General features: G+C 41.7%; 1 protein-coding gene and 1 pseudogene across 2 annotated transcripts; one reads left to right on the top strand and one right to left on the bottom strand.

The window, feature by feature from the left end:
* Positions 1–3191: 3191 nt before the first annotated feature.
* Positions 3192–4688, bottom strand: LOC100731930 (elongation factor 1-alpha 1-like; annotated as a pseudogene).
* A 16848-nt stretch (positions 4689–21536) lies between these two features.
* Positions 21537–49479, top strand: Suclg1 (succinate-CoA ligase GDP/ADP-forming subunit alpha). 2 transcript variants are annotated; one of them, XM_003468959.5, is made up of 9 exons: positions 21537–21694; positions 29318–29421; positions 32955–33071; positions 36284–36496; positions 36640–36697; positions 37896–37979; positions 40336–40487; positions 47538–47726; positions 49244–49479. In XM_003468959.5, the coding sequence occupies exons 1-9, from the start codon at positions 21598–21600 to the stop codon at positions 49268–49270; spliced, it is 1041 nt and encodes a 346-aa protein (XP_003469007.1). In that variant the 5' UTR covers positions 21537–21597; the 3' UTR covers positions 49271–49479. The 2 variants fall into 2 exon arrangements, with proteins under 2 accessions (XP_003469007.1, XP_005003377.1); XM_005003320.4 differs by lacking the exon at positions 32955–33071.
* Positions 49480–52449: the final 2970 nt, after the last annotated feature.

Below are 52449 nucleotides of genomic sequence, written 5' to 3'. Positions count from 1 at the left end.
TGTCTGCATTCCCACAGCAAATGCACATGTAGCAACAATTGAACCAACTTTGGATTTGTGGGTAGTAATTACCCTACTTTTAATGTTTGCTGTGGTAAACTGAATAATATCTCCCAAAGATGTTCATGTCCTAATTGTAGAAGCTTTAAGTATGTTTCCTACATTGTCAGAAAGACTTGGTTAAGATGATGGTTTTGAGATGAGGTTATCTGGGACTACTCAGGTGGGTCTTTGTACCATGGAGGTAGAAAAATCAGAGTTACAAAAGGAAATGGTGGTGGGAGGAGAGGTTGGAATAATACCCCTGAAGACACAGGCAGGGACCCTGAGACAAGACACGCATACCCTACAAGTTGGACAAGATATATATTTGCTCCTCATGCCTCCAGAAGCTATGTAACACTGTCAACATCTTGATTTTAGGTGTCTGATGTCCAGAAAAGTAGCACAATAAATTTTTGTGGTTTAAAGGTTTTTTAATAAAACAATTTCATTTTTAATTTGGTATAACAATTTTGTGCATAAGCATTTTTGTCTTCATCACATTGCTATTTCTAGAGACATTTTATACTGTGATTAAAATTTTAGCCAAACTTTAAATGATGAGATTAAAAATACTCTGTATTGTTTTAGGTCACCAAATTTGTGCTGATTTGTTACAGCCATCATAGGAAACCTTCCTAGTGTATTAGTACTGGCAGGTCCAGCATCTAGACCTACTATTCCTTATTTTCTTCTTTCTTTGTGAGCTTATCTGAATTATTTTCTCAGAACAATTATCTCTTTATGTCTAAGAATAAAGTGCCTAATTTATAGTCCCTAAAGTAGGCTGTAGTCATTACATTGTGCCAGTTGACAGGGGAAGAAACTCTTAGAGAAGATAGCTTTGGGCTACACAAATGTCCTACTCTCCCGCTATTCGAGAGTAGAGTGTTTTTTCCCAGGGGCATGCTTTCATCCCTTTTGAAGTTTTACTCATATAGGAAGTTGGTATTAGGCCCAAAGAGTGTAGTCAGCTACTCAGTAACAGGCTTTAAGTGCTGACCTCAGCTTCCCAGCTGACCTGAGAGAGAGGCCTGCCCTTGCTGGCCTAAAGATTTGGGAAATTCCATCAGTGTTTTAGCAAGGGCAAATTTGGGGCACTTAATTCATAGCCAGTGGCATTTGTTGAGCACTATGAGTGTTCCAGATTTAACAACTAATCTTTTCCACATTGTCTACGGCTTTAATGCAGGAAATTAATTTGAGTTCTGCTTCTTTCATCTATGGATCAGAAGTGACAGCTCATTGGTTGTACAGAAATTAGTTTTTATCATCCAGGAATACAATATGAGCAGGCTGCCAAGGGGCTGTGCTGCATGAAAAACATTATAGTTGCTAAGGCTGTCAAGTGGATTTTCTGTATTCCTCATAGGACCATATTTTAGCCCAGACCATGCCACTTACAACTACTGTGCCTGGGTTGAGGAATTTTGATATTATGATAATCTACATTCACTTAGCACCTTCTATTGTTCAGTGAAATTTTAATGCACATTTGATTCTCAGAATAGTCCTACACTATTAAAAGAATTAGATGTAGGGGAAAAGAAGAACATGCTGCCATTTGACAGATGGGAGATTTACTGTGTAGAGCAATTGTCCCTTTAAGAATATTAATTGATAAACTCAAGTACCAAACTCCCAGGTCTCCTGACCCCTAGACCATATTTACTGCTTCTGTCTATAGTGAATGAGTAAGAAGACAAATAAAAACCTATGTGAATCAAAGAGACTTCTGTTAGAACTGTTGACTGGGTGTTTTTTTGGTCTTGGTATCTTTGCAAAAGTAGCAATCTTTGCTTCTTTAGGTATCAGAGAGTCTCATTTGCTCACCATTATAACCACCACTAAGCACTGTTTCAGACACATCGGGAATGCTGAAAACATGTGTATAGTGAACAAGTTATCAGTATGTTCTAATCATTTAAAGCCATTGGCTGCAGCTTTGTAGAAGAGGTTGCTTTGTTTCTTGTTCACTCCATGCTTTTCTTTTCTTTTACATTTTCAGTGAAACAAAACCACTTCTTTTTTTTTTTTTTTTTTTTGCTGTGGGAAAGGTAAACAGCCACAGAGGCTGGGAAGATGGTCAGATCTGTATGGGTAATAAAGGAAGCAAGTCAGTTAGCTATTAACCAGCAGACAAGTATTTAGTTAGTTATCAATCTCTGGGCACCTCCCTTGGCAGGCCATTTCCTCCCAGAGTGGTAAAGCAGATTAAGGGCTTGGGAAATCACAGAGCATATTTGTCCTCCCTCCCCTGCTCTAGCTGGATTCGGGCAGTAGCAGGTTAGAATAAACACCAAGCAGCTTGATGTGGAAGAGGTCACAGAAAGGAAGGCAGCCTGTGGGCCATGGTGGAAGAGGGGGAGCCTCTGGTGGGAGGGGGAGCCTCAGAAAACCCCTGAGCTGAAAGTTATTTTATAACCATTTAAGGCTAAGCCCAAACCTTATTCCCCACTGGCAGCCTCTGGAGACCCTGGGGTTCTTATAATTTATACAAAAGGTATAGAATTGTGAAAATGTTAAAATACCTTTGAGAAAGGTTGATTAGCATGAGGAAGTCTGTGGAATAAATTAATGAGAAGGAGCCAAAAAAGGCAGTTTCAACTGGACTCAGGGAAGAGATAAAGGCTGGCAGTTAAACTAAAATATTTTCTGTGTTATCATGTAAGACTAATGTTATTGTGTGAAGTCATGGTTTTAATTTCTTTTTCAGAACTTTGTATCTCAAGCATTTACTCTCAGTGATTGCATATTTTTAAACGTGAGACCACAGTAAGTTTTTTTTTTTCATTAAACTGTTTTAGGGGCCAGGGACCTAGCTCAGAGGCATAAGTGCCTGCCTGGCAAGCACAAGGTCATGAATTTAATCCCCAGAACCAAAAACAAAAACAAACAAACAAATAAAAAGGCATGTACCTGTTCTTAAACTTTGTTTTGATGGGTCTCAAAATTCTGTGACAGATTTTTGGTCAAGTGGTTTACATTAAAAAGTGTTGATTTTAAAAACTAGGAACTTAAAAACTGACACACACACACACACAAATGGTCTATAAAACATTCTTCTTTCCTTCTGAAAGTTTTACAAAGCATTGTTATCATTAAGTAGTCTCTCACTGTTAAACTTAAATGGCCCGTTGGGAGAAAGTTCTGAGACCAGTCTTCTGCCTCTAAGACTGGGGTGGCAGGTGTTAGGGGTAATATTCATTTAGCCTTCTGAGCTTTCTGGGCAAACTTGGTGACCTTACCAGCTCCAGCAACCTTCTTGTCCACTGCTTTGATGACACCCTCGTATCTGTCTGTCTCGTATCTTGAACAGTGGTATGACCCACAAGTGGATAGTCAGAGAAGCTCTCAACCCACATGTGCTTGCCTGGCTCCAGGTCAATAACGCTAGCATCATCAGGGTTCTACAGTTTCAGACCATCTTTCAGCTTCTTACCAGACCAGCAATCAATCTTTTCTTTCAGCTCAACGAACTTGCAAGCAATGTAAGCTGTGTGACAGTCCAGTACAGGGGCATAGCCAACGCTGATCTGGCCAGGATGGTTCAAGATAATCACCTGAGTGGTGAAACCAGCTGCTTCTGTTGGTGAATCACTTTTCTGTCACCAGCAACTGCTGCAATGAGCATGTTTGACAAACACATTCTTGATGCTGGAGCCCCATTGTCCCCAGGAAGAGATTTACTCAAAGCTTTATGGGACATTTCAACAGACTTTACTTCAGTTGTGACACTAACTGGAGCAAAGGTGGCTACCATGCCAGGTTTGAGAACATCAGTCTCCACTCGGCCTGTGGGGATGGTACCAATACAGCTAATTCTGTAGACACTTTGGAAGGGCAGCCACGGTGGCTTGTCTGTTGGGTGAGTGGGCGGAAGGATACAATCCAAAGCATCAAGCAGTGTAGTTCCACTGGTGTTGCCATCTTTACAAGTGACCTTGCATCCCTGGAACCAAGGCATATTAGCACTTGGCTCCAGCATGTTGTCATCAGTCCAACTAGAAATTGACACAAAATCTACTGTGTCAGGGTTGTAGCTGATTTTCTTAATGTAAATACCGACTTCCTCAAATCTTTTCTGGCTGCAGGGTGGCTCAGTGGAATCCATTTTGTTAACACCAACAATTAGTTTTTTCACATTCAACGTGCAAGCCAGTAGGGCACAGTCATGGGCATGCTGTTCTTGAGATACCAGATTTGAATTCACCAACACCAGCAGCAACAATCAAGATAGCACAGTCAGTCTGAGGTGGGCCTGTAATCATGTTTTTGATAAAGTCTCTGTGTCCAGGGGTATCAATGATAGTCACACAATACTTGCTGGTCTCAAGTTTCCAAAGGGGAGATGTCAATGGTGATACCACACTCATGCTCGGCTTTCAGTTTATCCAAGACCCAGGTATAATTTAAAGAACTCTTTTCCATCTCAGCAGCCTCCTTCTCAAATTTTTCAATGATTCTTTTGTCAATGCCACTACATTTGTAGCTTAGGTGGCCAGTAGTTGTGGACTCCATGTGCCGGAATCTACGTGTTCAGTGATGACAATATTAATGTCTTTTCCTTTCCTTTGTTGGCTTCGATTTAGTGGCGGTTTTCCCTGCACCTGTGCTCTCACAGCAAACCTTCTGTGAAAAAGCATAGTAAGTAATTTAAAGCTTTTGTTTCAATTTTGTTCCTGGTGGCAGGAAATAAGATCAAGTAAACCAAGATCTAGGGAGAAAAATCATCAGTGTATCTTTTTTTTTTTTTTTTTTTTTGTCTTTTTCCTTTTTATCGGTACTGGGGATCGAACTCACGACTGCCTGCTTGCAAGGCAGGCGCCATCAGTGTATCTTGTGTGACATGAAATATTCCCAAGCTTCACAGATGAACAGGGATGGTGAGGGCTGTATTCAAAGTGGAGGAATTGGAAGAACCTTAGAAGATATCAAATTAGAGGGGCAGACATTAAGATCTGCCCTAGCTGTTCTAGATAGAGCTGGATTGATCACTAAGCTGGGCACATAACTGGCCTTGGAATAGGATTGTCAGGATAAAAATCTCGAGTATTGGAGAAAAAAGAAAGTTTCTCCTTGGCAAGGAGGAAATGAGTTTTCCTTCTCTGTGTTTATACAACACACAAACACACAGACACACACAGACACACACAGACACACACACACACACACACACACACACACACACACACAATCTTGTTCTCCCTCACTGTAGGTGGTGCCCACTACCAGACTTATCTTAGTTATTATTTCAGGGAGAACATAAAAACACTTAGAGCCCAGAGGATGACACAAATAATTTTCTTCTTCTTCAGGAGGCATGCATTCATTCTAACACAGTCAGTGACCTTGCTTACCTTCCCATCCTTGTTTTCTTCTTTGTTTTCTGTCCTTGCACTCTCCCCAGAGTTCTACATGCAGCCAGCCTCATCTCCACTCTGTGTTTGGTACCAGTGAACCTCATCCAAGGTTCCATCCTGGAAAGACAATGGACAAGTTAAGTCTTAAGAGTATAATACCTACCTGCCTTCATTACTTTTTACTCATGGCTGAGACAAAATATCTGATGCCCAAAGTTAGAGAAGGAAAGGTTTATTTCCTACAGTTCTTGGAGGTTTCAGTCCAGAATTAGTTGGCTCCAAGGCAGCATAGCATGGTGGGACAGCCCTTTATGGCAACTGCAAACAGCAAGGTGCTAACTGGCGAGACACACACACCACCTTCTTGCCATTACATCCTATGTTGGCTCCACCCCTGGGTGGGTGTAGCATTCATACCACGAATCTGAGCACCAGACAATGAACCAATCACAAATGCTAGATTTGGTCAAGTCCATAATTCATGAGGCCTGGAGGCAATTGGCATAAACCATGACACTACCTAACCCATATCGGGCAATATTGATCACTGTGATACATAAATTCAATGTAGTACTATATTATTTAATATTCTCTTTCTATTCCAGATTAGATTAGAAAAAATAATGAAGATTAGAAAGGCAGTGAACCCTATTCTGTTATATCTATATAGTTATATAACTGCTTCTTGTGTATTAGCCTTGTTTTCCTACTTAGATTTTATCTTTTCTAGATTTCCTAAAAGCACCCAAACCAGAGCTAGGATCAGATCATAGAGTTAGAGAATCTCTGTAATACAACACACCTTGGTGATATTATTTAACCCACTATTTTCAACTCTAATGACACATTTGAGTAACTAGAGTGCTGTGATAGGCAGAATAATGGCCATTTCCCCATTCTCAGGTCCTGGGTCTGTGCTGCTGGTCTTTGCTGATGTGATTAACGTTAAGGACCTGGATATGAGGAGATTCAGATTACCCAGATGGGTCCAATCTGATCATGTGAGTGCTTAAAGAGTGGAGAACTTTTCCTGGCTGTGGTCAGAGGGAGATATGACGGGAGAATGTTCAGACTGATGCAACTGTACTGACTTTAAACGTGGAGAATGACCACAGGACAAGGAATATCAGCAGCTTAAGAAGCTGGGCGATGCAAGAAAACAATGTTTCCCTTATAGTCTCCAGCAGCAGAGTTACTCCTGCCAACATTTTGATTTTAATCTAGTGAGATACCTGCCTGACTTCTGATGACCAAAGTTTTAAAACGGTTAAGTCTTCATTTTTGTAGCTCACTAAATTTGTGGTAATTTGGTTTCCTACACAAATTCAAATTTGTGTTAATCTGCTTTCCATCACTGCAACAAAATACCTGAAATATCAATTTATAAAGGCACTAATTTGGCTCACAGTTTCAGAGGCTTCAATCCATGGTTAGTTGGTCTTGCTGTGTTGGGGCCTGTGGCGAGGCAGAACATGATGATGGGAGCATGTGCAGATGAAGCTGCTCACTTCATGATAGCTGGAAAGCAAGGGAAAAAAGAAGAACAGGGGTCAGTGTCCCAATTCCCTTCAAATGCACATCCCCTGTGACCATTCATTCAACCAGGCTCCCTGCTTTCCAACAATAACAAAGACTGGGAATTCAGGCTTCAATACATGGGATTTTCAGGGAACGTTTAAGACGCATTTAAGATATAAATTATAAAGTATTGCTCATGGCACTAAATGGTTGCTTTATCCAACTGTACATTGTCTTTAATCTTGATTTTCTGAAATTTAGCAACAATAGATCTCTGTTGCCTTATGAAGTTTTTCTCTCAAGATGCACCCATAATTGGATTTCTAAACTGCTTGAGTCAGTAAGAGGCTGCAGGATAAGTTTAGATAGTTTGAAGAATTCCCTCAAACAAGGGAATTGTATGCTCCCAAAGGTTTTTGATCTAATACAGCTCAGTGGTTAATCTCTACTTCAGTTTTGCCCTGGGGGTGGGGTGGGACTATTCATGGCCATGAGGCAGGGTAAGTGGGCTCACAGTACTTTTTCCAACACCATCTGGATTGCATGAAGTTGAATCATACACTGTTGCATTCCTTCATCTTTAGAAGACCAGAAATTTTGCACATTCTTGGAATCTGTATAATTCTTCTGAGTTGAATTTTCATTTTTTTCTACAGTCAGGAAGAAGGAGCAAGCCAGCATTTTAAACTACTTGCTAGAGATACACTACAAGGGGATACAAGCATCAATTTCACATTTGAGCCCAAGTCACTGAATATCAAATGCTAATAGTTTAAATGGAGGCGATCAAAGGCTGCCTGGGACAGCTCTATCTGGACTGAATGCAGAGATTAAATAGGGAGATAGTTCTGAAAGGGACTGGAGAGGGATTTTCTTCTTGCTTATTGATTGCTAAAGCATAAGGGTGTCTAGTGTATCATGAGTGTGCCATGCTATCCTTCTATATTAGGTAGAAGACTGAATGCTTTCAAGGCCCTTTAATTCTTATTTAGTGATCAGTCTGTTTAAAAAGAAGAGTAACTAACAGTGAATGGTAATAGTAAAGGCAAATAGAACACTATAAATCAAAACTGTTAGATCCGCTTGGTTTTCAGGGCTCGTGCATGTTGGCTCCAGCTTTTCTATCTTTACCTGTCCTGCACAAACCCTTTACTTCATGTAGGAATTACTCTTTAAGCCCCACTTGCCATTTTCCTTGCCTTCTGCCTATCCAGCTCCACCCACATTCCTTCGAGAACTTTCCTTTTGCCTTTCAATACCACTATGAGACTTTCAGGGAAATGGCAGAGTGGTGATCAAAAACAACTCAGCTTCTCTGAGGTCTGGAATCCAGACACTGGAAACTAACAATTTGGGGAAGAATAAAAAAGACAGGGAAGTAGATCTGGAACCAAGAAGGATCTGAGAGGCAGATTAAAACCTACAGAGAAATCAAAGAGACAGAACAAAAGGCAGAGAAAGGAAGAGAGAGTCTACATTTTCTCCTGGGCTCCCAGCTCATAGCTCTCAGGAAAGGGAGACCAAACATACAGAGACAAAGTGAAAGTTGGGGACTATATAGGGCCTTAGGGAGAAATGTGGTGGCACAGTGGACAGCAGTGCTGTGACCTGCAGGGAGAGTGTGGGATTCTGCTCCCACATGAGTCCTTTGACAAGTAATAGCTGAAGGTCTGCAGTCTAAGTGTCTGCCATATCTCTGGAGAGAGGGCCTTGTTAGACGCCATTCTGGGGCACAGTTCAGTGTTGGAACTCAGGACTCAGAACAGTCATGGGACAGCTTCATTTCAAGGCTCCCTGAAGTGTGTGCCTTGTGTTTTCATAGTCACTGGGTGAGAGACATCCATGGGAGACAGTTGAAGTCAGGGAACAGGCTGGAAAAATCTCCTGATAGATTGGAGATGAGGGGCTCGGGTCCCACCCCTAAGGCTAGAGGCCAGTGGCCAGTCTGAGTTGATCTGGATTTGAAAGCCAAGGCATTGGCACCGTTGCCCTACTCCTGGCCTGCTGGGGCTTGCATCCAGCACATACTTGGGGTCCGATTGCTTTATCTACCAGTGCAATCAGAGACACATCTTGATTTAGACACTGTTCAAAAATTGTAAATTCTGAAAGAAAATCACAGAAACCTTTCTTTCTTTCATTTGCTTTTTAATGAGTATGCATATTGTTGTTTCTGGTTTTCTTGTTTTTTTTCTTCATCATTTTATTGCAGTTTGGGGAATTTTCTTTTGCCCCTTTTCCTTGCTCTGTACCTCCTTTTCTCCTTTTTTTCTTCATTTTTTCCTTTTACTTTTCAACTTTTCTTCCTTTAATTTTTCTCTCTTATTTTTACTCCTCATATAATCTCTCTCTCCTGTTTCTTTTATCTTTGATTTCTCTTCAATTTTTTGATTACTTTTACCTAATCCTATAAACATCTTTCTTTTCCCAAACAGGATACCCCAAAATTTTGCTCTCTATTTTCTCACCCCTTCATACTTATGCGTGAGAGAGCACGGAGCAAAGGAAAAAGAAAGAGGATCAGAGACCACTCTGACACTGACAGCATGCACACTGCTAAGATTTATCTTTAAGTCTTCACTCTATGTCTCTACATCAGTTGTTTCCCAGTTGGTAAGAAGTTTCGAGCCACTGTCTGTATGAGCCAGGGCATGGCATTTCTTTTTGCTGTGGCTGGCATCTTGTTTGTTTATTACAGCAGAGAGGTTTTGATTTCTCAGTCTGGGCTGATCTGCAGAATGAAATGGAATGAAGATAAATGCAACATGCTGCCCAGACTGCTTTGTGTTTAACCTCCCACTTGTCAGCCACCTGTGTTTTTAACAGCCTCCTCCTGGGTGTCTGAATCCTGCTGGCAAGAAAGCAAGCCAGGGATGGCATGGAAGCCCCTTAGCTGAATCTGTGCTCTCTGACACTGTGATTACTTCCAATGAAAACAAATCGGCTGCAAAACTTACAGAACCATTCAGAGCCACATCTGCCAGGTCCTGATAAATCACCTCCATGTCTGTTCCCAGGATCTGCCCTTGGAGTAGATGCTAGCAAAAACAAAGCTGAGAATCTGGGCTTGCCTCCTGTCATGAAACAATGATTAGACTGGACAGATTCCCCTGGGTGGCTGAAAGGCCCAGTTGGACAAAGGACACTGTAGGCAGATGCAGATTGCACTGTCCTTTTAAAATGAGGTGATGCTACATTCAGTAGCCTGATATATTAACTGTCTGTTTGGTTTTACTTCATTTTGAGGAAGATCTAAAACTTTTGACCACCTATTTTACTGAAGGCATCACTTAGGAGTCAGCTACAATATTATTATAAAAATAAGCTAAAAACTGGATTAGAAGGAAGGTAAACTGTCACTTATTAGAATCTTCCACGGGCTGAGAATTGTACAATGTATTTTTCATGTGCTGTTCTTTCTACTCCTTATAATGACCCTTTGAGTAGATATTGTGATCCATAATTTATACATAGTGGGAGCCATGTAAGAGAGATTTCCTTCTAAACTAAATCTCTGAATGTATGTTTATGTGTATGTGCACATGTTGAGGCAGAGACAGGAAATAACCTCAGAGCCTTTGAAAACAGCTTCCCAGGCATATACAGTGGACCAACTTAGGATCATAAGATGCAACCTCTCTTACAGGGTTCTCTCGAAGAAGGGATCTAAAGTGCCTGGTGAGAAAAATAGGTCAACAGAAGTGACAAAGGATGGTAGATTTGACAGGTGATGCATGTCTGGCTCACTCTTGAGGCAGGAGGTACTCAGGAATGCTAAGAACATGGGCTTCTGCAACCTAAACCCTGCCAACTCTGCCACTTTTGCTAGCAGAGTGACAGGTAGGTCACTTCCTGTCTCTTACAACTGTCATAAGCACCAGGAAATATAATTAGCTTGGCACAGTAGCACACGTCTGTAATCCTAGGACTGAGAGAGGCTAACAAAGGAGGATCACAAGTTTGAATGCTGCACAAGTAACTTATTGAGACATAAACAAAACAAAACAAAACAGGTCTGGGGATATAGCTCAGTGATAGAGCATCCCTGAGTTCCATACCTGAGTACAAAAAATGAGGCAGACTAAAAGGGAAAGAGGAAGCAGACCTGAGTTTCTGCCCTTTTTTGCTGTTTACAACATAAGGAGAACAAAGTAGAGTCTATAAATTTCTCTTTGAGTCTTGTTAAATGCAAGGGAGGAATCTGAGACTCGGAAATATGACCCTCCCAAGATGACACTGTTGCAGTGCTGGGGCAGAGATCTGAACTCCAGACAGATGTCTGATGCTGAAGTCTGTATGTATTATTTTCCATGTGTTAGTGAGCTGTGTCACTTTCAAAAGCTCTGGTGAACACATGCAAGCTAGCATAACTTGTTTTTCAAGCTGTAAGTCATTTACTATGTCCTATCTCTTACAGACTTGATTCTTCCCTATATACCTGGACATGTTGTCTCTCTTTAAGTTCACAAGAATAATTTTTAAAGGAGACATACCAATTCGTCATTATTAAACATTTGAGAGACTTAGTTTAAAGTCATGGAATAGGTGGGAATAGTTGGGGAAATGATTAATCAGAGAAAGTCAAAGGTGTAGTGTATGGTTTTGGGGACTTAGGTGATAGGAGCAGGACATGGATTATAAGGTCTGATAGCATTTCTGTACCATGCCTCTGCCTGAAATGCCTGCTGCCCAGTGCTACCCACATTATTGGCTCATTCACCATGACATGCAAGTCTTTCCAATTGCCTCTATGTCTTTGATAAAGGATCCTTGTCATACTGAAGGATCTGAATAAGAAAGTGAGAATGTAAGCTTGGAATAAGATAAACCCTCTTGACTTATTTAAGCAACTAGATTCAGGTACACTGAGATTTTTCAATTAAATGGACCCATGAAAATAATGGTCAGTATTTATTGTTTACTACTCACTAACCTTTCTTCAAAGTGTTTTACATGGATTACCCCATTCAATCTACACAAAACTGTATGAGGTAGGTATTAACACTGTCTCTTTTTTACAAGTGAGGAAACAGGTACCCAGATTCTCAGCTGAGACATAAAACTGAGAAATGTTCTACAGGACATCAAAACCATAATTTTTGTGGCTAATTTTTTTAATAGGTAGAAACAGTTTGTATCTCTATCAGGCAAAAATCTACGGGTTATCACAGAGTTTCTAAAAGTCTAACCATGTGACTTCTCTCAGGAAAAACTTATCAATTGTTCGGGTTATAAAAGTAATGTGTTAAATATTGGAAAAGCTTGGAAAATACTGAGAAATGTGAGTCATAATTATCTGCAAAACTTATAATGAACAAATATATTACTTTAGTATTGTATTAGTCATTTTTTTGTTACTGTAACAAATACCTGAGATAATCAATTACATATAGAAAGATTTAGGCTCACAGTTTTCGGGGTTCAGTCTATGATCTGTTGACCCGTTGCTTTGGGCCTATTTGAAGTTTGTAGAGGAAAAACCCTCATAAGTGGGAAGTAGAAAGAGAGGAAGAAGCTGGGGTTCTAATATCTCTTTTAAGGATGCACTTAAAAAGCATTCCTTGTCTTCACTCTTAAAGAAAGACAATCAAATTAGCAGTGCCAGTCCCTGACAGAAGAAGGGCAAAGACATGCCTCTGCTCAAATCAGCAGAGGCATGATGTCAGAACTGCACTGTGCGATTCATTCTGTGGCTGAGGTTAAACTTCAGATGAAAATAATCCTCAGCTTTTCTGACTTAACTCTCCTCCAAGTTCTTCCAAAGCTGAAGCTTTGTCAGGGGTTAGGTGTTTCTGATTTGTGTTACTCTATCCTCCATAACTAAGGCCAAGATATACAGCTCTCCTAGACTCTCCATTTGCTTGATAAAGGCCAAACAGGTTTTTCTTCATGTGTGCTTATATCTCTGGGAAGGAAACAGTTGTTTTTCCCTTTAGGAGGCAGATTTGTTTTTCCAGAATGGGGCTAGAGAAAATTCTTTCTGTTCCACTTCCATATGGCAGAGTCAGACTGCCTAGATGAACATTCAAATCCAAGCTCATCCTGGTGACAGTAACAACATATTTCATAATATGAAGTGTTTTTCTTTCCCCTGTTTTCTTGTAATGTTTTACCTCCTCCTTATCATCAGTATTTATACCTCTGCTCTTGACTCCCAATTTCTATGTAACATTTTTGGTCTACTGCTCTAGGAAAGGGATGTGACCTTAGAGACCTGAAGACAGAAATAATATAGATTTAGGACAGAAATGTGTGCTAAATGTGTGTCTTAAGACCAGAGTAGGTCGTCAGGCTAGTGAAGAAGACAGGAAAGCTTAGGTGCTCATCTCCCCACTGTGGCTTCCCCAGCTTGGAGAGGAAGGGAAGCAAGGGATAGAGGGGGACGAAACTCCCAACCTACTATATGTCTGGTATGAGTTTGTGTTCTCTAAAGTTGAAGAATGAATTTTAGGAACAATGGAGGTTTAAGAGCAGAATATATTTATTGAGAGAAAGAAAGCTTCTGTCTGAGAGATGGGAGAGCTCCTGAATGGGTTGCTAAGATCCTTGTTTTTTCTAGCGATTTTATAGAACTGAATCTCTAGGTGAAGTGGGTCTAAAATGGGGAAAAAATGGGAACTCCCAAGGTGGGCATGGAGTGGGCAGAACTATGGTCGACCAATAAGATTAACTGCTCAGGTAAAATTGATTAAATCTGGGACAAATGGGGACGTGAGTCACTGGCAAGCAGGCATATTTCAAAGCAGTGACTCTTTCTGTAGGGAGTTGGGATGGTGAATCCTGACTCCCTCAGGGGATAGAGACCTAGGTAGAATATCAACCTTGATTCTTATCCTTAGGAAGTATGTGGGTGCATTTGATTTATCTATTTTCTTAAACTCTGGCCCATAGCAGAGGTGTCCGTCTCCCCCACAGTTGCAAGGTTATTTCATCTTTTGCACTGGCCCCTTTGAGGGCCTAGCCCTGTCTGACTGCCTCTAATATTTCTATCTAACTCAACTGCCTGTAACAATCCCCGCTATGAAGAAGTAACCTAAATTGCCATGGGGAAGTAATAGGTGAAGACTGATCTGGCTTCTTCAGGTTGAAGGGGGTCTTAGTTGTTGACTGGCAGTCGGGGACACTTTGCAGAAGGTCTGTCTAAAGGCCTTCAAGAGACACCAAGTGTTTTTACTTGGGTAGGCATACAGCTTTAAGTCTGGAGGAGACAAAGGCAAACAAGCATGCACAGGCCAAATAATAGTATCAACAAGATAATTATAAGCACAATTAACAACGATTTTCACCAAGTTGAGCTAGTAATGACTTCCTATAAGGAGGATAAGGATAAGGTCCAGGGAATTTTCAAGTTTGACATGCCATTGATTTGCCATATAATATCTTGAAGAACATTGAGATATTGGCAAAGAGATTAGGAATATACACACCACATTTAGTTTTTACAATTTAAAAGTACTTCTTGTGCTCCTGTTAGAATATCTAATGCCAAACACTTTTGGAGGATGGCCTGTCTCATTAATTTTACTTCTTTATTTAAGAGAGAGAGGCCAGCTGTGGTGTCATTTAAGGCCCACTGAATATAGTCAGATAAGGCCTCAATATAACTTTTTCTCTGGACAAGATCTGGTGGATACCAGAAAAAGGAATCTAAAAGGAATTTAGCATATTTGTTATTGGTTTTATCTGTATGATTACTTGGGGTTTGGTATCCTTCAGGCAAGAACAAATTTTAATCAAAGCATGTTTGATCAAAGTATGTATACAAAGGCATTTATAATCCAAGTATGCACATTAGAGCTGACAGATAAGTTTAGAAACTATTTCTAAGGGCTAGCAACAGTAACCCATTGGCTCTCAGGTTCCTTTACTGATAGAATTGATATTTTGTCATAAATTCTTCTAGCTTTAGTTATAATTATCTCTAAGTTTCTGGTAACATATATGGGAACTAGATTAATACATTATTTTGACCAAGGAAAAACTCTCTTAAGTTTTTATACCTGAACAATATGTACTGTATTTGTAAAAACCAGTCTCAGCATCATTTTGATTGGTTGGCAATCTGGATATAAATGTTACAGTATTTAGACAGGCTAAAACATCTCCAGGATGAGAGTTGGGATTTTAAGCATAACTAAGAGGAATGGTGAAGAGAAACTTATTTCAGTTACAGCTTAACTAAGATCAACTAAGATGACCGTTTATTGAGGTATGATGCCTGAAAGGAAGACCAGAGTTGAGGACAAAAAGGTATGTGCCAATGTCCAGCAATAAGCTTGTTTTTAGTCCTTAGACCTTTAAGAATACACACTTGAAAATGTCTCCTATTCTAATCTCCTGTCTTGCTGTCAGGCCCCAAGGGGTCTTGGGTGGGAACTGATTCTGCTCCAGTGGGAATAGGTGGTTCCCCCGGTTCTCGATTTTCTGGCTGTCTAAAGTTAACAATATGACATTCATCTCCAAATGCAATAGCAGCTTGTAATGCTGCTTGTTATTCACTAGAATTCCATGTTTGATATACTAGTAACATCACATCTTTCCAGCCTAGCTTATAGGTCTGAGTAAATCCTCTAAAGACATTGATGTAATTGTCAGGATCATTTGAAAAATTTCCTAGTTCTAGCTTAATTTGTTTTAAGTCACTGAGAGAAAAGAGGCCTATGAATGGGGATATTTCATAAAGATTATATCTGGAGCATAAATAAGAATTATCTCAATGCAAAAAAGCATTAACATAAAACAATTTGGATCATTTTCCCTCTTTATTACAGTATGATTTTAGTTGTAAAAGAACATCATAATTAATACTTCCCTCTGCATTCCATTTTGGCTCTAGGGGGTAGTTAGGCCACACTCACATGCAAAGAAACATCAAATGGCTCTTTTTCAACGTGTAAGGGTCAAAGGTCTTCCAGTGCTTAAGAATGCATTCCAAAGGAGTCAGGAGCTTTGGCACAGAGTTGCCCATGTCTGTAACATAAAAAACAATATGCGTAAGGGTATGAGACTTTGACATTGAGCCATCTATCTATGCAAAAAGAAATTTTTATTTCTGTTGGATAATGCCCTCAAAGTGTCACTCAGGCTGATTCTATTCGAGGGCAAGTGCAAGCTATCTGAGTCAGTAGAAGACAAAATTTGGCCAGCCTATCTTCCCAGGTAGGTAGCTTGTGAACTTTGTTTTTATAAGCCTAATTGTGACAGGAATGTTTAAAGAAGGAAGCATAACTTTATAATAAACTATTGTTTTTGTTTATTGTAAGAAGGTGAGTTAGAGCACTTCTCTGGCTGTGCCATGAAGGAGAGTCCTCTGGAGATAGAGACAACAAATAAACTTGAGGAACTCCACCTTGGCCCCAGAGCAAAGTCTCCAAGGCACTTGTGTCTTTTATCTAATTACCTCGGCAATCTTTCCTAGCAGCAGGACATGGCTATGCTTTATGAAGCTCACAGGTTAAACATATTTATTATCTACCAATCACATTTTACATGTTTGTAAAGGCATATCAGTATTTTATGCACACAGAAAAGGTGGACTGGAATCTCTTTGTCTCTTTTAGTTATCATATGTAAGGCACAAATGCAAATCATTTTCTACTAGTTTCTTTGAAAGGTGAAAAGTTGTTGTAAGTTGCCTCTGCCTAATTTTCTGAAAGGAGAGGTAGTCTAATTGCCTGAAAAGTTTAGGGGACATTTTTAATTTACTAGCAGAGAGATATACGATACATAGATAAGTAAGTGGAGATTTTCTGTGATCATGTAGCAGTTTCCACTGAGGAGCCTTTGGGTATACACCAGAGGGTTGCCCTGGAGGGCATCAATGCTCAGTTCCTGTTGGCTCAGACAACCAGAGGTCAGTCTCCAGAAAGAAATCCAGCTGTCCATGGTCAACATTCCATTGGCCACTGGCTTCCATGGGGATTCACCAAAGCGGTGCTGTGGAAACCTGTCCTCTGCTTTAAGAGTGGCAGCTGCTGTAGGAGTGATTAATTAGCTGGCAGAGTAACCACTGATTGTCAGAATTCTAAAAGGGATAGTTATAAACCTGAGCAAGAGCATTACCTATAGCTCTACGAATATACAATAAAGGTTTTAAAGTCCACAACTTATCATCAGAGTATTTTCTTACACATAAATAAAGGGTTGGAAAGCCTCCCTTAGTCTAAAGGTGTTTTGGTCCTGTAAGTGTGCTGCTTTTGGAAATAGCTCCTTCTGGTTTCACCCAGAAGTCAGTTTTTTCCAGTGTCTCAGGTTCAGTCTCCTGAGGGAGACTTGTACAGAACACTAAGCTGGGAAATGTTTTTATGTGTGTTCTCCTGGACGGGCAAAATTCCAATATGTCATCTGACCCAGAGACAGGGTATGTGTCTCTCATCTAAGATGACTTCCTTGTCTTTGGTGTTAACAAATAGTCACTTTCTTTGGACTAAGTAGAAAGAAAAGGTTGGAACAGTCTAGAGTTTTTCCAATTTTATGTGTCTCTAAAAATGAAAGTACAAAGTAGGGGAAAAGATTAGAAATAAGGCCAACGAAAGGAAACCAAAGTAGAACAGGCTTGACATTTCCTCCAGAGTATACAGGAGGATCAGAGCCAGTCTGTCTCAGTGAAATCTGTGCTCCAAGTCTTAAAACTGGCCACCGTCTAGTGCTGTTTAAATGGTGGTCAGAGTTCTGTGTTTCATGGCATGTGTATTTTCTAAGTCTGAGCTAGACTTTTATTTAAGAAGTCCCCTTTTACAGAAGTTTATGTAAACGTCTACTCCGGGCTTTCTAATGTTACTTTCTCTAGTGCTATTATCTAGAGTCAATCAAGGAGTGCCAGTGAATTTAGTAACTAGTTTAAATGCAGCAAACACAAGAATAAAACCTTATAAACTTCCCATGTTTAACTTAGATATATCATTTTAACAAAACTGTGACAAAGCATAAGCAATTATAAGCAATGGGAAAAGACATAAAAAATCAAAGCATAAAAATTTGTTACATAAATGAGCCCTAGTCCAGAGTCTATGAAAGAAAAGCAAACCCTTAACTCTATCCAATGATCTTGGAGGGATTTCCAAGTGATATAGGTGGATGAAACTCCCAACTTACTAGATGTCTGGTAAGAGTTCATGTTCGCTAAAATCAAAGAATGAATTTTAGTAACAATGGAGGTTAAGTGTAGAACATATTTACTGAGAGAAAGAAAGCTTCTGTCTGAGAGACAGGAAGGGTCCCGAGTGGGTTGCCAAGGACCCTGTCTTTTTTAGGGTTTTATAGAGTAAAATCCCAAGGTGAGGGCAGGTCCAAGGTGGAGAAAAAATGGGAACTCCTAAGGTGGTTCATGAAGTGGGACAGAACTATGGTCAACCAATAAGGTTAATTACTCAGGTAACATTGATTAAATCAGGGACAAATGGGGAAGCCAGTTATGTAGTAATTAGGCATGCTTAAAGAGCAGTGTCTCTTCCGGGAGGGGATTGTGATGGTGATTCCTGGCTTCCTCAGGTGATACAGATATAGTTAGAATATCAGTTCCTAATGTTTATCCTTAGGGAGTATGTGGGTACATTTTTGATTTATCTTTTTTCTTGAGGTTTGGTTCACAGCAGAAGTGTCTGTCTCCCCCACAGTTGCAAGGTATCTCATCTTCTGTAATGGCTCCTTTGAGGGGCCAGCCCTGTGTGACTGCCTCTAATATTTCTATCTCTCTCAGCTGCCTATAACACAAGTAGTCAGAAGAACTATTAGAATTGTAAGGGTCCATGAAGCAGTAGGAAAGATTCGGGGAAGTGGCAAGTCTGGATTAGCAGGGATGTTTCTTGTGGTTTTGAGGGTGAAAGGGTCTCATATGCTGAAGAACCCAGGTAACTGAGAGAGCCAGACCAAAAGGAGCCTTGCAAGGGGAAGGGATGACACAGCGGTCAGAGCCAGATGGAAAGATGTACGTATCAGGAGACACTAACAAGGCTGAGGACCAAATGCTGCTACACTGCATTCATCTTACTTTAGCAATACTCCAGGGATTTAGACAAAACTCTGGTGAAAGGCAAAGGATCTGAAATTCTGGGAGAATTTGGGCTCATATAAAAGAGCCCCCAAAAAGATGAAGAGCAGTGACTTCTTTTATATATAAGGAGCCCAAATTCCTTATCAAGCAGAAAGTCCACCAGACTCTCAAACTTTCTGGCTTTCTCTTTTTCTGTTCCATTTGACCCAATTAAAAACTTGACCCTTGTATCTAGTTTAAGCCCTTCCTTCTTTCTCAGATCTGGTGTGATCTTTGTCTCTACAACCTGCATCTGTGAAAGGGTCAAGGTCTGTTTTCTTTTCCCTCCTTGTTAACTCTCCCTCCTCTTATCCACTTGTGCTTCACTCCTAAAATTCGTTCTTCGATTTTAGAGAACATGAACTCATTGATATGGTAGGTCAGGAGTTTCATTCTTCTGTATCAAAAGCAACCCTTAACTAACCTTTTCAGAATAAAAAAGGGCTGTATAAAGTGTGTAATTTACCAGAAACACCAATAATTTTCCTAATATATTCACCAAAAAGTTACAAAATATGCCCATTTCACCAAAACAACCATTTCATAATGTACTCCCCATTCAAGTTGCTATCTTTGGTTTGCAGGAAGGGAGGGTGAAATGGAAAATGGAAGGTGGTTATTATTTGGAAGGAGAATCCCTTACATAAGAACATCAGGAATCTAGGCTCAAGCTGATGCTTACACACACTCATGCACAACTTTTCTGGCATCACAGGACGGTTTACAACTGCACAAGTGGCTGGCATGTGAGTCGTTACTCAAGACTTTGGTTGTAAATTAAACCTAAAATTCTGCTCATAACCCAGGTTGCTCATATGTGAGGCTGGTTGTAAGTGGAGGATCCATTAGTCACTTTTTATCAAACTCTGGAGTGAGGGAGCTGCTGGAATGGATGTGGAGGTATTTAAGGCCTGTTACCTTTAGAGGGTTAGCCAAAGGTTTTGAAACAAATGGAAATGCCCTATTCTGCATCTGCTTATTCACATTACTTAAAATCTTCAAGACATCATCCAGCATGTAAAGAAAAGTCCTCATCTCCAATATAACCAATATGACTTACAAGTTATCAAGAGCATTACATACTAAATGTGTTAACTGTTTATACAATCCTCTGAAATAAAGTCTTCCATTCCCACTTCAGTGACAAAACCTAAAACCTAGAGTTTATATCGCTTGTGGCCAAATTGGAAACTAAATCCATAACTGATTCCAAAACTCAGTCTGCAAATAATGAGTGATGTGTTTGCTACTACAATTACCTCTTACCTATGAGTGATAGAATTAGGGTGAGCTGTAGCTGTTACAAGGGATTGAAGTATTTTCAGCCCATCACACACTGTGTATTTAATAAATAGTGTATACACTTCTGTTTTTCCTATGTATTAGTTCAGTACATAATGAGCTCTCCTTTGGGGGTAGGTATAATTCTAGGTGCTAGGGATGTATCAGAAACTAAAATCCCTGTCTTGTGAAAAAAAAGGTCATTGAGGTCCTACTGAAATTGTATTTTGCACCATGTATTTCACCAATTAAATGAAACTAATTGTAATTATTATAAAGTGAAAGCCCAAAAAGAATTTTATTATTTAAAATAAGCCTTCATCCTGGACCTATGTGGACCCCACTGTTACTGTTTAAGTAATTATCAGGACAGGATCTACTAGACAGATAAGGGAGGGGTTTGTTTACAGTCAAATTCAGTTGGGGGGGACAATATCTTGGAAATATTGGGAAAACTCCTTTGACAATTCCATTTATCAATCACATATCTATCATATAATTTGTGCAAATTATAATGACTTTTGGTAGATTAGGATTAGAATTTCATTGATACAGTATCTCAGGAGCACCGTTTCATTGAGGGAAGTACATTAATTTATTGTTTACCAGGGATTCTGAGGTTTCTTCTAAAGCTCAAAGAGGAGCGACAGTTTGGCTAACAGGACAAAATTATATCTGGTCTTGAATTTTAGTCCTTAGAAGCCTTAAAGGACAAGCACTCATATACTTAAGTTTGCTAGTTGGTTTAACCAACAGATTCACACTTTAGGAAACAAGTGTCCGTAATGTAAGTTTTGGTCTTTCTGATCTCGTCCTCCACTAACGTGAGTTCAGATTCCTTGTTATCATGGGCAATTCTTCCCGGTCCTCGCACAGGTAAGCCTTGAGGCATTATCCTCTTCATGTGCAGCCGAAGAAAAAGAAGATGCACAAGGTCGGTCTAGATATGGAGTTTCTCTTTGCATCTCTTCTCGCGGTTCCTTCACTCGAAGCTTCACACCTCCACCTCCTGCATTGGGTTCCTACCTACCCTTAGCTGCTTAACCATAAGCTTCTACTTAAAACGCTAAATCGGAAGCCACAAAACTACATTTCCCATAATGCAGTGCGCCGACCAGGCTCGCTGGGGAGTCTCTAAACTGCCATTACAAATACGGTTATCCAAAGTCACATTTATAGGAAGAATCGAGTTATTATCTATTACTCCGACAGGGTAGCTCTTGTTTTCTTGCCTGTGACTCCGAAAGTCCGGTGAAGTGGCCTCCCGCGGAGAGGAATTTGTTCAGGCGCCGGCTCTGGCCACCCTGCTCTTCATGCGTCGGCTCCTGCCAGGACCCCGGGGCTTCGGAGTGTCATTGGGGGATGACCGCAGCCCTTGCCGCCGCAGCTGCCACCGCGACCATGGTGTCCGGCAGCAACGGCCTGGCCGCCGCCCGCCTTTTGTCGCGCACCTTTTTCCGTGAGTCGGGCTGGGACTCTTGTCTTCTCGGCCTCCGCGAGTACCTGGACCCACTGGGCCCAACACCTTGGCCCAGGGCGCGGTTAGGCTCTTCAAGGAAGCAGCTGGCGGGGCTACTGAACAGCGGGGCCCGGACCTCAAGTGCAGCTTTCAGGGGGAGAGGGAGCTTTGCTGGATGCGTGGGTCGTTGGCGGATGGGGACGTGAGGTGGCCAAGCCAAGATTCCGGTCTGGGAACTTTGCAGAGCTGAGAACATTCCGTTGTACTCGCGGTGTCAAGTGGCGGGGTAGGAGGGAGTGACGTCGAGAATCTATATGGAGCAAGGGGCGGAAAGGTGCAGGATGAACTCACCTGGGGGATGAGTGTGTTGAGAGGTTGGGGAAGAGGGTGTATCTTATACAGCAGGGCCCTCCTTTTCGATTCGTCTCATCTGTGAATGTAAGTTCAGACGCAAATGAAAGGCAGTTTCTGCATTCAAAGTCAATGTGGCCTTGTAAACTCCTAGAAGCAAAGCTTAACCTTGGCTGGGACCTAACCCACTTATTTACAATGTCAAATCCAGGCGGTGTGAACACTCCAGTTGCTGAAATCTTACCATTCAAGTTGCTAGTCTTTGAATAACGCTGACTCTTGAAAATTCTTATTATGGTCAAAGTCTCATGAGTTTACTAGGTAAGTTATAGTAGGAAGAAAGTTTGGAATCAGTCCCATCAGGATTTGAAATCTGGCTGGTTCCTTTACTTTGTAATAATCCCAGTCTTTTATCTGGCTCCATTTCTTAATGTTTCAAATTTCACGAAAATAATACCATGTTTTAATGAATCTGAGGTACCATCACCTATAAAGTGCACCCTTATCTTGTCTAGCATTAACAAAGGAATCCACTGTTAATTAAAATTGCGATGTGTGATTGGTTGTCAAATCATGATTTAAGACATGTTAAAAAGTGAAAAACACATGTTAGAAATGATGGTATACAGAAGGGCTTGAGTTCATTGTGCAGATTAAGTGAATCAATAAGTAATTACATAATATATATTCAACTATACATTTTTCTCTCTTCCTTGTTTCCACTTTGCTTCTAACTCTGCTTGATTCAAATATTTGTTGGATTTAATTCCTTTCTTGAGAAGATTAAGTTCTAAAAGTAAGTGTGTACTCAATATCGTCACATAGTTACCATAGTTGTCATTGTGGGACAAAGGTCTTGCTAGATAATTTTGGCAAGTAGGAAAAAGTTGGATTTGTTTGTGATATTTTTCTGAAGACTCTTCCTGTGTAATTTAAAGGGCAGTTCAAGATGTTGTAGACAGAAGGAGGAAAAAAGTGTTAGTTGTACCCACGGTCACTCTAGTCAGTAGAGTTTGAGCGCAAGGATGGAGGAAATTTTGAGTATGAGCTTAATTCAGCTTAATTTAAAAAGAGTGATGGTTAAGATGTGGAAGATCAGATTGGCAGCAGGGCCACTGTGCTGAGAAAGTGCAGGAAGGAGTTTCACACTTGGTGTCTTTCTCTTCTGAAGTTTTACTTGTCTGAGTTTCTGAAAGATCCTAGCTTCTGGTCTGAGAGAAGAAAGGGAGAGCATCTAAGAGATCTGGTTGTTTTATCCACTCTTAAAAGTACTTAACAGTCCTCTTCTCACAAGAGTGACATGCTTTCTTCTTAGGCTCCAAGATAGAGGAGAGCATTAGTTTAGCTTTCTATTGCTGGAGTGGTCTTGAATTATCCCAAGTCAGGTGATTAATCTGTTACAAAGACTAAGAAGTCTAAGATTCGAACCAAGATATTTATTATATTAGAACTGGGCGTACAGATGGCAGTGTTTAATGTATTAAAAAAAATCTCTCAAGTTGGCAAACCTCTAAATCATTTTTTATGCTGCATTTCTAAGCCCATTTTCACTCACTGAGAAAACACACACAACATCATCTTGCAAAAAATTTTTTAAAGTGCTCACAAATTATTTAAGCTTTGAGGCTAAAATCACTAGAGATGCTAGAGAATTTTGTCCCCTCTGTTCTGCTAAGTTTCAGTTGATGGTACATTATGTGCTGAGGTCACAAATGTTGCAATATTGATTTTTTTAAATAAAAGCAAGCACATGAGAAGGTTTAAGTATTTATATACAGGTTTGAGGTTGAAACAGTGAAGTTATTTTAAGAAATATAAGCAATTCAAGTTTTTTTTAAAAAGTGTGTCTGGTTTATTTCAATCTGTGGAGATGATACCCCACCCCACATGCTTCTTTGCACTTACACGCGGATAACTTCGGTTGCCTGAATTTGCCAGACAAACTTTCCTTGTGAATCACAGGAACAAAACTACACTAGCAGTCCCCATGTTGTTCTGTATCTTAGTTAGATTTAGTCTTTTCCTGAAAGAAAATAGTTAAGCTCCAAGAAGCTGAGCCCTTAGCTGGAGCGTGAGACCTGGCACCAGCAGCGCAACCTGAAATGTGCAGGGATCCCCATCCATGTCCGGTGTCCACACTTGAGACCCCTGTCTCCCTAGGGCTGAGTTCCAAGAACTGGGGAAGGGTCTGATAGGGTTTCCTCTCACCCACTTGGTTAGAGAACACTTTTTCTGTTCGCTCTCCTTCCTGTAGTCTCAAACTGTGGAACCCACTGAAGTAAGCCTGGTTGGTTCTGCCTTCCTTTCTGAGTCTGGCTGAGTTGGGATGGGGAATGAAAAACAAAAAAGTTTGTCTTTCTCCAGAAAGAGAGAGGAGGCGGGGCACGGGGTAGAGGCAGGCAATTGCTAATCTGTCTCAGAAAAAACAAAAATGAAAACCACAAAAGTGGAAATGGATGAGAGTAGATAGGATTTTGGGTTTATAGAGAGGAATGCGTGTAGCTTCGCAGACTGAGATCAGTGAGTTATACCCAAATGATCTTGCTACAGAACTGGTTGAGACCGGAGGGTTAATGTGATGTGGCCATGTCCTTATGCCCTAACTGCTTTACTCCTGTAAGCAGCTACTGGGTCAATACCGTGGGCCCTTGACTATAGGGCCACAGGAAGCCTGTTATGGCTCCAGTGGCCCCCAGTTCGTAAGGCATTTTTTTTAGAATTGAAAAATGTATTGGGGAATAGGAATGGGGAGTAGGAATAGCTCCTGGAGAAGGGGTCCTAAATGGATTGCCTTGTCTACAAGTTTTTGCAAAGGTAGGCCCTAAGACAATTGCCCTAAGGTCCCCCCTTGCTAACATTCATCTTTCTGTCATTGAGTCTTTGTTCCCCACTGGATGGTAAGTTCCATGAGCTGTCTATTTCACTGCTAAGTTCTGAGCTCTTGGCCTATAACAGGAGCTTAAAAATATATTTAAGGAATGAGTGTTTCTGTGTCTGTGTCCTCAGGGCACAATTAAGGACCTGGACTGTGTGACACTTCCCTGCCTGGGGTCTGACAGGCAGGACCCTGAGGCAGAGCCTAGAAGCAGTAGGAAGTTCAGAACACAGAGCCAGTCTGGTCCTCATGCAGCCCTGATGCTGACATGGAAGCCCATGGTCTTCAGGGTGAGGGAAGCCTTCCAGAGTACTGGCCCAGGAAGTAGCCCTCTGCCTCCTTTCCTGCTTGCAACATTGACTAAGACACCCAGAGCAGAGAGGAGGCATGGACAGGGTCTTTCATCTTCAGATTAACCCCTGACCTTGGGCAAAACACTTAACCCCTGTGGGCCATCATAGTGAAACGATTGGGGGCCCAGTGCACCTGAGGGCAGATAGAGGCTCCGCAATCTCCTGAGTCCCTAAAATAGACACAGGTGGCCCACTTCAATCCTGAGGCTCAAGGTTTTAAGCAGCTTGTAAAGGGAAAGGTGAGCCAGAGAGCCAGAGGATGGACACAGTCCAGGTCAGGGGAAAGTGGAGGGGGGCAGTTAAAGCTTGTAATAGGTGCTCAGTAAATATGTTTAATTACATGGATGGATGAATGAATGAACGAACAGTGTGAGTAGGGTAGGAAGGGAAATGGAAGAAGCAGTTGGGCCTCAGGCGATTACAATCAAAGTCAACCTGTGCCTCACTCCTGGCTAACTGGGGATGCTGGCTTCTGTATGAACATTTTTCTGACTCCCACCCTGGCGCCCTCCGCATCTTCCCTGCGGGGTGGGCCTTCCTGGCTGACCCTTCCTTGGGGACCTTAACCTTACCCCCACCTCTGAAGCCCTTTGCTTCTCTAGCGGGGGACCTGGGCTCCACTGGCCTTCTGTGCTGCCTGTAAAGGTATGGCCAGGGAACAAGGCCAGAGGGCTCCTTCTGCTGCTTCTTGAAGGTCTTAGGTCACCCAGCTCTGTTCATTTCCACCTGTGTTACATGCTTGGGGATGAGCAGAGGCTTCGGTCAAGGGAGGGATCAGTGTGTGTGTGTGGGAGACTGAGTGACCACATCCAGGATATCCAAGAGCATCAGGAGCGTGGAGCTGTACAAGGGAACCCGAAAGAGGCCCTGCAGCCTTGTGCCCTGTGCAGGCTCTTGGGACAGTGGGCTGGGGTCACACATTTTTTTGGGAGGATGGAGGTAGCCCCTCCAAGTGCAGCCATGTGCTTCTGGCCTCCTTGCCCTCTGGTTTTTGGTGTGATATCAGCCTTGCTGCTCAAGGCTGGGAAAAAGTAGGAGGAAGACAGGGAATGGGGGGAACCCTAGGCTCCTGAGTCCCCAACACAGAGCCCTTTAAGGATCCAGAATGTTTTGATAATTAATACCTTAGAAGAATTGGCAGCAATTTTTTCTTATTAGCACTTAGTTGTACTTCTTAGAAACTAGTGGTATTTTAGATTTGATGAAGTAAAGTACATAACCAGTGAAGTCAATAATAATGAACACATTTATCAATATTAAATGAATATGTAGTTTTACATTTGAATAGCAGGTTATTTGAGATTTGGGGATTAAATGGTTGCTAAGCTACTCTGCTGTGTTCTAAAATCCTATAGGTGAGGACTACATTAGGGTTAATGCTCTGGTTTGGATATGTTTAAGTGGATTCATGTGCAGGTAGGTTGGTCCTAAGGGTAACAGTTTTGAGAGGTAGTAGAACCCAAAGGAGGGGATTCTGGGTTTCACTTTCAGAAGAGATTAGTATTAGACTTCTGGGGTGAGTTCTTGGAGTGAATTCTCATGAGAGATGGTTGTTATGAAACAAGACTGACCCGTGCACTTGATTCTTTTCTACATGGGACTGTATTCCTTCTGTCTGTCTGCCATATTATGACAGGAGCCCTTAAAAGAGGATGAATACTTCTAGTCTGTGCGCTAAAAAAAGGTCTTTTCTTTATGAGTAGTTAGCCTCAGGTACTAGTCCAGAAAATGGACTAATAATAGTTTGTAAGTATTCATCTCTTAAATTCATGAATATATGCATGAATAAATGAGTAGCAGCAATGTAGGTTAAGAGGTAATTCAGAGAGAGTATTGTCACGAACAGCATCTCAGGTTACAGGTTGGAAATGTGCTAAGTAATCATGCCGGGCGGTGACTGGGTTCCACTTGGCAGGTCTCTGGATGTAGATCGCACCTTGAATCCCTCTGGCCATCTTACAGATGGTATAGTTGCTTTCTATGGAAAAGAGGACTCAGTGTGTAGCTGACTGATACAAACCTGTCACCGATGTTAAAAGCCCTTCTCTTTCAGGTTGCTCAGGCCCTGTCTTTTAGCCTTTTTATTTCAGTTTGTACTTTTGGGCTTCGGTAGGGCCTGAGCCTATCTTTTTTTCTCGTAAGCCTACCACAGTGACCATCTCTCAGCAGTGTAGTCTGTTTATTCTGCGCAGTAACGATACTGATAATAAAATAGCTATTAGTGCTAAAACAGTTATTGTACTCGTCAATATGTTATATGTTTTAAAAGTCATTTAATTCTTGTATCAGCCAGTGAGGTACATATTATCTTTCCATTTTTACAGTGAAGCTGTACCTTTATAAATTTTTCATGTTAACAGCTTACAAATATTGGTGCATGCTACATATTATGTGTAGGCTTTATAAACATCTCTATTTAGAGTGTGCCTGAGGACACATATGAAACAGTTCTGGCTGGACTTACTTGAGTTTTGAAATATCAAATGTATTTTTTTTCTAGGAAAAAAGTTACCTTTGTAGTTGTGTAGGATTTGGGGAATGTAGGGTTATTTTGATACCTGATCTACAGCTGTCATCTCTATTAACATCACATCTTATGGGCACTGCTATTCCATTTACAGATGGAAAGGCTGAGGCTAAGGAGGATTGAGAGATGCCTGTGTCTCATCGCTGGGGAGCAGCAGGGTGTAACAGCAAGCTCAGGCCTGTCTGACTCCTGAGACACTGTTCTCAGCTGCTCCTTGGGACCTAAAAGTCAAGTATATGGGGGCCACAGCCCTCACCACCAGGATATTCCTGTTGGCCAACTTTAGGCCTGCCTTCTGCCCTAGTATTTAAGTGCTTATTTTCCCATAATTAAAGTTGCACATCTCATCGCATGTTGATTTACCATTTGTTACTAGTTGTGTTACTGGTTTATGGCCTTCATCGGTTTGTCTGTTAGCTAAGGGCCAGAATGGTGTTTGAGTGCCAGCACAACTCCCTGGGGGGAATCTCTGAGGCTGGAAATCCCTGCTGGGGCCTAAGGTCAGGTGTTTACTTGTACCCATAGTGCCAGGATGTGACCTCAGTACCTGTCACGGTGCTTACTGAGCAGAGTCACAGAATGTAGCTGTCCACTGCACAGCAGTTCTGTGTGCACACAGATTGCCTCACCTCATGGGAAGGGTGAAATCTGGGCCTTTCTCTTCCCTAGAGGTGTGGGAACTTGAAATACCTCTGCCAGTGAGGCTACTGACGCTCCTTCAGTTGTGGCACCTGAGGTCTAAAAAGTTGGGAAGCAGTGACTCAGAGGAGACAGTGATTCCAAGTGGTTCGAGTCAGAAGGCATGGGGTGGGGCGGAGAGAATGTGTGCTGAGATGTTTATTTCAGGAGCTGCTAGGTATGGTACTTGGTAGAAGGCTTGGCAACTTTGAGGAGGTCAGGGATGGTGTGTAGATGAGACAGACTGGTGGTATTACCGTGCTGTTAGAAAGTAGCCCAGTGGCCATACGTTTGTCTTCTGGTTTTTGAAATACAAGTTGGTTGAATTAGTCATATTCTTTATTTTCTAAAGTTTGCCTCTTAGCTCACTATTGACTATAGGAATTGGACTTTAAAAAAATTGAGTCAGGTGGGGAATTCATGTGGCTGTTTGATAATTATTGGTGGGGATGGCAGCTAGTTTCCAGTCCCTGGGTTTAATTTGAACTGTTTGGTCTTTGAACTGTTTTTCTTTCTAAGGAAAAGAAATGATAAACCTCAGCTTTTTTTCTCAGTTCAGAAAAAACTATAAGATTGTGGTTCTCAGAAAAGATAAGATCCTGGAGAGTAGAGCAGGGTCTTTCTTATTTTTCTGATTATTGCTGTGGTCTATATCTCATTTTAAAAGTGATGCTTAGGGGCTGAAAACAAAAACAAAAACTGATATTTAAATTTTCCATGGTCCCCATATAGGTTTTGTGTTACAGGATTTTTTTTTTTTTTTTTTTGGTTGCCAAGTCGAATTCATTATTCAGAAGTTTGGGAAAGTTATAATATGTCACATTTTCTTTACTTTTCAGTGCAACAGAATGGAATTCGACACTGTTCCTATGCAGCTTCCCGGAAGCACCTCTATGTTGATAAAAGTACGAAGGTTATTTGCCAGGGTTTCACTGGTAAGCAGGTATGTGTATCTAGATTTTTAAGGTATAACCAAAGAGCTTTAAAATATTCTTTTCTGCTTTTTGTATCATCAAAGTAGTGATAAACGATGGTTGAAAAAACTTTGTACAGCAATGAGGTTGTGTCTAAGAAGAGGTTAGATGCTATATTCAACCTGTCAAGGGAAACGTGTGTTTAATCTTACCTGGAAATGCACAGGAGAATACTCTGTTGGACACCCACTTATTTTCTTCAGCAAATATACCAGTTTTCCTCCAAATTGGTATGGGTCACTGGTACTCTGATTAAGCACTAGATAAAGTGGATGCTTGTGTCTCAGTCTTGTACAAATATTTGTTGCTGAACATGGGATTCACATTAAGCGGGAGAAGCCCAGAAATGCACAGAGGCAGATGGAGGAACCTGCCCTTGACTTTTCCCATCGCATATGCTGTGTGGCCAAAGGCCTTTTAAGAGACCCACAGGCAATCTGCCTCACGAATGTTAATTCCCATTCACGTTCTCCCTCTCTCCTGTTTACTTCATAGACTTTGTATAAGCTTAAATGTATCTCTGGTGCATGCACTTGTACACATAATGCAGCATAAGAACCTGTTTTCTTCTTTCCTTCCATTCTCTTCACCAAACATTCTTCCTGTTGATAAGTTGGCATATGTCCTCTCAGGCACATTTTTCTTGCACTACAGACATATTTATATTTCTGTAATGTGTTCTTTACAAGTTTTGTATCTATATACATCCATGATTTGAAGTATATTCTATCACTCCCTCCCCAGTTACATTGTCTGCTTTGTCTATATTAATATGAGCACATAATCAAATGCTTGGTTACCCAAATTTCTCATATAAGTGTGTTATGATTTTTTCTCTTTGCTAAATTTTGTGTGATTCTATGATATTTTAACTTCTGAGCTTTTTGTTACAACCATCCGTGTGTGGCATAAGCACTGTTTGGAACTGTTTAAATTCAAGCCTGCCTTCAGTGTGTTTCACTTTCCTGTGAACTAATTGTTTCTTATTCGCCTTCCTTGTTTTGGGGTTTGAAAGTACTTGAGAGCCTTAATTGCCTCAGTTACATTTGTTGATTCAGATAAGACCTGAGATCAAAGCCTTCCTTCCGCAGGAAGTCTGCAGTTTGTCACATGAGTTCTTTTTTCAGGGCACACATTGTTACACATACGAATGAGGAAGGTTTATATTTCAAAGTAGATTCCAGCAGTACACATCTCCAGTGGGTGCCATCTGATTTCTTTTACTAGCTCACATGAGTTGCTAAAATTGTTCCTATTCCGGCTGTGTAGTGACTGGAGAAAATGGGAAAACAGAGGACAGTAGGCTTATTTTGAGGAAGTGTTGCTTTGTTTTAACACCACATTAGGACTAAAAACACTGGTTCATTTGAATTTACCTGGCATTGTGCTCTAGGGAAGTCTTCTCAAACTACCTGGAGTGAAAGCCAGCCTGGATGTTTGTTTTTAATTTCTGACCCAGTGGAGGTCCATAATTTGTAAATATACAGTAAAAATTGCAGCAACGTCATAGTGCCGTATTTGTAAGCATTGTCTTTTACTAGCGTTTTTGTTCCTTTACTCACCCCCTCTTTTCTCCCTTCCTTCGTCTTGTTTTTTTCTTTCTGTTTTTCATTTTCATTTTCTTTTGTTTTGCTTTCATCTTGTTGCAGAGTAGCAACAATCTGCAGACCACACTTTGAGCAGCACTATTTTAAGAGAGCACTGGCATTTTTTTCCCCCTAAAATCTTGTCACTGCCTTTAAACCAGTTACTTAATATAGTTGGGGCCAACTTTCTCATATTGAAAAAGGAGTTGAATTAGAAGTTTTCTGATGTTTTTAAGGCTCCAGTTTTGGATAATTAAGAACTTGAGAAGCTGACCCAGCCTTTTTAGGTCCCCATAGAGAATGACCACATAGACCCTATATTTTTCAGAGACTGTGTATTGAGGGCCTATTTCCTGTAAGTAGGTACCATACTGACTGAGGTACTATATTGCATTGAACAGATAATAAACAGAAATAACTATTTTCATGGAATTCACCTTTTAGTGGAGAAGAAATACTTCTTTAAAAAAATCCACGAGTAAAAGTACTGTGTTAGAAAGTATAATTGCTATGGAAAAAACAGATGAGGGAAAGCAGTCAGAGTATGTGTGGAGTCCTGGACAGAAGAGAGGGAGACACTGTGTCACATTGTTAGGGAAGCTGGACTTCTGAGTGAAGATCTGAAGGTGTGGCAGTGCACCCGCTGTCTAGCTAGGGGAATTGTGTTCCGCCCGGAGGCTCAGCAAGGCCGTCAGGCAGGCGTGTGCCAGCTGAGTGTGGAGGCAGCAAGGCGAGTGTGGCTGGACTCAGATAAGCAGGCAGGGACGGGGTTCTCACGGGCGAGACAGGCTGCATGGCAACTTGTAAACCAGTTTGAATTTTATGTGATTGAGGTGGAAAAAGATTGGAAGAGTCAAGCAGAGAAGTGACTCGATCTTTGTCACTCATGTGTTTTAACAGAATCACTCTGGCTGCTGTAGAGAAGAGATTCAAAGGGGGCAAAGGCAACAGTTTATCACGAGTTGAGGTGACTTAGACCTAGGGGGTCGCTAGCAGTAGATGGGGGAGAAGCTGTTGATTGCTTTGAAGGCGGAGCCATAAGATTTACTAATGGATCTGATATGGGATAGAAGAGCAAGAGAAGGATCCAGGATGACTTCAGTGTCTTTGATCTGAACATCTGGGAGGAATGAAGTGTCGTTAACTGAGATGGGGTGGACTGATGAGTGATCAGGTGGAGTTTGGGGTGCTTGCTAGTTCTCAAAGGGGAGGTGTTAAGTAGGCCATTGGCATTGTGCCTATGGAGTTCCAGGCTGAGGTCTTGGCTAGGTACGAGGGGTTGTGTATGACAAGGTCATGGATAAGAATGCTAGCACCGAGGGCACACACACGTTTAGATGGCAAAGGCAAGTCTAAGGTGAGAGAAAGAGAAGAGGGGTGACAAGGAGAAGCGGAGCCCCAGCCTGCTAGTGAGAAAGAATCTTCCAGTCCCTAGAGCCGGTTTTGGTTCTTACACCCGGAAGGGTTTCGGGGAGGATTTAGACCTGGCACCTGATGGAAGAGGCTGGTCCCACTCAGGGCAGGGTAACCTCCCCTACCAGAAGCATTGTGTCTAACCTGCCTGCATGCTACGGTTGATGAGGGAAAGTGAACCAGCAGCCTGGGCAGGTTCAAGACTTGTTGAAGGTTGCTGACCCCCATGCAAAGAGACTGGTTAGCAGGTTTTGTTTTTTCTTTAGGCACTGTTTGGCTCCACATGTACCATCTTGGAGAAGGAAGACTTTTTTTTGAGAAGGAAGACTTTAAATGGCTGTTTCTGTTTTGCATCACGGTCCACAGCTGTTTAATAAGTTAATGAGAACGCTGGACGAGTGTATTGCCTGAGATAGTTAAGCCACATGTGATCCTAAGGTTGCCTTTGGTTCTCTGTGCAGGCCAGTCGGCTTCCTTTCACAGGTGTTGTGCTTTCCCCTCAGGGCACCTTTCATAGCCAGCAGGCTTTGGAATACGGCACCAGACTCGTTGGCGGAACCACGCCAGGGAAAGGAGGCAAGCCGCACCTGGGCTTACCCGTCTTTAATACTGTGAAGGAGGTAATTCATCGCACCTGAGTTTGGCTAGCAAAGCCAAGCAGGGGGAGAGCAACGGTTCTTTGGGCAGATACCTTAACTGTGTCCCTTTGGGAGAGACACTTGCTCTTTGAATGTTCAGTAGTCTAGGGAGATTTAAATTGTCCTGAAACTCAGGATGTCATTTTTGTTTATAGACATGCATCATCTTTTTTGTTTGTTTGGTAGGACAGGGGATTGAACCCAGGTCCTTCATACTGAGCCACACACATCTCAGCCCATTTTTTTTTTTTTTTTTTAAATTTTGAGACAGAGTCTCACTAAAGTCACTAAGTTGCCCAGGCTGGGCTTGACCTTGTGATCCTCCTACCTCAGCCTCTTAGAGTGGTGAGATTACAGGTGTACGTCACTACCGCTGGCTACCATGTCTCATCTTTTAAGGGAAGAAGTGCTGAGGCCTGGCTTATTACCCTTTCCTTCCCTTTCTTCCGGGATGGGTGTAGTGCAGGTGTCAGGAGCCATCCCTGCCTTCCTGAGTATGGGCTGCTTGGTAAACAGTGCTAGGTGCTTGGTGCACCTTGGCCCCTCAGGTCTCACCACAGCCCACGGAAGCAGGCGTCCCTGTGAGCTCCAATGTGAAGCCGAGGCACCCTCCATGCAAAGAGGCCGAGGAAGTCGGCCATGAACCGCCGATGCTCAGTGGCTCAGAGTAAGCAGTGTGTCCTGTGTGAACACGCGACCAACTGTTGGGTCTTCCTTTCTTCTTCAAATTGCTAATTTCTAACTAATACTTTTAAAATAGTGTTTTAAACGACTTTGTTACAAAAGCAGTATGTACTGATTGTAAAGTTCCGATCCCATAAAGGTAAGTAACACTGAATTTCATAGCGCTTTTCAGATTTTGCCTCTTTTGAGAGCTAATTTAGGATTAGTATATCCCTCTACGTGCCTCCCACTTTTATATGAAATTTATAAAAAGCTTATAAATTTATAAGAAACTTGTATAAATTCTTGGGTTATTTTATAAAAATTAAGGAGTAAATTTAATACTTTTTATAGCTATATCGTGAAATATTGTAGTTTTTTCATTTTTAAAAATACACATTTATAGATCTAATTTTGGACTGAATACTAACCAAATTAAAGTTAATTTGTACTCTTAGTCCTCACATGCAGGAAAGAAAACATATTTTTCAAATTTAGGTATTCATTTTACTTTAAACTTGGAGATAGTATTACTTCATATGTGTGTTTGTGTTTTAGATGCACTGTTTTAAGAATAAAACATTAAAAAATGGCTGCTCTTTAGTGCTTTTCTTTTTCTTTCTTTTTTTTTTTTTCCTTGAAGAAAGTTTGGCCAACTATAAAAGTGTGCCCATAATTCTAGCACTCTGGGAGGCTGAGGCAGGAAGATTGTGCATTTGCTGCCACACTGGGATGTGTAGTGAGTTTGAGGCCAGCTAGAACATAACTAGATCTCTCAAGAAAGACCAGACAAAAGGAAAAGAATTATTTTTGTTACTAAGCAATTTATTATTCATAGTGACAGAAATATATGTGCTGTTTGAAATATTCTGTAAGTTCTTTTACAGATATCATTTCTTACTAATTTAGCTCTTACAAAGGACTTTCTGAGGAGTAGCAAAGATAGTTTTCATCCCCTGTGACTTCCTGGCGCGTACTTGTCACAAGCTAGCTTCTGGCAATATTTGTAGCCTGAAGAAGTGAGGACTTTGGGAAATATTTTTCAATAAAATACCTACATGCCCATGAGATGAGTTCTTTCTGTTTCAACCTAGTTTTTATTTCTTTTGTTCACATACATATATCATCCCTCTTGAACAGAGGTTTTAGAAACTACTTCTAACCTTTGACATCACTTATGGATGATCTGTCAGCCTCCTCTGACTTTATCCTTCTGTTACTGTCAAGATAGTTTTTTCATTAGGTTTGTAGCAGAGGATGCTCAGTCTCTGGGAATGTGGGGAATCTTTCAGTGATGGTTCCCAAAGACACTGTCTTCTACTCTGCTCCTTTTAATTATGTCTATATGTTCTGTATCTTACTATTCATATCTGCTATAAAAGCCCATAGCATAATCTTGTAAAAGTTTTTGATTTCTATTTTGATTAAGTGACATTGAACATTTATAGGGGGGCAGCTTGCTATAACTGAAATGAGCAGACACTTTGGAATCAGATGTACTCAGGTACTCAGGAGTAAACCTGAACTCTGCCACTTCCTCGCTGTGTGACCTTGTGCCATTATTTAATATTATCTTGGCCTCAGCACATTGGTTTGTGAAATGGGGATGCTAACATTCAGGGGTGTGGGGAAGACTTAACTGAGACTTGCATGGAACATGGAACCCTCTTACAAGGCTGTCACAGCATGGGGCTGCTGCTGTGGGGATACAGGTCATCCACAGTCTCTGTCTTCCAGGAGAGTCCATGGCAGTAGAGGAGACGTGGCCACACAGAGAGGCAGGTAGAAGGATGCAGTTGTTTTGCTATATGTAGAGAGTTTGTAAAGGCAGGATGTATGGCCCATGCTCATGTCCACAAAGAGAAGAGCAGTGGTCAGATAGATGGTGTCCAGTGCTTTGCACCATGAAGGGTGATAGCACTCAGACTTAATGCTTATTTGACACACACTCTTATCATATACCATTTATGCATGTGCACTTTTCAATTTGTTTATTTCTAACAAACATGCATTCAGAGTAAGAAATAGGTAAGAACTTTATTTTTACTATTTCATGATACTGATTAACAAATATATGTGAGCACAGATGTTTGACAGCTGAGTTCTAAGCCCTGAGGGGCTCACCAGTCCTGCTCTCAGGAGGTGTGGGCGTTGATACTAGGCAGGTGCTGCAGCATCTGTCTGCATGCGTCTAGAGCAGACCAAGGAAACTGAGCACGGCCATAGGAACGGAGGGACGCAAGTGCAGGTCAAGCAGTGCTTTCTGGTTTACTGACTTGTCATCGTTTGCAGTGTCACAGAGCCTTTCAGTTCACAGGGGCATTCACAGCGGGCAGAGAGGCTGTGCTTGATTCTATTCTTTTCTGACTGTGGTGATCTGGAGAATGTAAAGAATGAAGCCATCCTACGTCACTCGGTGGTGTCTTTTCTGACCCCTAGACATTAATAAAATCATGGTGTTAAACTTGTTTTGCATTGTTGATGACTTATCCAATCATAAAATGCTTTATGCTTTATGGTTAATGTTGCAGGCCAAAGAGCAGACAGGAGCGACAGCCTCTGTCATTTATGTCCCTCCTCCTTTTGCTGCTGCTGCCATCGACGAAGCTGTTGAGGCAGAAATGTCCTTGGTCGTGTGCATCACGGAAGGTATCCCGCAGCAGGACATGGTACGGGTCAAGCACAAGCTGCTCCGCCAGGGAAAGACGAGGCTCATCGGCCCCAACTGCCCCGGAGTCATCAACGTGAGTGTGAAAGTAACAGGAAGCCCACACTTAGCCCTGGCAGGGCTCAGCAGCTTTGACTTAGTCTGGCCGTGTTGTGTGTATGAACCATGAGTTCCAACTTACTTAAAACCTTTCCACAACTATCGTTTACTTCCTTTCAGCCTGGAGAATGCAAAATTGGCATCATGCCTGGCCATATTCACAAGAAAGGAAGAGTTGGTGAGTGTATTTGTTACTTTCTTACAGGTTTAAAAGAAATTATTATTATTTTTGGTACCAAACTCACAACCTTGTACTTGCCAGGCTGGTGCTTTTGCCACTGAGCTAAATCTCTGGCCCTAAAAGAAATTCTTTGCTCCAAACTTGCACAACCCATAGAGGTTTTGTTACTACAAATCACTTCAGTAAAACTTACCAAAGTTTTATAGTGAAACAGTTCTGTGTAATTGTATAACAATTGTATAATAATTTCACATAGTGAAGATTTTAGAGGTTTTTAAAGCATAGATTTGTTTTTATCTACTTAGCACTCTGGAATCTTCCCTATGTTTGTGTGTGTCACGGCTAATTTCATGTTATTGCTAAGTAGTGTTCTGTCACCTGGTTTACCTGCAGTTTATCCATTTTTCTCTCTGAACATTTGAGTTGTTTCCAGGTGTGAGCCTTAGGAACAGAGCTAGGATGAATGCTTGAGTGCAGACCTTTTTATGGACGTGTTTTCATTTCTGTTGAGCAGAGTACTGAGGGAGAAAATTAGTAAGTCATAAGGTGGAGCGTGTTCAGCTTTTGAAGAAACTGTGAAGTGGCTGTGTCATTTTACGTTCATACCGTTAAGTATGGGTGTTACAGTTCCTTCCTATCTTTATATTTATTATTTTCAATCTTTTTAAATTTAGCTATACTATCGACAGTGAAATGGCGTCTCCTAAAAATTAATGGGTAAAAAACTTGATGTGCTATTTTGTAAAATAAAAATGGCTAAAAGATTCTATCTCCTTATTGTTTGGGTATGATCAGGAAAGACCTGTAAGAGAAGGTAGCATTGAAGCTTTTGATGTGAACCTGTAAGGATGGTGATGGTGGAGGTCAGGCACTCTATTTTAAGCAGAACAAATATAGAAAGGTAGGAAAGCATACTGATTTCCAGAAGAAGCAATATAGGTTTTCCTTGCATTGCTTTTCTATTCATAAAATAACTTTAGCTAATAATGCACTTTTGTCTCCATCTCATCTTGAAAACTTCCCTACTTTAAGCCTTTTCTTCTGTTTTTTGAAAGTACAGTGATCTGGATGGCAAATCATGGAATGAATTTTATATACACTCACTTTAGTTACTCAGAATTTTTGTGCCTTAGTTTGCCATATTACAGTCTGTCATAGAAATCCAATCTGATGTTTTTGGTGCTGTTTCTTTAAGGTATTGTCTCCAGGTCAGGCACCCTGACGTATGAAGCAGTTCATCAGACAACACAAGTTGGACTGGGACAGTCTTTGTGTGTTGGTGAGCAGTTCTTGCTAAAATCATTTTCTGTGGAGTATAGTATTTTCACTGAGTGATTAGAGTGATAACTATTGATTGGATTATTTATAAGAGATTTTGATACCATTTTATTAAAAAGACATAGTCTCAAACTTAATTTGCTTAAATGTGAAGTTCTACATGTTGTCTTTTAAGATTCATGGTCTGAGCTTTAATTTTTAGTTTGAAGAACAAATGTCCTGGGAATTGTGGCTTCTGAACATCCTCAGTGACTGGAGACATCACTTCATTTTTTTGCTGTGAAGAAATGGTTCCTTATTTTAGGACCTTTGCTAAAGTAATTATATTCACTGCTTCATAGTTACTGAATTCTTTGCCACTTACTATCTCATCTTTGTTTTTTGTGGCACTGGGCATTGAACCCAGGGCCTCCACACTGAAGTGTACCCCCTGCGCTATTTTATTTGAGCCTGGTCTTGCTAAGTTACTAACTTGCCGGGGTCTGCTTGAACTTGCCGTCTTTGTGCCTGAGCCTCCCAGAGTGCTGGGATTACAGATGTGCGCCACCTCGTCCTGCTGTTTCATTCTTAAAGCAATGCTTCCAGGCACTTTTGAGCTGACTAGTGGTACTGTGGTGGCAGAAAGCTGAGGTTGAGGAGGGTCGTCTTCCCTAGGACCTTTCTTCTTACTGGACCAATTGCCTCCCACCCTAAAGGTACCAAGTCCAGTATGTTTTTATATTTTAAAATCCAGTCTTTCTTGCCAAATGCCAGGTGCATTTCTAGTTTTTGTATTTCTTAAATTCCTTAGAATACCTTTTAAAAGTCTTTCATAAATTTTTGTAATAAATTATAAATTATAATCCTAGACTATCCATAAATTGAAATTTAAAATACTGATATAACTTTTCTGTTTGCAAAGCATAGAGGATCTTAGGCAAAATTTAATTTAGTGTGATGAGGAGAGAGTAACAAGTTGTGAAACAGATTTTCCAGTTCCATCCCCTCCAAATTCAATTGTAAGTTTATAATCAGCGGGAAGTAGTGCACGTCTCACAGAGCGGGTGAGGGAGTCAGCAGAGGACATGGCTAACACTAAAGAAAGCCAGGAGTTTGGTGCGTGCTTGACACTTAATGAATGCTAGTTCTTTTCTGCAACTTCATTTTTGACTGATGCATTGGAGAGTAAGAAATCATTCCTGGCATCAATAAGTTATACTTTAAAAATAAACAATGAGTGCTAGACTGTAGGGAATATTTTGGTTTGTTTGTTTTGTCTTTTAGAGGCAGGGTTTCGCTATGCAGTTCAGGCTGGTCTTGAACTCACTTTGTAGCCCAGGCTGGCCTTAAGCTGAGTGATCCTCCTGCCTCTGCATCCTGAATGCTGGGATTACAGGTGTGCTCCACCGTGTTCATTTACTTGAACCCATCCAGCTGCCTGTTCTGAAGGCTCTTGTGCTTGTGAGAGCCTCCATAGGCAGGTTTGTCGCCCACTCTGGATCCACAGGAAGAGGGGCTGTATACTGTCTACCCTGTCACTTACTGACAATTGTGTCTTAAAACTTGTGAGTGGTTTCTCTGTATCAAAGAAGATTTTCTTTGTGCAAAAAATTTTGTAGTGTTTGATTTTTTTCCCTGTGGTACAATATTAGTTTGCAACACAAATCCTCATTTCTAAAAAGTCTGTAGCAGCACAACTCAGAAAAGCTAAATTTTGGAAACAGCCTCTATATCCATCAGCAGATGAATAGATAAAGAAAACGGGGTATTTATGCACAATGGAGTACTATTCTGCCATAAAGAAAGATGAACTTGAGTTATTTTTAGGAAAATGGATGCACCTTGAGACTGTAATGTTAAGTGAAATGAATCAGACACATAGTGTAAATGTTGCATAGCCCTCTTGTATTAGGAATCCAGAGTAAAATAAAAGTAGATAATTAGAAGTGAAGAGATAGATGGTTCTCAAAGGGGAACAGGGTGAAGGGAGGCGGGAGGGGCGGGAAAAGGGATGAGAAAGTTAGTGCCAGGATCAGCTCCACACAAGGAGCATACGCATGTAATGCCAGCATGTACTCACGAACCTTAATCCCTGTGGTTTGTGAGGGGAAGAGGTTTGTTGTGATGTGAAGGGTCATAACACAAAGGGTTTGTTTTTTTTATCTGCAGATAAGAAACCATTTGTGTTCATACATGCAGACAAAAGTAAATGTAGCATTTTGTAATGTTTGAATGTTAAGTGAAAAGTGATGATACCTTTAAAAAGATGAAGGATAAGGGTAGGCAAAATAAGAAACCACTTGGAGCATTTCTAGACTTATTTACCACGGCTCATCCTTGCAGTTTCAGCTGACGTTGGTGTTCTTGGACCTTTTCAGGCATTGGAGGTGACCCTTTCAATGGAACAGATTTTATCGACTGCCTTGACATCTTTCTGAGAGACTCAGGCACAGAAGGCATCATATTGATTGGTGAAATTGGTGGCAATGCAGAAGAAAATGCTGCAGAATTTTTGAAGCAACATAACTCCGTAAGTTGGGTTTGGAAAAATACAGCTCTTTGCTCTTGTTTTAGAACTTGCCTTAATTGTTTTCAAAGAAAACTTGAAAGATAACCAAACCTTTTTCTTAGCTGGGCCTTCCACACTGGACACTCCGAAAACTGTGGACTCTGGTGGGTTGATTTTCCTTCCTCTTTGGCACAGTGCGCTGCTGTTTCTCTACTCTGAGCCTCCTCACAGGTGCTTTGTGGTAATGCGCTGGCCTCCTGCGTGGGGAACACTCAGGCTGTCAGCCCAACAGCCCGGCCTGATTCAAGACCTCCAGACTCACGCTTTTTCCTTTTTTAAAACTTCCGATGTTCTTCCCTCACGCTGCAGGAGAGGCGAGTGCTCTTTCCCTGAGACTGACCTTGTAAAGGTCTGTCCTTTAGATCCTTTGCCAGGCGCTTGCGTCCCTCCAGCTTCTGTCTGTCCTCATAGAACGGCTTTCCCTGTCAAAGACCAAGTAGAAAGGCTTTACTGTCCCTGTGCTGTGAAGGCTTCCCAGTCACCTCTGCCTGGAGTTAAATATGTAAAGGCGTGGTGTGGAGTTGTGTCCTCATTGCATTTAGCCAAAGGGAACTGAACTCGGTTTTCAGGGAGAAGCAGGTGGTGGGAGAGCGAAGAGGCGCAGTGGTGACGCAGGCAGCTGGCAGCCCCACGGCCCCTGCTCTGGGCGCCGGGGCCTTGGCTGTGTCTGGGAGCCGAGGGGGAAGCATGCAGGGGATTTCCGGAGTTTCTCTGACACACACGGTGAGTGACAGACCGTCTTGAGAAGGCCAGGCCCACAAATGGGAATAACTGTCTCTTAATGCATATGAAAAAAATGAGAAGTGAGTGAATTCTTTATTTTAATTTAATTTTTTTAAAAGAATAAAACTAAATGTAACAAAACAAAACAAAGCAGGTCAGAAGAAAACAATGTAAGTGACACAGATTTCAAAAAAAGACAACAGGAGATTGACAGTGGCTACCATAATGTCTTTTGTTTTTTTTTAATGGTTGTCTGTGTCTTCACATACAACAAATTCATACAAAACAAAATAGTATAAAACTGATCATAGCAGGGTAATGAAGGCATTACAGGCCTTCAAAACCAGACAGTAGGAAAATTAAAAATGGCTGCCATAATGTTTCTTGTTCTCTTTAAAATAGGTGTCCATACCTTCATGTGAAATTGTTACAAAACACACTTAAGCCACTCTGAACAAAGAATAGAAGCATTATTGGATTTCACAGCATGATGATATGAAATCAGCAATGGATACCATAATGTCTGTTTTTCTTCAAAAGTAGCTTCATTTCATCACACATAATGTAATCAGTTCTCATAATGTTTAGAAGTTCTAGGCATGCATAAGCCTCTACATGTATACTTATCCTTTCTGCATTAGAGTGAAAAACAAAACAAAAGAAAGCAAAAGATTACTAGAAAAATAAGAAACAAAAAAAAGACATATAACAATAGCAAAGAGCCCAAAACAATAATGATAGAGACCTTCAAAACACAGTGGCAGGAACAGAACTAAGGTTGATATTTTACATAGTGATCTTCAAGAGCTCATCAGGTCACCTGACATAAACATGCAAAATTGTTCCAATCCTATGAATATTAACTGTTTTGTTCTGTGAACTTACAGAACTTGTAGCATGATCATCTTGGCTATCCTAAGTGTGTTTATACAAATTCAGATGTTTTTCTTTTCCCTTTTTCTTTTTCGTGCTTTTCCCTAAGATATTTTTTCCCCTTTGAGAAGATTCTTACCCTTTCACTGTATTTATTGAGAATTTTGTATCTTATGTACTCTTATTATTTCTTATAGTAGGGAGGCAATATGGTATTTATTCTTGTGGGTTTGATTTATTTCACTTATGAGTATGGTCTCAAGTTGCATCCATTTATTTATAAATATCTCAATGTGATCCTTCTTTATAGCTGAGTAGTACTCCATTATATAAAAATACCACAACTTTTTTATCCATTCCTCAATTAATGGACACTTAGTTTGTTTCCAAGATCTGGCTATTACAAATTGTACTGCTATAAACACAAGTACACATATATCACTGGGATATGATGCTTTCAGTTCTTCTGGGAATATGCCCAGAAGTAGAATAGCTGAGTCAAATGGGGCTTCCAGTCCCAGCTTTTTGAGGAACTGAGGAATGAATGAATTAAATGCCACCAAAAAATAATGGACATGAGATTGTTAAAGGGAGCAGCATTGTCGCTTACAGACTGGTATGCATAAAACTATTCCCCATTTGTGTTGTAATGACTTTTCAGGACTATGTTGAGTATGTTTTCTCCTGGGATGATCTTAAGCCCTACCTCTGCTGTAAGCTGTGACTCAGTTTTCCTTTCTCTTCTGGGTCACTTTCCTTGTTTGTCATTCACTCTGCAATTTTCTGTTGTCCGCTTCCGTCTGCCATTTAGAAGCTATGTGACCTTGCGCATTGTTTTGATCTTGCCATTCCAGTTTCTTCACTGGCACAGTGAGGATGCAGTAGTGCCACCCTGGCACGTGGCAAGGGCTGTGAATTTAAATCACTGAATAACATGTAAGGAAGTAATCCCGGCACGTGGTAACTGAGCTGTTTGCTGCTGTTGAGTCTGACTGCACTGCTACTGTTTTTACAGGGGTCCTGCTGTTCCTCAGCCCTCACGCTCCCCTTGAAGTCCTCTTGGTTTTGCTTCTGCCTTCCTTCCCCTTCATCCTCCCCTGGATCTATCGTATATGCCTGTTCCTGAAATGTGAACGATTGCCTGATGTAACCAGCAGCATACTTGGGTAGTTTCCTTTATTTCTGCCTCATCACATGTTTCCACTCACTAAGCGCTGTCCCTGGGGCCTCAGTGGTGTGTCTAGACCCAGCCTCACCTGCAGTGACTTCCCCGCCGTGTACAGGCCTGGTCTTCCCTCCCACGGACCACTCCATAGTGTCCTCTCTGCCGGCTGCTCTTTCCCCTGTCGTGCCCTTCTCTTTCAGGCCGCCCTGCGTATTTGCCCTTCTGAAACAGGCACCAACCAGTGCCTTTGGGCTCCGTTTACAACCAGGCAGTGTTTCCCACTGCGTGCTGAGTGAAGGCCGGCTTGGCCATGGTGCCCCAGTCCTCCTGCCACCCTGCCCTTTGCAGACCTCCGCCCCGCCTGAAATGCCAGTTTTCGTTCTCATTTGCCTCAGCCTTGCTTCTTTCTACAAGGTCTGCTTAATGTCTGACTCTCGGCCTCGGCCGTGTGTGGATGGCGGGAGGCTGGCAGTTGTGGTCCTCCGCCTGGCCCCTGGAAGGGAAGCACTGATGAATATCAAATAAATGAAAGGATAAAGCAGATGGTCAGGAGATTGGAGTAAAATGTTATTAGATTGTCTTGCATTCAGAGAGCTATAGTTTGAGATTTAAGTAAAAACTGACTTCTTTTTAGAAAAAGAGATTTAATTTAACGTGACATCATACAGTTAAAGTGAATATTGGAATGTATATAGGCCCAACACTGAACCCCCTGAGTTTAGGGGAGAAACTAAGTGTATACATTCTCTTTCATTTGGCATGTATTCTTATTCTTGGTTAGTTCTTGCGGAACTCATTTTTATTGAGAATCTGCTGTACACAGATTGGAGACACAGCCGCTCAGAGGACCGGATACCTACAACACTCCGCACAATGCTTGCCGTGGAATAAACCCTCAGTTGATGTTACCTACTGCCATCACTGCTGCTGTTGTGACAGTGGTTATTTGTGAAAGTTGTGTGGTTTAATATTTACCTTGATTTTTTGAATAAGGTGAAGAAACAGGCAGGAAGGTTAATAACTAGCCAGTGGTGGTGTGCGGCACAGGAACAGAAGTGGGGTTCATGCATGTCTTCTCCGTTAGCCAGAGGAGAAGCCGTGTGCAGCACTGCAGGGCGGAGGAGCGAGTCTCGGTCCTGGGCAGAGCAAGCCCGGTTAGACTGAGACTATTCCCGTGGCTCTCTCTGTTTTTAGGCTTTTATTTTGCCCCTCACTTAATGTCTTGTTTTCATACTGCACTTCTCTCTAGTCCACTAACCCTCTGCTGACTCTTTTTGTCAGTGGCATGTGTTGTAAATTTGTTTGACATATTAGGCTCATCGTACTCTTGTTCCTAGTATAACAGTGTTTTCACTTTTGGAGGGTTGTGAAGGAAGATCGCATGGAATTAAGACCACTCAAATACAAGAGTCTCTCTGTGTAGAGATCGCAGGCAAGTGAACAAATGACTGGAGTCTTTCCTTAATTCTGTGCCGTGGTACTGCAGGTAGGCATTCAGAGCGTGGTCCCTGTGTTCAGGGAACCTGTTGTTTAGAGGGGCACATGGAAACAGGTCACAGCCAGTGTGCTGATTATAACGTTAGGAAAGTAAAAAGCACAGCAGGTTCGCAGAGAGATAATTAGCTTCATTCCTGAGCATGTGGGAGGAAGAATCAGGAAAGGCTTTGGAAGAAGGGGCTCAAGTCAGGTTTTAAAAACAAAGTAAAAGCTGGTGAGGTATCAGCAAAGGCACAGAAGCCGGGGAGCCCGGAGCCCTGGAAAGCCGCGTGAGCCGCGCAGCACCTCCTGAGCCAGGGCTGCAGAGCCAGCTGTGGGGCTGGTACTCGGGCACTGCCAGGCGCTCACAGCAAACAGTCAGTTTCTCTTGTGAATGTTTTTGTTTTTGCTGAAGAAGTGAGAATTACAGTTTTATTAAATCTTCATTCTTGGGTCAGTGTTTTGTGGTGAGAGGGAAAATAAAACACCTCACAACTGAGTTGTGAGCTTTTTTGTGGAGCAACAGTTTTATTAGGAATGATTGGTAGAAAAACTGGTCCTTCAGCTTTGGGTACTTTACAGACCTTCTTTGCAAAAGACCAAGGCAAACTTGCTGTATGAAGGAAGGCATCTGATAATATTTTTTGCTAATGATAAAAATTGAGCTTTCAAATGGATATTAAAGTTTTCAGAAACTTCTCTCACTGGGGGCTCTGAAAAACTTCCTCCTAGAAAAAAGTCTTTAAATGAGATTGGCGATTCTGATGACTGATCTGTTGATACTGAGTGTGGATACATCTGTTGGTACTGATGTGTCAGCATTTGGAAGATCTGTATAACTCAGGGAACTGGTATTTTCCAGTTTCTCTGTGCATGTTACAAAATCATCATGATTAGAAGAGCCATTTAAAATATAAGACAGACTAGTAGATTTCAGAGTAAGAAAGGACCAAAAGTTCATTGCTGTGATTTCGGATCCTAGCACGGCACCTAATATTTAAGAAATTTCTTCAAGTAGTAAGAAATTACTACTTTAGGAGATTTGTGTGGTATCAAAGAATATCCACAGTTATCTATAAGGCAACTGAAATACTTTTCCATATTAAAATTTTGTATCTGTCTGAGGCCAGGTTTTCTTTGTATATTTTAGCTAAAATAAAATATTGCAACAGATTGAATTTTGAATTTAAAAGTAGTTATCATTTGACATTAAGTTAAAGAGTCAAGAGTTACAAAAATTAAATGTATAATGCTACTCTTTTCACTAAGATATTTTAAAATGCTATTTAATAAGTTATTTTTTACTATGTGTTTATGATGCATAATGGTTATATTCAACTTGTGGTATTGGTACATACACATATCACATTGTCCTCATTTTTACCCCCTTCCTCTTCACCTTTTTTTTTTTTTTGGTACCAGGGATCACACTCAGGACCATGTGTTTGCATGGCAGGCACTTACGCAACTGAGCTAAATCCCCAGCCCCCTCTTCTCAACTTTTGTGTTCCTCCTTCCCCCTTGCCCATATCCTCAACCCTTCTCCAGTCTTAAAGAATGAATAAGCAAGAATTTATAAAAGCCAGCTTTGATTTCTAATCGTTATCATTAGCTACAAAAGGTTTATGCATTGGAATAGATTTTTATTGTGTGTATAAACAGAAACTTTGAAGTTCTCAGCCATTTTTGTAAGTGTGAGGGATCTGAGAAGTGCTCATTGAGGGAAAGGTAGCGGGTGTCCGGATGCAGCTCTGGAGCATGTTCCGCTGTGCTGCTCCGCCCTCTGCAGGCCTTCCTTTTACCTAGGTCCCTGAGTACTTCGGGGCCCTTAGGGGCATGGCAGTATCATGCATTGTGAAGCTTAACCGTATGTTCATGTATTGCTGTATGGGAACTCTTGACTGTTGATTGGTGAATGTCCTTCTTGCTACTTATTCAGCTACATTTAAAGTCCACAGCACAGAAATTCTTAAATTTTGTACACAGTTTTTTTTTTCTTATTTGTCTTTTTTCTTTTTATCAGTACCAGGGATCGAACTCATGACGGCCTACTTGCAAGGCAGGCGCTTATGCCGCTGAGCTAAACCCCCAGCCCCTTGTACACAGTTTTTAAAAAAGTTTCTTTGGTATTTATGGATATTAGAAGTCACACATTGAATTGGAATTTGCAGAATAAAACCAATTCTTCTCTTCCTCCTTGGACACCATAGGATTTCAGCATGGGGAGGCTTTTGCTGTCAGTTGAGGGCAGCCGTTCCCATTCATCGGTAAGGAAGCAGAGGTCTAGAGAAGTGACAGGCCCTGGCCAGCACTTGCAGTGTCAGTTATTGCAAACCAAGTCATCGCACCACTCCAGGAAGAATTAATAATGACTGAAACATAAACGCAGGTTGAAGTAAAATAATCTGGCCTTGAATTTTAAGTCATTATCACAAGTCATGTAAAATTTCAAGTGTGCTTTGTTGTGTTTCAAATGAAAGATTCACATGGGTATTTGCAAAACAGCTTGTGCCAGCGAAGTGTCTGATACTCAGTGGCTATAAAAATATGCTCGGGATTGTTTTCCTGAGTTTGTATGCAAAGTGATACATCTCAAAGGAGAGTGCAGTGGTGTTAGTCACAGTTTAATATTTGTCTTGGTTTTTTTTAAGGATGACTGATGGGTTTTATCTGTGCAAACCATTTATGGGCCATTTACATTGGAGTCATGGATTTGAGGTCCACTTTTGATTGGCTTCTTCATTACAGTGTTTAAAATAGCACTTTGTCTCCAGGGTCCAAATGCCAAGCCTGTGGTGTCCTTCATTGCTGGTCTAACTGCTCCTCCTGGGAGAAGAATGGGTCACGCAGGGGCCATTATTGCTGGAGGAAAAGGGGGAGCTAAGGAGAAGATTGCTGCCCTTCAGAGCGCAGGAGTCGTGATCAGCATGTCCCCTGCGCAGCTGGGAACCACCATCTACAAGGTGAGTGTTAGCCACTGCCCAGCGCCGTGGGTTTGGGGGCTTCTGAGTGTGGGGGGCGCTGGCTGCCTGGACAGCGTGATCTGTTCTCTTGGGTCTTGGTTGTTTCATTTCATTCTGATGGCTTAGCTTAATACTCTTACAGTATTCCATTAATGTTATAAGGGCCTAATTTAACAACTTTCTGATTTTAAAACTTGCTTCTTTAAGCATTGGTGTTTATTTTTCTCTAAGTGGCCAATGTATGAGACACTAGCATTCTGGTGACCATAAATGCCACACTTTCCAGTTTGAGGTGTAAGTCTGTGTGTGTGTACATGCGCACGTGTGCACACATATGCACAGAGAACTGCCTGTGTTGCTTCTCGTGTTGTTTTTTCCTGTGGGAGGTCTTTGGAATATAGCCACGCTGACCCCGTAGGTTTCTAGTTCCAGGTAGACAGACTGGAGTCTGAGTGAAAAGCAACAAAATCTGTATGATGAGGCGTTTGGGATGGAGGAAATTCTAGAGAGGGGGTAGGAAGATTTGGCCTTAGCCGTGCTGTGATGCATTGGTGCTTACAGGCTGGAGGTGCAACTTTTTCCTTAAAATAGGCTACTGTGGTTTAAAGTACTTGTGACAAAACAACAACAATAACAAAAAGACAAAGCAAACAAAACAACACTACTGAAAACCCTGCCTCTTAGCCAGGTGCAAGTAGGCAAAATTGCTTTTCCAGAGGGAACTAACTGTTCAGAGAAAATGAAAAAAAAAATCCCAACTTGATATAATCTTTGTTCTTGTCTTAGGGATAATAAAGTGGGCTTCTTGTTTAATTGAATCTGTGCACATTCTATCTTTTGGTATATAATACTATGTGTCGTGGTATTTGAAAGAAGTTTAAGTATTTAATAAAATGTGTGAAGAATTTAATTCGAGTGTGGAGGAAGAGGAAAAGCAAACGCTTACGTCCCTGCCGGAGACCTGCCTTACCATTCCGCTCCAGCGAGTGGCAGCAGGTGCCTGTGCGTTCAGTCCTGTGCTGATTGCTACAGTCAAGACAAGAATGATCTTCAGTATTGTTTAATGTATTCGTTTGTTCCGAGGATTTCTAACATTCTTGCGTCAAATTCTAATGGAATCTATGTTTAGTTTTATTCTCTGAGAAGGTGAGCAAACCATTTCCACTGCCTTGCCGCAGAGCGTGTTTGTGGTTCACCTACCTCCAAGCATCGCACATTTGGGTAAACACAGAGCAGTGTGGCACCTGCTGGTAATAATGCTGCCGTGAAAGAAGTAAGAGTTACTCAGTGTCGCTCAGCCTTGGGCTTTAGGAGACCGAGGGTTGAAGCCGTGTGTCTAACTTGGTGAGCTGACCTAGACTGATTTGAAGGCTGTTATTATGTGTACCCTCGTCCTGGCACATCTTCCTTCTGTGATTATCTTAGAGACGATAGGTGTCAGAATCATTTTGATTGTAAATATAATTTGGATCTTTTCTTTTCCTCTCCCTTCTTATCCCTTTCCTTTGTTTCTGAAGGAATTTGAAAAGAGGAAGATGCTATGAAGGAGCAAAGCGGTCCTTTCGCCTGTGGATGAATCTGGTAGACAGGGGCGGCGGCAGCTCGCTCCCTTCTCTACTGGTTGCTGACTCTTGTGCCTGACATGGGTCTTTCAGTGTGACAGGAAACCAAAACAAGGCTTAGAATGTATTAAATTGAGGTATTTTCACCTACTGTACAACAGAGACACAATAAACCTACCACTTGATTTGAATGTGGTTTTGAAGACTTGCTTTTCTTCCAGCGTGAGTGGTGGGGAGAATGAGAGAAATTGAGAGGGCTGTGTGTGTGTGTGTGTGTCTGTGTGTCTCTGTGTGTGGGTGTGTGTGTTTTAATACGCTTTGTAGAGGACTCTGTAACAAGCTTTAGAAAGAGGCTATAATTTCAACACGGCATTAAGCCCTCCTTAAACACAGAGGGCTTTTGGTCTCTTAGTTTGTCCTGTGCATATACAATAGCCTCCTCTTCCAGCCTGCATCCCAAGAGGAGGGATGAATGTATACAGCCGGCATGTAGTGAGTCAGCTCTGTAATCATCAGTAGCTGTGCGGTCACCCCACGATCCCCATCTTCAGGATTGCATGCAGGTGGGCACTTGTGCTCTTGCCCAGCAGAGAAATGGATGGTCCTCACTAATGCCGCGCTTTTCTGTGGGCCTGCAGAGAGCTGTCTCTTTTCCTTTCCAGAGCCTACACTCTGCTTGAGGTTTAGGACAGTCACTGCAAAAGAGCAGGAAAGCTGTTAGCCACCCTGATGTGTGTTTAAACGGGAGCTCTTTAATGAGAAGGAATTCCAGCCAGCAGCTCCAGGATGCCTGGCCATAGGAACTCATGTCTGGAGGGGAGGGGCACACAGGATGTTCTAGGGAGAAGCCCCTGAAGAAAGGCTGACAGGGGCGTCTTCTTGGAGAAGGGAAGGCACCAGGCATAAAAGGGAAAATGAGCACCCATGGAAGGACACAGCTCCTTGTGAAGCAGTGAAGGACAGCGGAACAGCGGGGGCTCTGGGAGGACTTGCAGGGGGAGGACTTGGGGGAAATGGGAGAGGGCCGGCAAATGTTCTGAGAGCTCCATGACCACACTTGGGCAACGCTGAGGGCACACAGAGCAGGATGCATCGCACAGTCTAAGGGATTTCTGCCCGGTGTCACAGTGATTGGCTTTGGAGTGGGGTACACAGTTCCCACTTGGAGCTGCCTCCACCTTGAAAATAAGAATGATGCCTCTCATCCCATGGGGTAGCTGAGTATCAGTTATTGGGCTTGGTTCTCCCTCACAAACTTTTTATTTTTAAAATTTTATTTAAGAGAAAAAAAGCAAAAGGCAAACAATAACAAACCCAAAACAATAACAGTATAGATAGGAAGTTAACAATGGTTGTAATATTGCATATTGTTAACCTTCAAAAAGGTTGTTCTTAGAAAAGAACAGTTAATACTCATCTGGTTAGATCAGTTTGGCATGTCTGTATCTGGTAATAAACTCTTGACCTTGTCCGCTGCTGTGCTTAGGAGAATCCAGGTCCACCTGCTGGCCAGGACGCAGTGTGCTTCATTTCATTCTGAAGTTTTTAATTTCACTAAAGAGCAACATACACTTTTTTTCTTTTTTTGCTTAGGATATTTTCTCATCCTAACAAATACTTTTCTACCGTAAGTCCATGATATTTTTCTGCTTTCTATATTATGTAGGAACCCACATATTTAGCTTATATCACCCTTAAGTTAATTTTTGTGAAAGATGCGAGAGAGAGACAGAGATTGACTGTTAGGTGCTCTCACACATTTCCCGTCTCCAGCATCCGCACACTCTAAACACACACATGGCCTTTTCTTCTTGACTTCTTCACGCCCACTCTGGAGACTGGTGTGCAGTAGGCTTGCCAAGAAAAGCCACAAACTGCTCAGGCCAGGAGTACTCGTCACACTTTCCTTGGTCCTTCCAAGCCACAGAGAAGTCCTCGCTAGAGAGCTCGTTTCCATCAGTCCCCGTGCCTCTGCTTCTCCCACCTTACCCCGAGATGCCATCAGATGCCAGCTCCCTTCTCTTGCCAGGCTTCCTTGCTAAGAGTAGCTCTCTGTTTCTCCTCTGCTCCAGTTTCAGCAGCTGCCAGCTCTGAAAGTCGCTATTCTGCAGAGCCTTTAATATTTAATATGTCTTAGTTCCAACACTTCCCAGCTCTCTAAGAGGCCCTACTCTTCAAAACAACACACACATATTAACAATCTCTAAGCAGTGTTCCAAACAATCACAGCTGTCTGCTGGGAGGATTCAGCACGAAGTAGGACTCTTCTTGTTCTCTTCCCCAGATTCCCAACCTCTGTCTAGCATGATACCCCATCACCAATTTCCCAACATGGATTGGGGGTTCTATTCAATTCTGACATACAGTACTTAACCTGGAATCAACAGAGGCCTCACAGGTGAGGGGGCCCAGTCCACAAAATGCCAGGTAAAAGTCCTGTGCCATCCACATTTCTGTTTTGCTTGGCTATAAGTTCAAGCTTTCTATAACCTCAAGTTCAGTAATTTTCCTAGATGACTTACATAACTCTTGGAAAAGACTAAACTTGTGATTACGGTTTTGTTAGGATCTAGATCTAAACTGTCCTGCAAGAGAGGTAGGACATGAGAGGATTGGATCATGGGGAGACTGTATTCATCAGTGGATTAATTCACTGATGAGTTCATAGCTGAATATGCTGTTCAGAGGTGGGGGCGGCTGGAGGAGGTGGGTCACTGAGCATGTGACCTGGAAGGATGTGTCTTTTCCATGCTTCTCCCTTCCTTTTGCTGCTGTCTGCCATAGCTTTTCTCTTCCATATCCTGACACCATCCAGTTTTTGCTTTGGAAGCAGATGACCGTGACTGAACTCACTGAAACTTCTCCCCTTTAAGCTGTGAGTGTCAGCTATTTTGTTCCAGCAAGGGAAAGTCACTGATACGTTTTCTTATAAAAACTACAACTCAGGACACGAGAACTTCTCTCCCCATGGAGCTGGGGTGTATGACCCTCTTGGTACATCTGTGTCAGTGCTGAGATACCAGAAGGGAGCTGAGAGGAGAAGGCTGAGAGTCCAGTGGACTCTAAGATTCATTGGAAATGATTACTTTTGGGATTCCAGGTTCTCTTTAAAGTCTGATGACTTCTTTGGACTCTGCCCAGGTACATATCTTTCACATCAC

The sequence above is a fragment of the Cavia porcellus genome, unplaced genomic scaffold, assembly GCF_034190915.1.
Source record: "Cavia porcellus strain 051 isolate PalLab524CR breed Dunkin Hartley unplaced genomic scaffold, mCavPor4.1 scaffold_18, whole genome shotgun sequence".
Lineage (NCBI taxonomy): Eukaryota > Metazoa > Chordata > Mammalia > Rodentia > Caviidae > Cavia > Cavia porcellus.
This window is presented reverse-complemented; position numbering and strand designations above follow the sequence as displayed.

Coding starts and splice junctions, on each gene's coding strand:
- Suclg1 (XM_003468959.5), top strand. CDS start 21,598: ATGACCGCAGCCCTTGCCGCCGCAGCTGCCACCGCGACCATGGTGTCC. Junction 36,698..37,895: donor TCACAAGAAAGGAAGAGTTG/GTGAGTGTATTT, acceptor TGTTTCTTTAAG/GTATTGTCTCCAGGTCAGGC. Junction 37,980..40,335: donor GGGACAGTCTTTGTGTGTTG/GTGAGCAGTTCT, acceptor GGACCTTTTCAG/GCATTGGAGGTGACCCTTTC.